The sequence below is a fragment of the Ochlerotatus camptorhynchus genome, unplaced genomic scaffold (genome assembly GCF_037179485.1).
Source record: "Ochlerotatus camptorhynchus isolate MF236.1 unplaced genomic scaffold, CSIRO-AGI_Acam_v1.1 ptg000031l, whole genome shotgun sequence".
Lineage (NCBI taxonomy): Eukaryota > Metazoa > Arthropoda > Insecta > Diptera > Culicidae > Ochlerotatus > Ochlerotatus camptorhynchus.
In genome coordinates this window covers 1-72,089 of record NW_027040522.1, presented here as the reverse complement: position 1 = coordinate 72,089, position 72,089 = coordinate 1, and the positions used below count along the sequence as shown (strand labels likewise).

Genomic DNA, 72,089 nt, shown 5'->3' with positions numbered 1-72,089 from the left:
GTTACTACGTAATATTCTATTCAAATTATACAAGTGGATAGCTTTATTTGAAGAAGTTTAAAGCTAAAAAGTATAGCTGATTATTATGTAAACGATGTTTCATGATAAAACAGCAGTTTTGTAACGTGCCGGGTAAAAGGGGAACAAATTTCGCCACGGAAAAATTGTTTCATATTATGCCGGTTAATGCATCGCCGGGTACTATGCTTATACATTTACCCACACGCGGTACCACGACATCATGATCAACTCATCTACATACTTACCGGAACCCAAGTTCCCAGCTTCATCAAACGACGGGAAAAAAATAGTGATAAAGGTGAGAGTAAACATGCCATGCGCTGCTGGTTGCATAATAGATATTGAAAATGCGCCAAAAGATCCATCTAATCGATGTGACGGCCTGCGACTACCGAACGACGATGGCATAAGTCACTTGTAATGCAAACACTAACCGTGGCTGTTTACCATCAAACCTTTCGCATTCATATGTGATGGGACAACCGCGCAGAGTCCAAGCACCAAGTCTCCCACTACTAGCCCATCATTAAATGCCGGATGCGAGTCGAGTAGATTCACTTCGACAGCGCAGAGTTTTCGATTTCATCTTGCATGCCTTTTGGCTTAAAGTTACTTACTCGTTTCTTTCCCGCCGGCTACGATTGTCAGACAAGGTGTTACCAAGTAATAGGTCTGACGGTGACCTTTGACGCAGCAACATCAGGTGGAATCCTCCTTAAGCCGATAATTTATGGGTGTGATTTTGTTCGGAGAAATTATCCGGTGATGCATATGAATTTCCGACATCATAACTTTGAAAGCAGTTGCGATGTTGTAACACAGACGAGAAAATTTCAAATCAAATAAATAAGTCATTCTTCAACTTCCGTACTGCGATGACTGCTTTCCGCTGGTAATTTCTTTGTCATCAGACGAACAGAAAAAAGTTTCTCCCCAGAACGAATCCAATCCATCGCAGCTGGAATGTTAATAGTTTACCAGATTAGTGATCTGTTGTTGTCTCTTTCTCGAACGCCGGGCTTCAGAGTTCTTCTACGAATGTTATCGCACGAAAGGTTCTCATGTTTTCCAGCTATATGTTGGCCCAAGGTTTACCGGTAGGAATTAACCTTCCATTGCTCTGAGCTCGGCGTCCGGTCGGTGGCTGCGGATATAGAAGCGAATAAAAAGAGATTAAAAATGCCATTTCTCTTGGGCACACCAAGCTCATACAGAAGGGATTAATTCGTTGGATGCTGCGATCGTAGAAACGTCTACTGCTACACGTTAATGGGCGGGATGCAGGTTAGAACAAATTGAAAATGAAAGAAATATTCTACGGCTTTCAGATATTGTCGTCGATTATGGCTGCCGTCAAATAACTGTCCATGGGAAATGGGAAAAGTCGTGATGATTGGACAGTTGGAAAACCGATGAGTGATGACTCAAAGTGGAGTTTGGGAATTTGGAGTCATTGGCACGTGATTAAAACTACTCTCGCTCTCTCTATCTTGAAGAGTCTTATGTCAGCTATCTTACCTTTGGGAAGTTGAGATTATTCTCAGTTTAGTGCCATCATTCACTTTATTTTAGCTAGCTTATGAATACGTTTGAATGCCTGATTGATTTATCTTTATTACAGAGATGTTCATAGCTCGTTCACCATTCTTGAATCATTTGTAGAAAATCATTCCTAATGAGTTGCAGAAGTCGAAAATCGTTTCCCCGAGCACAGTCGTTTATCAAACTGAAATCTATATTAAATTTGGCTGATTATATCATGAGCATGATTGACCGCCCATGGTTGCTACTCCGTTATTGTTAGATCACCTGTAATTACACAAAGAACCAACTGCTACCTATCATCCTCAATGTTTAAATACTGTACAGAAATTTTTTATACGTAAATTCTTTCATGCTATTTAGGTAAAAATGGGTTTAATGGATAAAACAATTCTTTCGTTTAATATACGAAAAATTCGTATTGCATGTCGTCTTGTAAAAGTTCCAATAATACGGTTAATTCGTAGAATACATGAACTGAATTTCGTACGGAATTCGTCTATAGAACCAATTTACAATCAGTCCAACAGTCCCCTTCTTGTATTCAGAGTTCAGTATAGTGTTAACGTTTCGGAGAAAATCATTCAAATCTGTTCCTGAGCAGCTAGATGAACTCGTCCTTCATGAGGAAGACAAATAACACGGTAAATTCACAGCAATAAATGTTTTCGGGTGATTGATAATTTGCAGGATGCTGTTCCCCTACGGCATCCACTTTTGAGCTAATCCAATTGAATTTTCAATCAAAAAAATTCCTTCTACCGTATGCGTGATAATGTTTGCACCATTCAACAATGCCAAAATTGAAAAAATTCTCAAAAATTTCGTTTTCGAGTTTTTTATTTATTCAAAGTCTTAACCTATGTTAATCATCGATCGAGTTTCCACTTGCTGCAATTACGGCCTCCACACGCTTCCGGAATGCACGGCAGATTCTAATAATGTAGTCCGGATCCATTTCTCTCCAGGTACAGGTCAATGTTTTTCTGTGGCTTCCTGTACTCGGGTGACGTTTAGAACAGGCCTTGGCCTTCATGACGCGCCATATTGAGTAATCCAGCGGATTCAGATCGGGGCTGGATGGCGGCCACATATCCTTCGCCCAGAACAAAAGATGTTCCTGCAACCACTTCTGAGTGCGGTTCGTGGTGTGGCACGAAGCCCCATCTTGTTGAAAAACAAAATTTGGCTTCAGACCGTACTGTTCTTTGATCCACGAAAGAACATACTTACCTTAAATCCCGATGTAGACGTCCGTGTTGACCTTGTCGCCTTCTGGAATAAACACCGGGTCCATTTTTTTGCCATCGGAAGCCACCAATCCAAACACCATTACGCTAGCAGGATGCTTGGTCAGATACACGTTCTTGTGCTCGTCGGTCAAGTCTTTTACCGGAAGAGAACTAATATACCGGTCGGTTCTGGAATTTTATACGGGATCGACGGTAAACATGCTCTCGTCGGTGAACAGGATTACCGGATTTTTTCGCTTAAGGAAGTTCAAGATTTTCTTGCATCGTTCGACTCGTAGCTCCCGGATGCGGTTGGCAATCATGTGAGTTTTTTTCCGTGCCCTCGAGTTTGCCCACAATCTTCCTTTACGATCTTCCGTGCCGTAAAGTCACTGATTCCGTGTTCCTTTGCCATTTTCCTTATTGAACGCACTGGATTCACCCGAATCTTCCTTTTGATAGCAGCGATAACCCTCGGAACCCGAGCTGACCTCGGACGACCTGTGGCCACCTTTGCGGATAGTTGTCCTTTCTTTTCTCGGTCTAAAACCATAGAGGTAACTCTAAGACTAGTAGGTCCCTTTTTGGCTCAGCTCTGGTACTATCTTCGGTCCCAAGCTAATCGATTCACCCCTCAAAACATATGAAAATCCAATAACTCCTCATTTATCTGTCAAACTTTCATAGCGAATCAAAACAAACATTGTGTAGTTCTAGAATTTTGACTAGAATGGGGTACGTTAATCGATTTGCTTGGGATCAATAGGCTAGTCAAGTACTGAGCCAATTTAAAATTGTTAGTTTCGTATTGATTGTTGCTAAAACCCTTTTGACAGTCCACCGGGACACTCCCACGGCAATTGAAATGTCTTTTTACGACATTTGCGCGTGGGACAAATCACGAATACGCTGCCACTTCTTCATGGTGCAACTGTCAAACTAAGTAAATCATTTTCTTTTATACACAGACTACTACCATAGAGGTAACTCTAAGACCACTGGGTCCCGAAGAAAATCATTATTATTTTTGGCTCACTCAGTACCAGAACAACGGTCCCAAGCAGTCCCAAGCTATTTCACTCACCCCTGCATGTTCTGCATGAATCCACACACCCCTGATGTTATCTGTCAAACTTTCATAGCGAATCAAAACAAACATAGTGTAGTAATAGAATTTCAACTAGAATAGGGTACGTTAATCGTTTGCTTGGGACCAATAGGCTACTAAAGTGGTGAGCCAATTTAAAATCGTTAGTTTCGTATTGATTGTTGCTACTACGGTATGAGCTATAGGCTACGTGTATGCAAAGAAAACCAATGCATTGTATGCACAGGTGAAACGGGAACCTAATGTGTACGATGGTGCAAACATTATCACGCATACGGTATTTACACGGTGTGCATCGGCGTTTGTGCTGCCCCGGGTGGATGAATGAAAGTGAAAGCGGAATTACCTGATGGGTTTGTTCCCGATAAATCAGCATTCCCGGAAATCCAGGGACAAAATTATCCAAGGTATTGAAGACGTGTTGACTGACGGTGCACCGAACCTGGATGATAAATAGGTGTTCAATGCGTATCACTTGGTGTGTTTAACACCGAGTGATATAATGTGTTAACTGAAAAAGTAAAATTGTAGTGATTGTGGTATACTTGTTTACATTTTTCATGATGATCGTTTGTTCCACCAGTAATCTGCTGTTGTCCTCCAAGGTATCCAAATTGATATTTTTGACCACATATTTAGTACTTTTATTTTGTCCTTGGGTTTTTTACATGCGGAGAATTTGCAAATTACAAGAATGTTACGAAATCAATTAAGCTGACAAATTAAACGGATCTCGCTTCGCACAAAATAAAATAATATTTCGTTGCAGAAAACAACGAAAGGATTCGTGAAACAAACTAACGCTTGCGCAGTATGGACAATGTTTTATTTTCAGTGTGGCACTCGATTATGACTGGGCTTGGAGAAAACGTTTATATAATGAAAATAGTGATAAAATTTTCATTTATCAATTTTTCAAAAGTTTTTATGGAATTTTAATGGAAAGATTTGTAGAGCTATTTCCTATTGAAAAGCGGATTTGGATTTTAATTTCAACTATAAATGACAAAGTTTCAAGCGTTCAAAACCTAACTCTATTTCATCACACATTTTTTTTATTTGCACCCCAGTATAGTCCACAAAGACGTAGTTCTACGTCAAAACTATCTTTCAAAGTATTTATCAGAAACGACTTTTGGTGGAAGGAAATGCTATACTTATACAAACATGAAGCTTTAATGCGACAATTTATTAACTAGACAAAGTTCTGAAGTCCCCGTAGAGTGGGTAGATCATCGGACTCGGATTTGTCCATCGAGAATGATATTAAAACAAGGAAAACATGAGTTAGTTAGTCTTTATCAATGTGATTCCTAATCTTATATTCTTTGTTCCCTAGGTTAAAGATGTTAAGACTAGGGTTCTGATGCATGGTCATTATCGGTGTCATCCCTTAATTTTGTTGCTAAGGAATCTGGTTTTTACTGACAAAGGGGCGTGCCTTTGGAGGGTGTTTCAACACTCCAAAGGGTATAAATACCGGAACCTCTGAATTAGAGTAGGATCCTTGCGATAAATGAAAGAATGACAACTGTAAAAAAAATCGAATATTTCATAATTTCTCAATAGTGACGGAGTAATACGACATGCACTAACCTAAGGACACGGGATATACTACAATAGATCAAATTACTGGTCGCAGTGGTGTTAGGTCCCGAACAGAGGAAAAAAAGCTCTGAAGAGAACAGATAGAGTGCTCCTCTAGAGTACGACAGTGTGAAAATTGAGCGAAGGGTCATTAATGCAACAATACTAATCAAACGCACACTCCTTTTCATAGCTCATACATTGATGGATGAGGGGATTTGAGGTATGTCATGGTCGGTAAACATGACGAAAAATAACAGCCGGTTAATAGTAGTTGTAGATTTGAAGGTTTTCACCCAATTACATTAGACGATTGATTTTTCCTTGATTTATTTTCCGTCGATCTTGTTTTCCGTACTGACTACCAATGCAACCGACGCCAGATAGGCAGCTCCCACACCTGAACCCTACCTATCGACCCATCAACTCATGGACTGGGGACCAACGGTTGTACATCCCTTCCGAAGGAAGGCTTGATCAGAGATTTTATGCCTCAGAAAATCCCAATGGCGCCGACTGGGATTGAATCCAGGCCCTTTGGATTGAGAGACAGTCACGTTTACCACTACACCACCGACGCCGCTTAGATGAACTTAGAGTTAATTGCTTTTCAATGGGAAAATCCGCTGGAGTAGATAATGTTGATGCTAGAGTTATCAAGATTGCTTTCATGTCATGGACCACATTTTGCTGAACCTTATTAATGAAGCATTGCAGGCTGGACATTAGGGTGTTTCATCCTGGAAAAAAAAATGATATTTTGGATAGGCCACCCCCTAGTTCAGTTCATAACACAAAAACAAACATTTGTGTAAAGAATCAGCTAAATTGGTCAACGTTAAGAGGTCACGCCAACAATTTCAATTTTGTTCGGGATTTTCGTCAAATTTGTATGGGAGAAAATGATGACCCACTAAAATCATTCTAACTTTTTTCCTAATGAACCGATTTGCATGAAATTAAAACATGTTATACTTAAAACTATAATGAACAACTTTGTTGAAGACTGCAAGTCGATTTGATGCCGATTTGAGAACAGAAATTGGCTTTCGGAACTCAGAATGCAGGTAAACCTTGATTTGAGCAGAAAAGCAGGTATGCTAATAGGACATATTTCATAGTATGCTTTGCGAGATTTTTTATCTCAATGTTTATAAACATATTGTGCTGTCATCTCTGGATACAATAGTGCCATGGAGTTTAGAAGTGATACGGAGAAGTGGTTGATCGGTCAGCCCATTACCAGGTTCACCGGTGGAAAACTTCCGATTAACCGAGAAATATTGCAGCTCTTCTTTTTTCATCGCGCACAATCTCGCTCCACGATACGATAATGCTGCTGGAAGGTGGTTCAATTGGCAGAACAAGTTTGGGTCAGGGCTCGTAGGGTAGAGCGCTACTTCTTCGTAATCGCCCATTTCCGTTCTATCAATCAGAAAAGATCAATAATATCAATGATTTCACCGTGCAGAAATCAATGATAGGTTTGTTCCGATGCGTTTGTTCATTAGCTACAACATAAACCCTGTTGGAGCGCATTGTATGAATATTTACACTCATTGTTCTCAAAACTAAAGAAGCGCTCCTAGCGAATCCCCTTTTTCTACGTTTATCCGTAGGACGAAGAAATCTAATGGCGTTTCAATGCATTAGGACGGAATTGAAACTCGTAGAACGAATTTAGAATCAAGAAGCAGTATTAGATTTTAAACAACATCTCAACCATTTGTGACTCATTATCAAATCCAACGGTACGTATGGAAAGGTGAATAAATTTAGAAGTCATCTTTGACAGAAATATTCAATTTTTAGTTTAAACTCGTTCAGAAAAGAGAGGTAAAGCGCGGGTTGTGCTTAGTAGGACGAAAATTAGATCAAAAACCCTATCCCAATGAGGAAAACCAGGCTTTGGAAAAACTTCATGATCGGTGGACAAACATAAAAAAAAAAGAAAAGCTTTCAACGAAGGTTTGGACGATATGGCTCATTCGAATGCCTTGAAGATGATTACGGAAGCAGAAGATCGCGAATTTATTTAAGCGCAGAGAGAAAAGGAAAACCAGGATTCATGTTGGGCTCCTCCTCCTACAGCGACGCATGTGATGACGGTAAGAGTCTGAAGGAACCGGAAATCAAGGAGAGGGCCGGAAAACGCATCAATCAAACAGCAGCTATCAATCCATACTCTGAAGTGTACAACGAAAAGTTAAGGTTTATTGAATGTGTAGGATAAACTTTATCAGTCGAACCCCCCCCCCCCCTGCCCCACTCTTGTTACGCCTAAGCCCATAGGATCACCTTAAGTTTGTTCATAAAAATTTCATCTGAAAATGTAACAATTTTCCTCCAAGGTTACTGATATTCGCTTCATTTCCCTTATATTTGATAATCGTGTGCGACGGTACTCGAAGCCAGTGTTGCCAGATATACCGATTTATCGGTATTTATACCGATTTCCGAACTAGATACCGATATACAGGTAAGGTTGCTCAGAATACCGATTTTTGAGATTTTATACAGATTTGAAGTGATACCATAGAGGTAACTCTAAGACTAGAAGGTCCCGAAATAACGTGCTCAACTTTTTGGCTCAGCTCTGGTACTCTCTTCGGTCCCAAGCTATCGATTCACCCCTCGAAACATAGGAAAAACCAATAACCCCTCATTTTATCTGTCAAACTTTCATAGCGAATCAAAACAAACATTGCGTAGTACTAGAATTTCGACTAGAATGGGGTACGTTAATCGTTTGCTTGGGACCAATAGGCTAGTCAAGTAGTGAGCCAATTTAAAATCGTTAGTTTCGTATTGATTGTTGGTGATACGGAGAAGTGGTTGATCGGTCAGCCCATTACCAGGTTCACCGGTGGAAAACTTCCGATTAACCGAGAAATATTGCAGCTCTTCTTTTTTCATCGCGCACAATCTCGCTCCACGATACGATAATGCTGCTGGAAGGTGGTTCAATTTGCAGAACAAGTTTGGGTCAGGGCTCGTAGGGTAGAGCGCTACTTCTTCGTAATCGCCCATTTCCGTTCTATCAATCAGAAAAGATCAATAATATCAATGATTTCACCGTGCAGAAATCAATGATAGGTTTGTTCCGATGCGTTAGTTCATTAGCTACAACATAAACCCTGTTGGAGCGCATTGTATGAATATTTACACTCATTGTTCTCAAAACTAAAGAAGCGCTCCTAGCGAATCCCCTTTTTCTACGTTTATCCGTAGGACGAAGAAATCTAATGGCGTTTCAATGCATTAGGACGGAATTGAAACTCGTAGAATGAATTTAGAATCAAGAAGCAGTATTAGATTTTAAACAACATCTCAACCATTTGTGACTCATTATCAAATCCAACGGTACGTATGGAAAGGTGAATAAATTTAGAAGTCATCTTTGACAGAAATATTCAATTTTTAGTTTAAACTCGTTCAGAAAAGAGAGGTAATCCCAATGAGGAAAACCAGGCTTTGGAAAAACTTCATGATCGGTGGACAAACATAAAAAAAAGTATTTCTCGCATTGACGACAAATTTGTTCAGCAAAGAAAAGCTTTCAACGAAGGATTGGACAATCTTTTCGATATGGCTCATTCGAATGCCTTGAAGATGATTACGGAAGCAGAAGATCGCGAATTTATTTAAGCGCAGAGAGAAAAGGGAGACCAGGATTCATGTTGGGCTCCTCCTCCTACAGCGACGCATGTGATGACGGTAAGAGTCTGAAGGAACCGGAAATCAAGGAGAGGGCCGGAAAACGCATCAATCAAACAGCAGCTATCAATCCATACTCTGAAGTGTACAACGAAAAGTTAAGGTTTATTGAATGTGTAGGATAAACTTTATCAGTCGAACCCAACCCCCCCCCCCCCCTGCCCCACTCTTGTTACGCCTAAGCCCATAGGATCACCTTAAGTTTGTTCATAAAAATTTCATCTGAAAATGTAACAATTTTCCTCCAAGGTTACTGATATTCGCTTCATTTCCCTTATATTCGATAATCGTGTGCGACGGTACTCGAAGCCAGTGTTGCCAGATATACCGATTTATCGGTATTTATACCAATTTCCGAACTAGATACCGATATACAGATAAGGTTCCTCAGAATACCGATTTTTGAGATTTTATACAGATTTATACCGATTTTTTTTTAATTAACCAAAAGGATTATTTCCTACCCGTGCTCGAATTTTGGAGAAATTTTTTTGTGAAAGGCTTGTATATTTTTAAAAACCTCATATATTTTTTAGTCTTCAAAATTCTAAAAAGTCACCTCTAAAGATGCCTTATGCTTGATACTCTTTCGACTTATGTTTTCATTTCCTCCTTTTGATTGGCTACTCATCAAACGAGAAATAGTCGATGGCTCTTTCCGGAAGCTCCTAGGGAATCGAGAAATATTTTTTTCACATTATTTAACTCCCCCAAGCTTTTATTAATTTTTAAACTTCCTGAAGTTTCAACCAACTTTCCCAGGAATTTTCTTCCACCTTACCTTCTCCAGCCTTCGCTCGAATGATTCTTTCATCTTCTCCCGCCAGTTTTTTCAACTTTCCCGAAACTTCAAGGATGCTATCAGATTTTTATTGCGGATCCACACTAGCTGCAGGAACATTTAAGAAACTCTGAAACTTCAGAAAAGTTTTGTGTAAGTTTCGATAAATTAAAAACAGTTTCATTAACTTCTGTTAAAATTCGGAAACCAGGAAATTTCAGAAAAGTCCAGCGAACTCCAGTGAACTTAATATTTTGGAAACTTCACAAGCTCAAAGAACTTCAGGGAAATTTAATGGTTTTCAGGAACTTTAGTGAAGTTCAGAGAACATCAGGACAGATCAATGAATTTCAATGAAATTGCTGAAATTATAAAGGAGTTCCGAGAAACTCAGGAAATTTCCGAAAACTTCAGCAATGTCTGAAGGGGCTAATGCAAATTTTTGGAAACGTAAGGGAAGGTACCTACATGAACTTTTGATCATTGAGAGAACATTTTATGGGAAGTTCTATGCTTTTTAATGGCAGTGTCGATAACTTTTAAAAATTAAACACATCGGGAAGATCAGAGAACTTCAATGCCGATGTTACAATAAATCAAGAAAAATTTGAGAGCACTTAAGAGATTTCGTCATCTTCAAGAAAGTCCAGAGACCTTCCAAGATGATTAGATATATTCTGGTAGTCTTATCAAAATCAGAAAAGTTCCGAGCCTTTCGAGGATGACCAGAGAACTCCAAAACAGCCCCTAATTTCAGGAAAATTACAAGAACTTTTAAAGAATTTCGAGGAATTATGGAATATTTCTAAGTGCATTCCAGGAATGTTCCGAAAGCTTCAGGGATGTTTTATAAATATCAGGAAAATTTTTTGCATCGTTTGAACATCCCCCAGGAATCTTTTTCTTCCGGAATTATGTCCTTGTTTCTTTCGACTGTTCCGTAAGCGCTCTGGCTTCCGACTTTCTTCAGATGTTTCTTCCAATCTACCTTAGGAACTTTCTGCCAGCGTCTCTAGGAAGTTTCTTTCGTCTTCTCCAGGAAGTTCAATTAATTCTTCCAGAAATTTCTTTCGTCTTCTTAGGGCGTAATAGCTTTTGTAAACAATGACTTCTCTCGATGATTTCTAGGAATTCAAGGCACGCCAACGCAAACCAACATAACCGCCGGGTAGGGGAAGCCTACCCGATGGTGATGTTGATTTGCGATGGCTAGCCTTGACTTTCTAGAAATTATCGAAAGAAGTCATTGTTTACAAAAGCTGTTACCCCCTAATTCCAGCTTTATCTAGAGTTGATTGTTCATTATCTCTTGATCGCTTGTTATACTTATCAATATTGTTGATGGACAAACAAGTGAACTAAGAGGTTCACGCCTAAGCTATGCAACATTTATATCGCTGTGAAGCATCTGCAAACTCTGGAGGGAATGTATATCTGTAACTGTAACCAGTTCGATTATGTTTGCTAATCTGCATAAAATGTTATATTTAACTATCATAAAGATAAACCGTCCAGCTCAATCCTTTGTAAAGGTAAGAGGTGAGACCACCATCGTCATCTTTCTTGCTTTTGACGCTCTTACACGTGATTATGCCTGCTCTCACCTTAGTGTTCTTTGAAGCACTTCCACAGCATTTAATTGAGAGAAGACAGAAAACCAACCAATGTATGAATTTATAACATGCGAGGCAAATATAATGATTGTATGCCCAGGGAAGTCGAGAAAACTCGGCTTGGTAATACCGTTCCATTACTGGTTAGGCTATCCTGTTGGGTCACTTTCTAGAACCATTTTCACTGGGTCATCGTGCGGCATTCTTACGACGTGCCCAGTCCACCGTAGTCGCCCAATTTTTGCTATGTGGACGATGGATGGTTCTCTCAGCAGCTGGTGCAATTCGTGGTCCATTCGCCTCCTCCACGTTCCGTCATCCATTTGCACTCCACCGTAGATGGTCCTTCATGAGCATAGTCCAGGTCTCGTGGCCGTAGAGGTGGCGTTATTTTTCGTGGGTGAACTATCTGTTTTGATAAATTGACGTTTGTAGTCATTGTTTACAAAAGCAACTTTCGTCGTTTTGAATATTTGCTCGAGAATTCGTTAATCACCTCAGCAAATTTCATTGTACAATATGTCTGCAACACTTTGATGAAGGTATTCAGGTTTTAGTTTTTCATACAAAGTCATATTTTGCAGCACTTCCTGTACCAAATTATGAGCTCAACTTTCAATATGCATTCACTTTTCAATCGCTTAAATCTTAAAGTTAACCAAGTCATTTAAAGCCACTGGTACAATGCACCAACTCAACCGAATAAAGACGAACCCAACAACCAGAAAATAAGACCTAACAACCATTCATGGTTAGTTCCAAATTGGTTTGTTTGTTTCCAAACAACCCCCATAGTAGTAGTTGATAGTCGTCGTCGATTGAATAAGTGTTAAAAAATAACCCAACCAAACTGTGCGTTCAGTTGAATGATACCTCCAAAAACAGGGAAATCGCAACAGAAAACCAACTGGCACTAGCGATTACCCAACCCGGACCATGCACTGCGATTTCGACAGAACAATCAAGCTCCTATTTAAAATTAATAGCGCACACACGGCAAACCACGCGCGGCTGGCTGCCGCAGGAATTCGTCAAAACCGCCAAATCGTGAACCGATAAACACTTCCAGCAGTAACTAGCCATTGCCGATGGCTTGCCGCCGGCAGCGATCGGTGTCCGCATTTCCATTCAAATTTCTTCGCTTGCCGGATTACATAAATTCTCCACACTCCAATTTACTGCCCAGTGCCCCAGTCGGAAAAGCTAAAATTCCCCAACAGCTCCGAGCTCCGAAATCGGCTGATTAGATTGCACTCCGGTACACATCGTGTAAATCGGCACATTTGTTCCGTTCAACAGGTCACTTCACTGCTGTTGCCCAAATTGATAGCAGCACGCAACACTAGTAGGTATAATGTTGCATAAAACTTTGAAGGTCTTCCATTGACTCCGACGATAGCTATGGAGCGGTTGGTCGCTGGTTTGGGATTAACTTGCCTCTAATTAAAAAGAGAGCCCGCAGCACCGTAGTTGAGACGCCGCGCGGAGCCGACTAATGGGGCGCTTGCATTGAAATGAGCCAATTGCTCTCCCTCCAGTATGCAATGCGTATATGTCACCTTTGCGACAGGTTTAGTTCGTGACAGTAATGCGCGACGACGGCTACGACGACGACACGGTATTAAAAATGGACATGGATCAGTGGAATCTAATTAAGTGTGCAATTTGGTCACTGCACTTTGTGGAACGTGGTTTGAATATTTAAGGAGTAATTTTGGGCAAATGAGAGCATTGCGTTAGAAGGATGTGCAATGCATTCGTAATTTACCCGTTGACGTACTTGTTGGATGAGGGTTGACGCACTTCAATTTGGTCGCAGACCGGAAAACAGGGGCATTCTTTAAGGGGAATTCAATAAAAGAAGGGTTGCTGAATAGTCGAAACTTTAGTGTTACGACGCAGTCTAATAAAGGGCGAACACGAAATTATTGCGACACATTCAACAGGGCATAACTTTTTTGGGTAAAAATCAACCAAATTTTGCACACTTTCTCATTGATGTGTATTGTGTACATGCTGTCAAACTCGAAGTCGTGTTTTTCGATTCAACGAAAATGGAGGTGAACCAACGCGAGTTGAGAGAACAAATTCTTTCCAAACACCTGGAATTTCCTGACCTGTCGCACCGGCAGTTGGGAAAAATGTTGAACATTCACCATTCAACCGTCTCCAGAGTGTTGAAGCGGTTCCAGGAGCGGTTGACGTTGGACCACGGCAAAGGAGCTGGAAGAAAACCGGGACCGAAGAACAAAAAGACGGAGGGAAAGGTGAAGCGGATGATTATAGCAAATCCCAACGTCTCAAGCCGTGATTTGGCTAAAAAGATCGGCATGTCGCAGAGCTACATCCAGAATGCAAAGAAGAGAGCTGGACTACATACATACAAGGTACAGAACTTCCCAAACCGCGATGAGCGGCAACAATCGACGGCTAAAACTCGGGCACGGAAGCTCTACGAGAAGATGCTGACAAAATATGGCTGCTGTGTGATGGACGACGAAACGTATATAAAAGCCGATTTTAAGCAAATTCCGGGGTTGGAGTTTTTCACCGGCAAGAGCAAGTTCGATGTGGACGACAAATTTAAGAAGAAGAAAATGTCGAAGTTCGCCTCCAAATATCTCATTTGGCAGGCCATCTGCTCGTGCGGACTGAGGAGTGAGCCTTTCGTGACAAAGGTCACAGTAAATGGCGAGATCTACAAATCTGAGTGCCTCGAGAAGCGCCTTTTGCCGTTCTTGCAGCAGCACGACGAAGCTCCGCTATTTTGGCCAGATTTGGCATCATGCCACTATTCTAAAAGTGTCCTGGAGTTGTATGAGGCCAATTCTGTCCATTTTGTTCCAAAGGACATGAGTCCGCCAAACTGTCCGGAGCTGCGCCCGGTGGAGCAGTACTGGGCAATAATGAAGCGGGAACTTCGGAAGAGCAAGAAGACAGTCAAAGACGAGAAGGACATGTTAAGAAAATGGAAAAAAAAACTGAGAAACTGGTACCGGATGACACTGTAAAGACTTTGATGGAGGGCATCAAGCAAAAATGCGTTCAATTTTACACTCAAGGCTCCATCGATTAACTTTTCTTTTGATTTTTGAAGTAAATATATGTATAAAACTACCCTAAAATTTTGGTTTGATTCTAAACATTATAAGAAAATTGGCATGACATTTTCGGTGTCGCAATAATTTCGTGTTCGCCCTTTAGCGGTAAGCTCCATCGAGGATAATATGTCGATCTCAAATTATCCACGATATTACTAAGCACCATGCCGAATAATCCTGAATTTTAACTTTTATAGGCCAATTTCGGCGTAATAGAAAAAATCTAGGATTTTCAAAAAGAATGCTGCCAAAACAAAATCTGCTCTCACCGATCTCACACACACATATGCACGAGCATCAAATGTAATTCTTCTGTTTATGTTTACGGAATCCGATTTGCTGCAGCTGTTCCGACTGCAGCTACCACAAATTTTGATACGGCTTGGTCCCAATCGAAACGCCCGCATAAACGCGAACCATAACTTTACCTTACCGAAAATGGTTAAAAATTATTTATAATCCCTACTAAACTTTAACTGAATTGGTTATAGGTCATTCCAGCTCAAGTGGATACAGAATTTAAAAAAGTTGTGGTCGATGCCACCGATTTGAGCCAAACTTGGTCAAAACGCTTATATTGGCATTCTGAACAAAAGCCTTTTTTGATTTTGCTCTATAGTGCCTAGATCCTTCCGAGCTACAACCCTGGATATTCGAGATTTTTAAAAATTTCAACAAGATTACTCCAGACTACAAGCTACAGTAAGCTATTCGTGATCTTAGAACGTCAATTTGAAGGTTTTTCAAGTAATTTCGTATAGATGTACCCACATTTTGTTTTTGTTGTAGTAACTACAGTAAACAGGCTGATTACGGGCAGGTATCAAAAAACCATCAAGTTGACGCTCTAAGATCACGAATAGCTTATTTGGTTGTGGAGTAATCTATTCTGAAAGTTGAAATTTTTAAAAATATCGAATGCAGGGTTGTAGCTGAGAGGGATCTAGGCACTTCAGAGCAAAATCAAAAAAGTCGTTTGTTTAGAATGCCAAAATAAGCGTTTTGGCCAAGTTTGGCTTAAATCGGTGACATCGACCACAGGTGGTGTACCCACTTGAGCTGGAATGACCCATATGGAACTTTATATTTGTGTGATAAAGTTTTATCCTTATGTATTATGGTTTTTTGGAAGTGGACCTTAAACAAAATGGGTTGTTATGCGTCAACAGTCTGCTCCTTGGCATAAGAACTGCGGATTGTTTTCATCCAAATGAAAGAAAATACTAAAGAGAATATAATAAATATATATGAAATAAAAAATTTTGTTCGCTAACATAACGTTGTTTTATTCCAGTAATAAACTGTGCTTATACTTTCTAGGATACCGTATATTAGGAAATGGTACATTTTTGAAATTTTGAACCCATAACCTTAAAAAATCAATTCCCAATAGTTTGGAGTCTGTTTCATAAAAATCAGTTCAGAAATGATTAAATGGGAGAAATATCTAATTTTTATACTGAATAGCTTACTTACCACTTACCAATCTGGCTAAGCCCTTGTTGTCCTCTGCTGTCCGAAGAAGTCGTCTTCACTCTACTCGATCCATGGCCACACTTCGCCAGCCTCGTAGTATATTTGGTCGCCTTCTACTTGGTCGATCCACCTTGCCCGCTGAGCGCTTCTTCTTCTTGTTCCTGCCTCCTGTTTCGCTTTCTAGAACCATTTTCACTGGGTCGTTGTGCGGCATTCTTACGACGTGCCCAGCCCACCGTAGTCACCGAATTTTTTTCAATGTGGATGATGGATGGGTCTCCCAGCAGCTGATGCAATTCGTGGTTCATTCGCCTCCTCCACGTTCCGTCATCCATCTGCACTCCACCGTAGATGGTACGGAACACCTTTCATAGTCCAGGTCTTGTTGCCGTAGAGGACCACCGGTGTAGACAGTCAACTTCGTGCGGCGGCGAATTTTATTCGACCGGAGCGTCCTCCGGAGTCCAAAGTAGGCACGATTTCCTGCCATAATGCGTCTTTGAATTTCTCTGCTATCATTTTCGGCGGTCACCAGTGAGCCCAAATACACAAACTCATCGACCACCTCGATTCCGTCACCGTCAATCTGAACTCGGGGTGGGAGGCTAACATTGTTTACTCCTTCCTTTCATGTTTTTTGTCTTCGATGCGTTGATGGCAAGTCCAATCCGCCTAGCTTCAGCCTTCAGTCTGATGTACGTTTCCGCCATCGTCTCAAAGTTCCGTGCCATGATTTCAATGTCATCGGCGAAGCCAAGAAGCTGGATGAACTTCGTGAAGATCGTGCCACTCGTGTCTATCCCAGCTCTTCTGATCACACCTTCTGACGCTATGTTGAATAGCAGACACGAAAGTTCATCACCTTGCCGTAACCCCCTTCGAGATTCAAATGGACTCTAGAGTGTCCCCGATACTCGAACAACGCACATCACTCGATCTATCGTCGCCTTAACCAATCGCGTCAGTTTATCCAGAAATCCTTACTCGTGTATAATCTACCATAGCTGATCTCGATCGATTGTTTCGTATGCGGATTTGAAATCGATGAACAAGTGATGTGTGGGCACGTTGTATTCGCGGCATTTCTACAGAACCTGCCGAATCGCGAAAATTTGGTCAGTGGTAGCGCGGGCACCCATGAACCCCGCCTGGTATTGCCCCACGAACTCTCTTGCAAATGGTGACAGCCGGCGGCATAGAATTTGTGAGAGTACCTTGTAGGCGGCGCTCAGCAGTGTGATCGCGCGGTAGTTGCAGCAATCCAACTTGTCGCCCTTTTTGTATATTGGGCATACGACACCTTCCATCCACTCCTCCGGTAATATCTCCTCCTCCCAAATCTTGCCAATTACCCAGTGCAGCGCTCTAGCCAGTGCTTCACCACTGTATTTTAATAACTCACTTGGTAGTTGATCTACACCAGTTGCTTTGTTGTTCTTCAGCCGACCGATCACCTCCTCAATTTCTTGAAGATCAGGGGCCGGTAGCCTGTCGTCTTCTGCGCGTGCTCCAAGGTCTGTTGCCGTGCCACCTTCGTTTTCTGCTGCTCACCGTTGAGGTGCTCGTCATAGTACTGCTTCCATCTCTCAATCACCTCACACTCGTTCTTGAGAAGGTTACCGTCCAAGTTCATACACATATCGGCTTGCGGCACGTAGCCTTTGCGTGAACTATTTAGCTACTCGTAGAACTTCCGTGTGTCGTTTACGCGGTACAGATTTTCCATCGCCTCGCGATCTCGATCTTCCTGCAGACGCTTCTTCCTTCGGAAAACCGAGTTTTGTCTGTTCCGCGCTTGTCGGTATCGCTCCACATTCGATCTCGTGCGGTGTTGCAGCATTCTCCTCTACTAACAGTTTACATTCGCCGTCAAACCAGTCATTTCTTCGGTCCGGGATTGCAGTACCTAGTGCCGCTGCAGCATTTCTACCTATGGCGGAACGGATGTCCCTCCAGCTATATTCAAGAGAAGCTGCGCAAAGCTGTTCTTCCGTGGGTAGTGCAACTTCCAGCTGCTGCGCGTAGTCCTGGGCAACTCCAGCGTCCCGTAGTTGCTCAATGCTGGGTCGCGGCATTCGACTTCGACGGGTGTTATGCACCGTCAAGAGTTTTGAGCGCATGTATACTGCAACTAGGTAGTCCGAATCTATGTTCGCACTGCGGTATGTGCGGACGTTGATAATGTATGATTAGAACATGATCGATTTGGTTTTCTGTGTGTTGGTCAGGTGATCTCCAGGTGGCTTTATGGATATCCTTACGGGGGGAAAAGTAACTTCGAACTACCATACCCCGAGAGGCTGCAAAATTCACGCATCGTTGACCGTTGTCGTTCGATACGGCATGCAGGCTGTTTGGCCCGATTGCCGGTCTATACATTGCCTCCCGTCCTACCTGAGCGTTCATGTCACCGATGACGATTTTGACGTCCTGTTGCGAACAGCCGTCGTACACCTGCTCTAGCTGCCCTTAGAACGCTTCTTTCTCATCGTCGAGTCTCCCTTCGTGTAGGCAGTGCACGTTGATGACGCTGTAGTTGAAGAAACGGTCCTTAATCCTCAACTTGCACATCATCGCGTTGATCGGCAGCCAACCAATCACGCGTTGACGCATCTTACCCAGAAATACAAAGCCTATTCCCAGCTCGTTGGTGATGCCACAGCTCTGGTAGAAAGTAGCCGCTCGATGCCCGCTTTTCCATACCTTTTATCCCGTCCAGCAAAGTTCCTGCAGTGCTACGACTTCGAAGTTGCGTGGTTGAAGTTCATCATAGATTAACCTATCGCAGCCCGGGAAGCCGAGCGATTTGCAGTTCCAGGTTTCGAGTTTCCAATCGTAGTCCTTATTTCGTCGCGTAGGTCTGTGCCGATTGTTCCGATCCGTATTTCAGGGCGGCTTGTTGGGCCTGCCCCAACCCCCCGTCTCGCCGGGGGACCATCGTGCACAGCTCTGTTTAATGTCCCACGCTGGCACTAGGACGGTGATCAGCCGCTCCTAGCATGGAGAATAGACACCGTCTTTAGCCGCACCTCCATGGTGAACAGACGCTCGGGTTTGGTGAAGCATTTCCTCTATCATCGTACTATGGTTACCGCGCCAGTTTTCGCGTCGCACCTCTTCACTTTGCTATTACCGGACTGGCAACATATCCACCCAGCTGTGTCCGTGTTTCAGCTGGTAGTCTTTTGTTATCATATGACTCGGGGTCGTGAAGTAAGAACTTGTGAGGACCAAAGCTAGGTATTCCACTACTTCCAGGTTGTCAACTCACCATTTTGTAGCCAAAATACTGAATAGCTCAGATACCGAAAGTTTTATGTGTTGTAATAATAGTATGTGTAATTATACTCAATGTGTAATTATACTGCTGATATCAAGTTGAATAGGAATAAATTCATGTTTTAGGAATAATTAAATATTTGTATCGTAAATCATAACTCAAACCTCCTTCTCCCTCTCTCCATCCATGAAACTGTAAATCTCCACTAACCTCGAGTACTCAGTGTAATTCCTTTAACTTTAGATTTTAACTTTAGATTTAAGACATTCATAATGTATAATGCAAATGATAATTTGGCTCTGTAAAGTTTATTCGATTGAGCCTGTAAAAATCAATTAATTTACAAAAAAAAAGATACCAAAAGTTTTAAAACAAAATGTTTTAGACCCTTTGTCCCATAACTGAAACCCAAAAATTTGAAAAGTAAAGATGATTTCCCACAGAATCTATAGCATTTGACTTTTTCGAACTGTTTCAGTATGTTGTGTAGTGTAGTATGCATTTAAAAAAAGAATATTGTTTTTTCATACCACTAAACATATATCATGAACTTTTGTCATGGTTTATAGAAACCTTGACAAGTTTACTTACAGGTGATTTTGAGAGGTTTTGTCCTGGCTCCGGCCATTGGCGACGTGTAGAGGACGAAAATCGATTATTGACACCATTTTGGAATCAAGATGGCTACTTCCAGTACACTTTTCTCACCGGGAGAGGGTATTACTGTTGCGTCTTTTCAGAAACATATGGGAAGTCGGGAAGGGATTTCTTGATTTGTTTTCCGTCGATCTTGTTTTCCGTGCTGAGCACCAATGCTACCGACGCCAGGGAGGCAGCTCCCACACCTGGACCCTACCTATCGACCCATCAATTCATGAACCGGGGACCAACAGCTTTACTTCCCTTGCGTGATCAGAGATGTTATGCCTCAGAACATCCCGGCGGCACCGACTGAAATTGAACCCAGCCCTGCTGGAGTGAGAGATAATCACGCTTACCACTACACCACCGGCGCCGCTAAGTGAACCATATTGTCAATTTATAATATTTGAAATCAGTCTCATTTATTCATATGAAATCTTAAGCCAAACTCCAATGATTACTCTTTGCAACGTTGTTTTCCAATCTTGTCAGAAACTTCCAAACCAGACAGATATATGAGAAACAAATTCCTGGAATTCCTACGCCGGTAGAAACATGTTTCTCATAATTATTTCATCACACCAACTGATCATTATTCTATCAGCGTGAAATTCCAACTCTACAACCAGCGAAGCATGAAATCCGCCAACGCGCTCTCGAATGTCTCTCAGCACGCTACAGCATTCTCTGGACATTCTCACTTTCCTAATTGGTAGGTATCAATTTACGCTCCCTTATTAATTCCACTCGAAATGAGTGCTGCCTTAAGTTGACTTAACTGTAGCACCATTTGCCGCCGTCCCAGTGCAGAATCCCGTGGAAGACGTCATCCCGGCCGTCGTAGAACTTGAACTGATGATTTACATCGCTACCCCTTTAAAAGCAAACCCACCTATGCCGGGTGAGTTGAATGACCCTCCTGACAGAGGACTTGTTATTTGTTTTGACAACTTCACCACTGGCCGCTGCTATCGGACACCCAGAGATGATCCGACAGCTCGATCCTGCTTTAGCCTGTCCTTGTCCAATGCTTCCAATGCGTATAGGACACGATGCCGGTGTGGTCCAGAATGTGCAACTTAAATCTTCTGTTCATAATCGGAACTGGCGACGATCCAAGACGTATCGACTCCCCCCACACCTTCTTTGCCATTGCAGAAAACAAACAGCATGCTTAAAACTTAATTCACTTCGACACGCGAATCACTTGCGATTCCATACAGCAGACTAGCTTTGGCAATGATCGTCTTGTTGCTGTTTAATGCATCGATTTTTCTCCGTCAGATCTGAAGACGGGCAAACATTGAACTTCACGCCATTTCCGTCAGAAAGCATACTCAAGTGTTTGAAATATTCGCCATCTATACAAAGATATTCATATCACACGCAAGTGGTGGAAACAAGATTCTGCTAAAATTGATGCAAAATGTCACGGACGGATATGCACTCCCCACCTGCCACCACCAACCGTGCGATGATGGCCAAACTTGCAGCGGGGAAGGAAAAATGTTTGAAAATGCAAATGGTTGAAGAGAATAATATCTCAACGGTGGCTGGCGAGAAATACAACCACAACATAAGCTTATTAATCATCTCGAAGCCGGGCCTGAAATCGAATATCAAAAATCGCCACCACAGCAAGTGTGTCGCAAAATGGTGGTGCGTTGGTTTGCAAAATTTCTGCTACCATCTAACCGGTAACACTTTCGGCATGGCCAAGTCAGGTGAAATTAATAAATGTGTGCAGAAAAAAGAAACAGACCGAAGCGAGTGGCAATCATCGACAATTAATCATCATTTTCGCACATTTTGATGTCGTGAGTTTAACATGTTCGGTGAATGTTGTGGAGATTTGCTTGCGATATTAATGCCCATTTAAATTGGTGCTTGACAAAATTGGTGATGGTGATGCATGTGAGTTTGCTGTTACGTTGGAGCAGGGCGCTTGATGATTTTTATTTCAGAAACACATTCCATTTTATAATAAGAAATAAACAAGTCGGTGAAACATATTTCGACTCTGACCCTTCAAATATATGTCTGTCGATTCCGTTTTGTAATTCTGGCTTAAAATTGTTTCCCTTAGCTCAACGCAACTATAAAGCAAATACATTTCCACTATATAGTGTCTTAGGAGAAGTTTCTAGGCATGCAAAGCCCTATCTATAGACGGTACCCGTTTGTTGATTAATCCCCCTAAAAGTGAAACTCAAAATTAAGCTTTTTTGATAAGTAGAAGCAGGGTTACTTCCACTCACTTGCTATAAAAAAATGTTTTTCGGAATTATGAAATCATGAAATAGTATAATGCTAATTAGTACTTGTAAGTTACAAGAAGAGGTCATGGAGTATATGTTTGACACATAAAATCTGTCAATATTGCTTTCAGTGCGTCACAATCAGCGGTTTTACGGCTCGTGAGCGCTCACTCTGAGTGAACGCTCACGAATCATAAGATCGCTGATTGTGACGCTCTCAAAGCGGAATTGACAGATTTTTTGAATCAAACACATACTTTACACCCTCTTCTTGTTACTTACAAGTACAACATAGCATTATAACATCTAATGATTGCATAATTCCGAAAAATATTTTTTATAGCAAGTGAGTGGAAGCAACCCTGAGTAGAAGTGAAGATAGGGGGTTGATGTTTCCGGAAAAGTCGCACTAAATGCGAAGACAACATATCAAAAAGACTGGCAACTCTTCCTTTTTCTCATTCGTCCAGTATGAGACAGGCACAATCGCATCATCTGTCGCTCAAAGGTAAATGCTCCGAACGAATTGGATAGCAAAGGTTCCATCCTCAGAATAAAGGTTTTTTTTTTTTCCTTTGGTTTGTTTTCCGTCGATCTTGTTTTCCGTGCTGAGCACCAATGCTACCGACGCCGGGAAGGCAGCTCCTACACCTGGACCCTACCTATCGACCCATCAACTCATGAACCGGGGACCAACGGCTTTACTACGTGATCAGAGATGTTATGCCTCAGAACATCCCGGCGGCGCTAACTGGGATTGAACCCAGGCCTGCTGGGGTGCGAGGTAATCACGCTTACCACTAAACCACCGGCTCCGCTAATAAAGGTTTGTGTATTTGGTCATTTTTCTATGCGTTGCTTCCACCTTCACTCGTGCGCAGCGCTACTGTGTCTTTTGCTTGAATTCTGGCAAAGTTTGCCAGTCTTCTTGATATGTTGTCTTCGACTAAACGTCTATTAAAAAATGTGTATTTTGACCAGATTAACATCTCATTAGAACTTGACAAACACGTTAAAATTACATGTTGAAAGTTATCCATGGTTTCATTGTGTGAATAGATAGAGGATTGGTGTCTTTAGAAATTTTGGTTTGATTTGTCATTTACTGCAACTTTTCCGGATACACCAACCCTCTATTTCCACTTTTTTACAAAAACATATGTTCTGAGTCTCCCTTTTAGGGGGATTAATCAACCAACGTACCGCCTAGGTAACAATTTGATGCTTATCAAGTGTTGTTCAACGATTTTAATTCAGCCTTAGTTTGAATAATTGTTGTGCATAGACCACGTTAACCTTTGTTCAGCTTTTAAACATCTAAATCTGGTGATTTTAATCAGCCAAAAGCTTAACAGTTATATAGATTATAAGCTTTTTAAGGCATTAAATAACAGTCTTGTCCAACCCTTGTTCAGCCTTCTAGTTTTATTTAGAAAAAAATAATTGAAGACCGCTTCATATCTAATATATTTTTATGGACTGCAAACAAGATGCTGACTAACTAATTGGATTAACATATTTATATTGTTATTATAAGTCTAAAAATTACCTTTGCATTTTGGGATTCGAACCGGCAGTCGCTGATTCACAGGCATCAATCATAACTACTGGACCACTTAAGCATATGTGCTTAAACATTAACTTGAAACACGTCAAACTTAAGTTGAATAACAGCAACCGGAAGGGTATTATACAGCAATGCAGAATTGTAAACAACAACTGGTGACAGTAAAACATTCCTCTTATTTTAAAGTGTAGTTAACACAATATGGACACAAGTGCACGATTTATTTCGATCGTCATGTGGAATCTGTTTTAGTGAGTTACATTTTTGGAATCCTGTCTGAAAATTCATTGCAATATAGCAGTCAAAACACAGAAATACAAATGTTAATGTTTCCGACGTCATCGAAGCCCACTTCTACCTGGAGCTATTCCTAAAAAGCTCCTCTACCTTGTCTCTACTGCTGCTGCTGCTTGGGATTAGAAAGGTAGGCAGTGAATTTAGAAGAACTAAAATGCCGGAAATGCAACGAGTTACACTGACTACATTTAACAAATCAGGCTATCAAAATATTTGTAGTGCATTGCTGATTTGTGGAGTAGTGTTAAGCTAAACTAAGGCTTGTTCAATCTTTAGATCAGCTAACTTATTGAGGTTGAATTATAGGGATACAATTAGCTTTACGCACTACTAATCAACTATATATTCAGCCTGCTGTTAATCAGCTTTGTACACCTTAAATCAACCAATAATCAACTTCTGTTATTTCTGATCAGCTTGAATTGTTACTTGGGCGTATAGAGATAGGGTTTTGCATGTCTAGAAACTTCTCTCAATACACTTAGGCTGTGTTTCATTTGGTGAATTTTCACTTAAATTTGACAGATGGATTATTTCTGACAGACCGGGAATCAATTTTGACAAACACCTTCTAGAAACTCGGAAGAGCAATAACAGAAGGATTTTCGAACATTATAATTTATTTTTGAAGTGTCGCATTTAAGTGAAAATTCCCCAAATGGAACACAGCCGAAATACCAAAAATGAAAAGTTTACAGAGTTGGTTGGAAATGCTAACATGAAGCTTTAGTGTGATGATTTATTAGCTAGAGAATGATCTTTAGAAGAGGGTAGGTGGATAGTTCCGTTAGAGTACGGCAGTATGAAAATTGAATAGAAGTTGAAAATGAGCGAAGGGCCATTAATGCGACAGTTTTTCAAGATAGACGCACATTTTTGCCTAACCCGTACGATGTACGCGGGGACTTGAAAACGTCGCTAGAACTATTCCACAGCCGCAGTCAGATTATGAGCAATAAGAGGGACGCACATTTTTGCCTGTGGACTTGGAGACATCATCTCATCGCATCATGAATGGTGGCTTTAGAGAGATGACTTCAGCAAAGTTGATATCATCTTTGAACTGCAAGAGCTGCAAGAATTCGCACCATTCGCTGCCTTATCACTGAACAGTTTGTCTATCATTCGGGTTTCGGCTACACTCTTCAACATATGGTTCTAGTTCCATGCTCGCCGGCTCACAAACTAGCTTCAAATTCTGGTAAAAATGCCAGTTATTTTGTCAGGAAACAAATACTGTTATTTATCTGGCCAAAGCCAGATATGCTACGCTCCTAATGAACTTCAACGTTTTTCGGGTTCTGGTTACACTGGTCAACAATCCAACCACTCCACATAGTTCTGGACCCATGCTCTCAGGCTCCAAACGAGCTGCAAGAATTCGCAATATCGCTATCACCATCTATGAAAACCTTGTATTTCTGAGGCTCTACATGGTTTTGGGTCCATGCTCTCGGGCTCTAAAACTGGCTACAAGGTCTGGTAGAAATGCCACTTATTTTGTCAGGTAAAGAATACTGGTATATGTCTGGCATAAACCAGAGATACTACGCCCCTTATGAACTTCCACAATTTTTGAGTCCCGGTCGCATTGTTCATCATTCCTACCACTGCATATGGTTTCTGAATTCATGCTCCTAGGCTACCAATTCCAGTAGAAATGCCAATTATTTTGTCAGCAAAAATTCGCATCATCTACGAAATCATCACTGCCACCATCAATGAACAGCTTTTCCATCATTCGGGTTCTGGCTACACACTTCAACAAATGATTCTAGTTCCAAGCTCGCCAGCTCACAAACGAGCTTCAAATTCTGGTAGAAAAGCCAGTTAATTCGTCAGGTAACAAATACTGGTATATGTCTGGCCGAAGCCTGAGATACTACGCTTCTAATGACCTTCCACGTTGTTCGGGTTCCAGCTACACTAGTCAACATTCCTACCGCTCCTGAGAATTCGCAACATAAACGGCATCATAGCGGTCACTATCAATGAACAGATTGTCCAGCATTTAGGTTACAGCTGCACTCATCGGCTTTTGTACGGCTCTTCATGGTTCTGGATCCATGCTCTCCAGCTCCGAAAATATAGCTACAAGATCTGGTAGAAATGCCAGTTATTGTATCAGGTAACGGATATATGTCTGGCCGAAGCCAGGGATACTGCGTCCCTAATTAACATTCATTTTTTTTTTCGAGTCCTGGTTGCACTGTTCATCATTCCAACCGCTTCATATGGTTCCTGGATTCATGCCATCCAGTTTTAAAACTAGCTGCAAGAATTCGCACCATCTACTGTCTCATCGCTGTCACCATCATTGAATAACTTGTCCAGCATTCGTGTCCCGTGAGACTGACACATACGAGCGTCAATTTTGACATAAAATTGAGTCATAATATACGTGAAATTCAGCTCAATCAAACGTACTTTCGAACTTTTCAGTCTCGGAGCACTTAATTTTACATGACATGTATGTTTACGTCTCATCCTTTATGTCAAAGATCGATTCAGTCAGGTGTAAGATTACACCTAACCGGGGGATGTAAGATTACAATTATGTGGGATTCATCATCAGAGGATGTTAGTGGAGACCGCATGAACCGAGGATGCGATATACCTAGCTGCGGTCCAATGCAAGAAAATTGGAGACCGAAAAATGTAGAGTGTATTAGTGAGGTAAATTAGTTATGTCGAAAAAAATTGGACTCAGCTTGCCGGACTGGACTCGAACCACGAACGTTGCGATTATCAGACCTGTGTTTCTCCACTGCTCTCTCCATGCTCCTGAATATGGATAGCCTAAAAGCAAACATGAAGCGCTCATTTTCTCGCATACTCGACTTCGTATGCTTTTTCTGCTGGAGAGATTCGAGGCAAGTGTGTGTGTCGTTCTACAATATTCTACAATGTTCGTCGTTCTACAAGCTTACTGGTATAGTCGAAAGCGTAGATAGAACACGAAATAAAAAAGACAAAAAAACCATTACATCGCTTGCATGGTCAATCTCTAACATTCGTTGCGATGTTCATGAACAGAGGATGATAGGAACCGGAACTAACATTCATTGTAATAGATTTTTGGTTTGCGTGTAGGTATTTGTAAGTGTGTAGTTCTTTATCAGGTTACGAATATTGGTATATGTCTGGCCGAAGCTAGAGATACTGCACCCTAATGAAGTTAATCAATAGTTCCAGAGCTTGCACCACTTATTTCTTCATCGTTGTCACCAGTATTGGACATGGCTTGTTTCATCTATATTTCAACGCAGACGCCACCCCCTCTGTTTATGCATTGTCATAGATTATAAGTATTGAATTAATAAGCTACCGTCGCACTTCCTTCATATAGCAATTCAGCTCACTGGAAAGTACATCTGTTGTAATCTACGTTAGAAAAGATTGAAGGTTGTATACCTACCTACATCGATTCAAAGTAAATCTGGACGCACGGTTTAATACACCAGAGAAAAGAAAATTAATTGTGCAGAAACATCTAGAGAACCCTTCGTAGTCTGCCTCAAAAATATCAAAAGTGTTAAAATTCCCAAAGTCAACGGTGAGTCTTGTAATCAAACGTAACAAGGATACTCTGAGTGTGGATAGAGCACAGCGCATCTATCATAAAAGTGGCACTAGGGACAAAGAGCTGAGGAGAAAGGTGTTGAGGTAGGTGAAAAGCAACCCAGGTGTCTCCATACGTGATTTGGCAAAGAAATACGGTTCCAACTTTTCCACCGTGCATAACATCCTTTCAAGAGAAGAATATAAGTCTTTTTATGCAGGTAAACATCCGAATCGCTCGCTCAAACAACATTTAGTGGCCAAAAAGCGAGCACGACTACCATACGAACGAGTTTTGACGAAATTTGATGGCTGTATTTTAATGGATGACGAAACATATGTCAAAATGGATTATAAACAAATCCCCGGACGCAAATTTTACCTGGCAACTGGTCGTGGGGATGTCCCTTCCAGGTATAAATTTGTTTTTGCTGATAAGTTTGCTTGGAAACTAATGATTTGGCAAGGAATCTGCAGTTGTGGCCTTAAAACCAAGGTTTTCATCACATCTCACACAATGATGTCGAAGGTTTACATTAAAGAGTGCCCGAAAAAGCGGATTTTACCCTTCATTCGGCAACACAAGACAAACGTTATGTTTTGGCCGGATCTAGCCAGCTGCCACTACTCTAAGCAGGTACTAGAATGGTATACTGCAAACAATGTTAATTTCGTCGCCAAAGAGATTAATCCTCCGAATTGCCCTGAGTTCAGACCGATCAAAAATTATTGGGCAATTGTCAAGCGAAAACTGCGAGGATGCGGTAAAGAAGTGACAAATGCACAACAAATGCGTTTAAAGTGGAATAAGTTCACCGGTACAGTGTCACCAGCGACTGTGAAGATCATGATGGCATTGATCACAAGTAAAGGGCGACAGTTCATTCGAAACGGTGAAATGTAATAACTTGTTATGTATCGTTTGAAAGCTGGATAAATACCCTTTTGTTTGACGTTTTGATCAACCGTGTATGTTGTTTAATAATTGAGTTATGATCACTTGAATGCGTCCAAATTTACTTTGAATCGGGCTTTATGGGAGAAGAGGCTTGAAAGGAGCTTCACTACAATGGGCTTTCCTCCACACTCGGAAGAGTATTGTGACTAGCCATATAAACTTGACCACTATCGTCAAATTTAAGTTATTTTGGTTTTTCCAACCGTTAAATCTAGTCATAAGATATGGACATTTGAAATTAACACAACTCTCCAGCAGATGGTTGCAGACACACAAACTTACCACCATTTGAATGCTCTTGTGTTGTAATTTCAGATGCAGCTGACTACATCTGCAACTAAGAAAGATATATACATACAAAATATGATGAAAAAATGGGAGAATTCACCAATAACTCATTCAAGTGAAATGCTACTAGACTTTTATCAATCAGGGAAGTTCCAACTACTTCGAGGATGCTCAGAGAACAAAACAGCCCCATTAACTTTAGGAAAATTACATGAACTTTTAAGGGGGATCATGGGATATTCCGAAGTGCAATTCTAAAATGTTCCGAAAACTTCAGGGACATTGCGGGGTCAATGTAAGGATCTTCAGGGAATGTTGTGCTAACATCCTCAGGCAATCTCTTTCTTCCGAATGAATTCCCAACTTTTCCTTGACGTTTCTTTTGCTTCCGATTATCTCCAGAAGATTCTTCCAATCTACCTTATAAAGTTTATTCCAGCGGTTCCAGGAAGTTTTGTCCTTTTTCTCCAGGAAGTTCAATTAAACTTCTTCCGAATGTATCTATGGATTTCTCCCAGATGTTTCTTTCGTCTTTCTCTGGAAGTTTCTCCATAAGCCATTCTCCGTAGTTTTTTTTTTTTTTTTTTTCGCCTTCTATTGGAAGGTTTTCTGAACGAACTTCTGGCTTACCGTAGAAATGGCTTATCCTGGAATTTGCTTCCGAATCTTTTCTGGCTTCCTCTGGATGTGATATCCGATTTTTTTTCCGAAAGTTCCATTAAATTATCACCAGAAGTTTCTTTATATGTATTTGTTTTGGAAGTTCCCCGGATGTTTTTCCGACTTTCTTAGAACTTTCTTCGAACTTCCTACAGAAAAGCGTCTTTATTCTTTCTCTGGAAGTTTTTTCGGCTTCCTTCAGAAGCTAATCCAAACATTCTCCGACTTTTCCTGGAAATAAAATTTTCCGTTCTTAGTCTTAGTTTTTTTTTTATTTTTCAAGTGTTGTCGATCGACCTATTTTCAAACAGAAGTCAGTTGTAACTGACGAAGGATAACATTTAATCTGTCAAATATAACCACAGGCTAACTTGAAAGCTATTTAGGTTATTTAACCGTTATGTGATCGACAGGGTATCCGGCATATCCGACGGATTGTCCCTGGAGCGACCATACTGGAGCAGGTTCCCGTAGGGCCTCTAGTGGTCATAGAAGAAACCCCTACAATATGGGTATCAAAATTAATGAATTTACAGCAAGAGACTGTTTATCCTTATATTGTGGTCATATGACGGATTGTCTCCAGAACGGCCATTGCGGAGCAGGTTCCCGTAGAGTCTCTATTGGCCATAGAAGTGCTTGGGAAGAAACCCTTACAATAAGGGTATCAAAATTCATGAATTTGCAACAGGAGACTATGCCACATGCCATTCTTTCGTCATTTGAATATCAGGTGAAGCTTCCTATAGAGATTACTGACGTTTAAAGCACGTACAAAGTTATGATAAACGATGCCCATATTGTAGGGGTCAATCCATCGGATGATAGCAAAATTAAGATAAACAATATACTGCTGTAAATTCATAAATTTTGATACCCATATTGTAGAGGTTTCTTCCCAAACACTTCTATGGCCTCAAGAAGCCCTACGGGAGCCTGATCCGGAGTGGCCATTTCGGGGACATTCCATCGGATGATCACTAAATTATGATAAACAGTCTCCTGCTGTAAAGTCATAAATTTTGATACTCATATTGTAGGGGTTTCTTCCCAAGCTCTTCTATGGCCACTAGAGGCCCTACGGAAACCTGCTCCAGAATGGCCGTTCCGGGGATGAATCGAAAACTGTTCCTCAAGTGAGCTGAAATTGTTTCTTGAAGGAGATTCTGATACTTTTAAATCGGTTCCTTCGAAATTCTAGCGAAAGGAACAAGAAAATGCTTAGTTCTGGAACATTATACAGAAAATCCGGATTTGCGGGAACCAAACGATTCTGGATGGACATTGTAAGCAATTTTTAGAAAAAGGATACGTTTCTGAATCCAATGGTGATAAAAGATTCAAAATCGGTCAAAATTGGCCGCAGTAGCAAGTATTTCAATTTTGTGAGTACCCGAGTACCCTTGTCGAGCTCCTAAACATGATCTTTTTGTCGATCACATAACGGTTAAGCTCGCAATCGACAACCTATGAGAACCCTTAAGCTCTAAGGGCTCTGTGAGAGCTTTCTAGGGCCAACAACATCATAGTAAGAATACACGGATCGATACATGAAAATATCGACATGTCAAGTTTGAGTACAAAGCGAACTCAAATTTAGGTATGTCGAAAGCCTGAGTTTGGATAATTGATTCTTAGCGTAAATCTTGGAAATCGACTATTTTCTTCAAGTTAATCCCTATGGTCACTTTGCTTTCAACGATTCTTATCAACAATAGAGAAATCCTAGAACATTATCGCCACATTCCGGATCGGAGGGAACTGCGCAAAATAAAAGCAAATCTTATGCCACCGATCGACGTAATGAACCCAACAAGAGGTGCGCGACAAAAACAAATAGACGTGTAATCTCCGTCGCAGAATCTGATTACTTTGCCGAAGATAGCATTTTAGATGATACACGAGAGCTAAAAGCCAAAGGAGGGGCACTGTCGGTCGTCGTCTTCACCTCAGAAATCCCACGGGATCGCTCGACAGGGGGGAAGACCACCGTCCAGGTTCAAATGCTTACAACCACCGTCGTCGTCGTTCTTCTGCTGTTGGAAGGACAAATGGCAAACCTTTTGCGACATATGTTCGCGCTCATTCTGAACCTCTAGAAGTCAATAGAACCGGCGAAGGTGAGACACGACGAAATGGGAGTAATTAATTTTTTCTCGCATTCCGCGGCGGATCTATCTCCCTCTCTATCTACGGTCGGTACCTACGTAAATCTGCCGACTGCGCGATGCCAAAGCAGACAGAATCTGCTGCTTCCAATTCTCCAAATGATCAACAGACGTAAAGATTATGGTGACGCTAATTCAGAAATTATTACCTCCCCACGACTGCTGTGGAGTGCGGCGGTTTGCCAGGGTCCATCTTTGTCTGATGATGAGCATTTGGATGAGATTTTCCTATTGGCAGCTACTGGACGGGTCGGGACCACCAACCAACAAGATGCTGGATTGGTCTAGCAAAGCAATTTCTTTTATTATTGCTTGTGCGAAAATGAAAATTAGCCTCAGTACCTCTTAGTCTTTGCGGTTGGAAATGGAAGTGTTTGGATTAATTAAATAAAATGCCTCGTTTTTGTCGATTTATCTCGCGGTTCTCCGTGCGGTTTGCGCGTGGGAATTTCTAGGAATTTTATCTCAGAAGCAAATTAGATTTAGGGTTTTACCTAGTGATGCCTTTTGCGTAATTGTTACGTAATTGCAGGAGGACAAGAATCAAGCGTTTAATTTGATTCTGTTCTGAAAGTTTTCAGTAACATTCGCAACTTATTCAAAATGGATCACCCAACCCGAAACACGTTCACTCGCATCGTACTGACTGGGAAACGACGTATCAGTTCGTGATGATGATTAATCACTCTGCTTCTTGCCATAGGTCCTAGTTGGGTAACTTCAGAAAAGGGTAAACTTTCCGACGTCTTTGCCGGCACCTAGACCTTGAAGTTTTCTCATGTCAGTAACAAGTCCAATATTTACTGATCGCTCATTTGGAACGTCAATGCGTTGATGAAACATTCGTTGATGGAGCTTGCTTGCAGACACGAAATCTCCTCAATGACACGCACGCACGCGAGAGCCGAATCACCACTTTGAGTGATGTGAACTTGTTTCTTGCAAACGGGAGATAAAAGTCAACAAACGACGGCATCACGAATGATGATGCATGATGTGTCATGAATCATAGATGCCTCAATGGAAGTGATGATATTTTTAAAATCACATAGCAGCATCAAGCGTGTAGCATCCGGACTACAAGTTATGAAGAAATATTCATTGTCCAAATTCAAATGCGGCTTAAGATTTAAATGCCTTTTATGTAGCTGGAAGATCCTTATGAATCTTTCAGAACAGTTATCTTTCATGTATGTTGCATGTGTCATTCAGGTAAAAAAAAATAGTATCTTGAGCAAAATTTCTTGGCATTTCTTGAGGTTTTCGATTGTTATGCAATTTTTTCTCTGTATTGTCAATACCTTGTTAGGTTATTCTATAGAATCCTCGATGAGTATACGATTACAGATTGAATATTCGACAACGCGGAATTGTTACGGAATTCTGTGAACTGCAAGATCAAAGTTTTTAGAATGGAATTAAACACGAGATTTTCAGTAATGATGGCTAACATATCTGTGCTGAATTTTTTCTAACAAATTAAATCCACCTTACCACCTCCCTTTATCCTGTTTTCTGCCATGCATTTTCATATGTTTATTCCACATCATGTCAAACCTGTAGTCCGCAGCCATAAATTAGCATAACCAGGCCTTTCTTACGACGGGTAACCAGCTCCAAAAACCGATTATTATTCTTCATCTTCTTAAATCAATTTAAACTTGGCGTAAACATATCGATTTACATGCGCTCCTCTTATAAATACTACGCACCAACATGCATGAGGAATTTTTGAATACCCATCTAGATTACTATGTGCTCCAACCAAAATTGCGCTGCAAACATACAACACAAGAAATGTTTTAACTAATCCATATTCAATCAAAATATTACAAACTCAAAAACAAAGGTTTGAAAAAAATTCTGCTTATAAATGTGCCTTGAAATCTGTAAGCGCATCAAATATGAAATTTAATGCGCCCATGAAGTACAAATAGTTTGGTTTTATTTGGGCCGCTTTGTATATGCACATTAGGCTGAAGCAGAATTTGACATTTTTGTTCCATAGTGCTCAATCGGTTCCAAATTCGGTCCTGATTAACCTTCCAAAATTTAAATTAATTGGTAAGAAACTGACTTGGCACAGACCATTTGAAGTTTATATGGAAACTACTATATCAAACTTTTTGTTCATTGTCACAGTCGGCCTCGTTTAAATAATCGAGTATTGCCAGTGTAGTGCAGTTTTCTTTTTTAAGCCTTAAAACTCATGAAATAAACAACAACAGTTCAGCTTTTGAAAGTTCGACAAAAATGACCGTAGTCAGTCATCATTTCTAAGTGTGTATGGTAAGTTCCATATAACATATAACTTCATAACGTTTGTGCCAAGTCAGTGTGTTAATAAATTAGTTCAACTTTTGGGAGGCTTATCAGGACTCAATTTGGAACCGTTTGAGCACCGTGAAGTGAAAATTTCAAACTTTGCATCAGTCTAATACACATGCACTCAAATTTCCGATAGCTTCAGAAAAGTCCCAACAATTTCAGGAAAATTCACTTAAGTGAAGAACACCGACTTTCAGGGAAGTTTCATTAACTTCAGGAAAACTGTGAAAACTTTTCAATAAACCGTGGGGTGCTTCTGAAAGCTTTGGGACAGTTCCATCAGCGTTGGGAAAATATCAAAAAAATCAAATCTCACCAACGCCCAAGATCACGTTTGATTTTCGTAGACAAAAATCAACAAGCAAACAACTGCGGTTGATTTTGCAAGCTGTGATATCGCAGCTCGGAATATCAAGTTAACAAAACTCACCAACTGCAAATCTCACCAAACTGTGGTGAGATTGAGTTTAATGATTTTTGCTTTACACTCGAATGCAACCGAAACTTCCATAACGGCTTGCAGCAGTCGCTTCGCGTCTGTCATCGATGAAGATTACAAAGAGATAGCCAACTATGCTTTCTCTTTCTAAGAAAACGATGTGCAATGGAATCATTTTTGTGTCGAGTCAACTCTCAGTTTGATTTTTGCACGTTGTGAATAGTCTCGCAATATCAAAGGAGCTTGTAAAATCAATATCAAGTATGAAATTTTGTTCTAATATCACGCATGATATTTCGAGCGCATGAGAGCGGAAAAATATCAATTGATGTCTGATTTTACCAACACTAGTTCCATGAATATCAGAAACATTCCGGGAGCATCGAGGAAGTTCCGAGAACTTAGGGTAAATTTCGAGAACTTTAGGACCAACCTTTAAAACGTTCCAAAATGTAAAGATAGTTTAAGGGAAATTATGAAAAATTCATCCAGATCCAGAAAATTCACGGAAGTCTAGAGAATCTCACGGAAGTTTACAGATCTTTCGGGTAGTTCCATTAACTTAAGGGCAATTCCAGGAACATGATCTTCCAGGAAAGATTAGAGATCTTCATGGGTAGCCCCATTAACGTCACAAAAATTTAAAGAACTTTAAAGAAGTTCTGAGGCACGAAAGTAAATTCCAAGAATTTCAGGGAAATTTCATTAACAAACTTTTGGAACATAACGGAAGTTCCGAAAACTTTTGGAACATTCTGAGAAGGGATATCCAGAGAATTATACGGAAGTTAAAATTACTAGAAGAAAATGGTTGAATCTTTCAAAAAGTACCAAGTAGTTCGGAGAACCTAGAGCTAGAAGCCTTAAGGGTTTATCAGAGATCTTAATGGTGGTTCCAATGGAAATACAACGTAAGGGAAGTCAAGAAAAGTTCAGGTAGAATAAAATATTTCTAGGAAGCTCTGAGAGATTGAAAGAAGATTTAAAAACTTCAGAAAAATTATGAGAAATTGCGAGAACTTTTAAAGAGTTCTAATAACATCAGAGAAGTACGTTAAACATCAGGAAAGTCTAGAATGTTGGGGAAGTTTTGAGAATTAGTTTCGATAATTTAAGGGCAGTTCCTTATTTTTCTTCTTTGATGATTCTTTGAAATTTTTTAACTCGAAAAATTCCTAGACCAGACCGGGAATCGAACTCAGCCACCTCCAGCATGGTCTTGCTTTATAGCTGTAACTGAGCTAAGGGAGGCCCCATTAACTTCAGAAAAAAATCGAGCACTTCATTGAAAATCTAAGAACTACATTATTTATTTCGATCTTATTTCAGGAAAATAGTGGGAACCTTCGGAAAGTTCCGGAAATTTCATGGAAATCCAAATAACTCCAGGAAAGTTAATGAAATATCTGGAGAACTTCAAGAAAACTCTGGGAACTGCATTGAACGTCTAGACGATAGGGATTATCCGAGAACTTTTGAAAAGTTTCATGAACTTTAGAAAAATGGCAGTTTCAAGATAAAGGGTAACTCAGGGGGTAAGTCACTCTGCCACCTTGTGTTAACACCCACAAAAACAAACTGTGAAACACTCCAAACACCTTGTCATGCAGGCTGCCACCACATAAAAGATAATTTTTATCATTTCTGGCACCACTTCCAAGAATGTTTACATCGCGTGTTGTTTATAATAGACCAATCCATGATCTAATTTTATCATTCATTTTTGACAGTATGATCTGTTTTTTATTGTTCTGAACCTCTCTAAAGAGTAAACAAACCAATATAACCTGTCAAATTTGAAATATTTAGAACGATTGGTTTATTTATATGAGCCACACAGATAAAAATTCTGGATTTTAATTGTGATGTAAACATTCATTCACGTAGACTTATGTTTCATTTCACGCAACCGAGCAACTTGCAAACAATGTTGTTTACAAAGATGGACTTTTGTACACAATATGTGCTGCATTGCATGAAATGTGTCAGAACTTTACATGATATCAAGATCAACAATTGAAAAGGCCTCAACTCAATTGTGTAAACAAACCTTGTGAGGCCATTTTCTCGCGAACCGAAACCTACATTCACAAATCAAAAACACAATTGTGTAGATTAGAATTTCCCCTACCTGTTCTTTTTGTTGGTTTGCGTTGGCGGACTTCGGCTCGCGACAAAATGGTCTTACAAAGTTTGCTTACAAAATGAAGTTGAGGCATTTTCAATTGTTGCTCTTGATATATAATGTAAACGTATATGATATGTGACGCTCCATTTATGTGCATCATATTGAACAGAAATTTACACCACTTTTTTCGAACTTTGCAGGATATCAGCTAGTGTTCAAATTTAAAATAATGCAAGTGATCTAGATTAACGTAGCAGGCAGGATTGACTTATCTGTTTTTGTTGGCATACTTTAACAGGCAGTACATTGGATGCTCACCTCATGCGATAGTAAGAAGAACCATTCTCGCGAAAAGTCACCGTAACCCAGACCTTCTTTCCCTCGGAAGATGATGTATAGTCTATGCAGTCGTAGTCTGTATACAGTCGCCGAGATACTCCCCCGTTTAGGTTGGGACAATTTATTGGACACCGTTGACATTGAGTCCGCTCAAACTATTTCCAATGTCTTGGCATATGTCATTGACAGACATGTTCCGAAAAAGATTCATCATCATACGACTCATCCGCCATGGCATACGAGCGAATTTCGTCGACTGAAATCCAAAAGGAGGGCCTCTCTTAGGAAATTTACCAAGCACCGCACACTATTCCTTCAACGTCACTATGTCAGGATCAATCACGAATACAAACTAGTTGCGAAACGGTGCTTTCTTCAGTATCGACGAGGATTGCAGAGAAAGCTTAAGATGTCACGTCCCAAGCAGTTCTGGAAGTTTGACACCGAACAACGTCATGAAGCTGGTCTGCCGTCGTCTATGACACATAATGGTAACGTGGTCTCATTTGCGCAAGATATCTGTCAGCTGTTCTCTGAAAAATTTGCTAGTGCTAACACGGACGAGAGACTGAGTTACGACCATGCCCCACTGGCTGCCAGTTACGTACCACTCTCTGGCCAAACCATGAGCAGCATTGATAGCAATCCCATGTTTTCCAGGGCTTCCTCGAAACTCAAGTCGTCGTACAATCCGGGTCCTGACGGAATTCCATCGGCGTTCCTCAAAACGCACTTGGACAGTTTGTTGTCTCCACTACTGCACGTTTTTCAACGGTCCGTGGAGGTCAGCGCGTCAACCAAATTAAGGACCTAGGCGTGATTCTGGATACACAACTCTCTTTCAAGCAGCACGTCTCGTATACCGTCGACAAAGCTTTCAGAATTTTAGGGTTTATCTTCAGGATTGCCAAAGACTTCATGAATGTCCACTGCCTTAAATCATTGTACTGCTCCTTGTCTGGGCTTCTCACTAGAACAACAGTGTCGAAAGAGTTGAGTCTGTTCAGCGACGGTTCCTGAGATATGCGCTACGTAAACTGCCGTGGACGGATTCCTTCCGATTGTCTGCAACTGATCCATCTGGAGCCCCTGTCGGTCCGAAGAGATACAGCAGGGGCATTGCTAATTGCAGTTATTTTGCAAGGACGCACCGATTGTCCTGTTCTCCTTGAACAAATTGACATCAATGTTCAACCCAGAGCTCTACAGTGCAATCGGTGGTTTACAGAGAATCTTGAATAGGGTCTCCGCACTATTGGACTTTGACCCGACTCGCCAGCTGCTTCGCCGCAGGTTGACCATGATTTTAACACTATATGCCCAACTTAAATTTTTCATGACGTAAACGCTTTGTGTCAAAAAAATCTAGCAATCTTACACCGCGTTCACATTACAGCGTGATATACGCTGTCTTGCAATGAGCACTCATACATCTAGTTTTCACTGGAAATCCTATGTATGAGTGCTTATTGCAAGACAGCCTATATTACGTGATATAGGCTGTAATGTGAACGGGGTATTAGTCAGCAACTTTTGGCTATCTGGACAAGTCTTTATTGCGCTTATTGCATATTCTATAATGCCTTGTTCAGACTGGAGAGTTATAACATGTTATAATGGTTGTCAAATAATTGCAACACAGAAACCACCATCAAGATAGCGCTATAACATGTTATAACTCTGTAGTCTGAACAAGGCATAAAACTTGTATACAGCTGTTATTCTGCTGTTTAGTTGTGCGTGGACTTTAAAGGCACTTATTCATAATATTCCCGATTATCTAATAATCACTACACAGCTTCATATTAAAGCCGAGTTAAATATTGTTTTTACATGGCGGCGAATTTTTTGATTTTACCTAAAGATAATCATATTCGTTGAAATTAGTTAAAAACAACACGCACAACTAAATTATAAACTGCACCGAGATGCTGCACTCGAAATCCTGACGACCGCTTTGGTAAATCTTGACTCTACCAACTGCGCTACGTCAGCACTGACGTGAAACTATCTGATTTTTTTTCTACAACGAGATCGCTGAGTAAAAATTATATAATAGTGCTCATTAGACTGATGCAAAATTATAAATTTTTGCTCAATAGTGCTTAAACGGTTAAGAATCGTGTCCTGATTGGCCTCTCAAAATTTAAACTCGTTTGGTAATAAACTGACTTGGCACAAACCATCTGAAATTTACATGGAAATTCCTACGGGAAAATCAAACTTTTTGTTCATTGCCTCATAGCCTTTTACCATATTGCTCTGATGAAAAGTTCTATGGCTACTCTTATGGAAAATTCTCTCGTTACAGCTTATCAGAAGATCGTTTTCAGCCAAACGTCAATTTAGACATCAGGTTGCATGGTTTTACTAATGTCTTTATCGATGTTGTGGATTGTTATAGATCGATATTTTCAAATATATCAAACTTATTGGGGGAAAATTACATATTTTCCATAAGCTGAAACCCCGTTTTTGAATTGCGTTTGTTTTTGTTTTTTTGCTCGAAATAAGCAACTGTAGCGCCACTGGGACCGAAACATAGTAACAGCAAGTTAAACGGATACTTAATCGTAATTTGCGTTGAACAGCTTCGAATCCACTCCATACTTCCATATTCCAGACGACACACGCGAATTCCAGAAGTGAGCGTACCAATGAACTGTAAAGGGCTTTAATCACAGTTGATCACGGAATTCTTTAGAGATCTTGAACATGAATCCACGCTGACAATTTGCTTTGTCGGTCGTGGTTGAGAAGTGGCGAGTGTACGTGAGCTTTTCATGACACCGAGGTCTTTAACGTGATCGACACGTTGAATTGCAGTATCAGCAAAGTTATAATCGTCCAAAACGGCAGTCCTAGCTCGAAAGAAACTAATTACGCAGCACTTGTAATTCTAAACAGTCAGCATAGCCTACAACGACTAGGTAAATCTTCAAGTCATCGTCGAAAAACAATTTACCTCCACGTAGCAGAATAAACGTTTCATCGTTCACAAATAAAGAGAAGAGCAGTGGTCTCACAGTGCTACCCAGTGGAACTCCTGAACTGTTTGAGAAACAGTATGATGAGTAGTTTCCAATGCATACAGTAATTTCACGTCGCACGAGGTACGATCTAAGCCTAAGGAAGCAGAACATACAATTTTTTCAAGCTTTGCTAGCAGAACGTCGTGCACAAATCTATCAAACGCAGCTGTAAGATCAGTGTAGATGGCATCGACTTGAAGTTTCTTGCATACATTTTCCATACAAAACGACGTCGTTTCCACGGAGTGGCATTTACCCTATCTACACATTTTTTTGAAATTTTTGAACTTATTCAATAGTTCGTCGAGATGTGAGAATAGAATGATTAGTGTGCTCCAAACTTCCATATGGTACAGGAATAATTTGAAGCACTCTTCCAAAAAGTGCAACATCGATTGGAAACGAAGAAATGCACTCATCCTGACGGAATCAGCGCAGAGCAACGGTTGTCTTCCACAACAGACCCGAATGAAAAATACCATACCTGATCTATAACTCAAATGATACAACTATTCAACAAATGGTTTGGATGATACTCTAAACACGACGTTAAGCAAAACAACAGTACAATTTGTTCTAGGATAGATGCTTTTAAAACAGAAACACAGACTTCATTTACCCTCTGACGATAAGCTGGCAAAAACAAAGTTCATGTCGTACACGAAACAAGAATTCAGCGGATGAATTCAGAAAGAAATGGAACAAGCCCAACTGTCTCGGTGTTTTGGATGGGTTGGATGGGAAGCTCGTACTCGTCAAGTGTCCAGGAAATGCTGATTCCTTATAGGGTTTTTACCTCACTTTATCAAACAGATATGAACAAAATATGGAATAATTCTACTAAAGATGACTGCAACATTTATTTACCATTCCATACGTACCGTTGATTTTGAAAAGCTCACCAGAAGCTTAAAAAGCTTCCACCAGGAACTTGAAAATCTTCCATCAGAAGCATGAAAAGTTTCCACCAGCTTCCTCGGTAATCGGCTACCCGTACCCGGCAGTACTCGTCACTGAAATTGCTATTGCTTCAAACGAGAGACGATGCTGTGCGCCAAACACTCATTCACGTGCCACGTGTTCAGGTCGGTTTCTGAAAAAAAACGCAGCAATCACAAATCACTGAAAATACAGAAAAAAAATATCGCAGCAATCGCTGAAAAATAAGCTGTCATTCGTTCAAAATTCTTCAGTGGAGCAGTCGAACAGAAAAATTCAAGTCAAGCTGAACGCGGATGGACAAGGAACCTTCCATTGTGGACCAGGTCTGAAAACTGGCCACCCCAACAACCTAATCAGTGGCAAGGAAGACGCTGCAAATAATTTGCCAATGGATGTCACTCAAAGTAAGTATATTTAACCAGCTACAATAGATAAAATTAAACTAACTCTTCTTTTCCATTATTAGCTTTCCAGGCTGAACATCGATCGCCCGGAGTGTGGACCCGAACAAGTTGCAGAACAATTGAATGCCGTACCCGCAAATCCACTTCTTTTTGGCGTCGTTTGCTCCGATTTCCTCAATGGAAAGGTCCAGCCATGACAGTAAGTGTTTGCTTCTTTTATCTATTTTTCTACAGTTAAGACGTAACATGTGAAAACGGCACAAACGCTTTTGTAAACAAAAGTTGTTAGGCCCTTTATACGTAAACCGACGATCGCCCACGCAAACCAACAACATAATTGGGTCGGGGAAATTCTCTCCTTTCCGATAGTGATGTTTGTTTTTCGTGAGCGTATTTCGGTTCACGTGTAAAGGGCCCTACAACATTTGTTTAGAAAAGCTTTTGTGCCGTTTTAAATGTTACGCCTGAGTTAAGACTAGAGTTTGCAAAGCAATATGAGCGCAAAGTTCTGAGAACTAACTCGTGATATTCCCGTTTTTAACTCAAACGTATTTGAAAATATACATTAAAATTTAATGAGGGTTATTTGATTTTGACAGCCTTGTCATACCCCGATATGTACAAGGCAACATCGAAATAAAGTAACTTATAACGTTATAACGTAGCTTATGAAAAGCCTGAAGTTTTCAGAAATCGTCACGCTGCCTTGCTATGATTGCCCCGCGCCAGTCTCAATTTGTTTTCCAAGTGCATACGGCCCTCTAAAATGAGTGTTGTGAAATAGAGTACACGGCCAATCATACCAACTCAGCGACTGAGATTATTTGACCCAGAGAATTTACTTTCCATGCGAAATTTACTCAGATTTGCTCATAGTTTGTGAGTAACTGCAGTTTTTTTTTTCAAATCTGAGTAAATTTCGTATGGAAAGAAAATTCTCTGAGTCAATTAATCTCAGTCGCTGAGTTGGTATGATTGGCCGTGTAGGGAATCCGTTAAACTAGAGAGAGTCCAGGATAAGAGAGGAGTGGACTGTCTTACTTTGAACACAACTAGCTGTCAAAGCCAGAGCCAATCGAGCAGCACCTATCTTGAGTGCATTGACACATTGACAGTGTTGCTAGAAATCGCCTAAGCATTTTAGTCGCTATATTCATAGTCTGGCGGATAGAATTTCGATCTATCAAAAAGCGGAACCAATTCAATATATTGTAGACCAACAATTGAAAAGGTACTATCCACTTTTATTAACAAAACGAGGTAAATTACCAGGATCATCTAATAGAGGAAATATTTCACAACCTAAAGATGGTGTTAGTTTGTGTAGGCGAGCCTTGAGTCACGAGAAAACGGTTTCCGAAATTTTGTTCGTCATAGTTGATGTGCACTTTTCTGTTGTTGGTCGTGATTTGCTCGATTGGTTCCGCTATATGACAGCTCAACTGGTTCCCGAGATTCTATCCGCCAGACTATGAATATAGCGACTATACTAAGCATAGGTTGCCAAGGCAGTTTGTTTTGAATCCGCTCATTTCTTATCCTAGACCCTCTTACGTTAGACTCGTTGGACTGAAACGCTTGATGATTGAATATAGGAATAGTCGTCGATAATTTATTTTTTTGTGGCGCGCTTCCAGCACGTAGGTCTGCGGTCTCTCCCTTAGGTCCGAACCTTTTAACAGTTGTGAATTCAAAGAGATGCCATTTACCTTCGCGGACTGACCTTCTCTGGCTTGTTTGTTTGTCGACGGAGTCGCCTTTATTCATTCCGGGTGTTGGTGCGCATCGGTTAATCCATAAGTAGTTCCCAACTGAATTCAGCAGAAAAAAAAAATCGTCCGAGTTTAAGACAAGAGATAACCCATGGCGCTTTAGGACAGCTTAGCAATGAAGTCAACAATCGGTCCTGCGGTACTAAGCATCCATGGGTTATCTCTTGTCTTAAACTCGGACGATGTTTTTCAGCTGTTTCAGCCGGGAACTACCTTGGGATTAACCGCTGCGCACCAACACCCCGGACTGAATAAAGGCGACTCTATCATCACACCTTAGCTACTATCGGAATTCCGGCTTCCGGAATTCCCTTCGTTGTGGAGATTCTCATAGGTACCCATCAGCTAGCCCACTGCTGGTAAAAGAACCACTTGACACTGTCCCACAATCAAGGCCTCAAGCATCCTAAAACTGTCAGTAACAAATTTTCCCGTTGATGGTGTCTCATGAAACAAATGACGTTTCAGTGCAGAAGATAACATACATGCCTATTTCGATCAAAACATTCGATTTTGACGATTTACTCCCCCCACGCGCATCGACGTCCAGTCGGTACCATAGCAACACCATGTTAACAAAATTTTCACCCTCCAAAAGCCTATATAAGTAATGCCGCTCCTAACAACCGGTAAGAGGCTTCTGAGGTAGTTATTAGACGGACGTGTTTTCAAGAGTTCTTCAACCAAGCTTTCCAAACGCCACAAAATCCAGAATGTTTGCTAGGAATGTTGCGAATGGTCGTGATGTCAGTCAGACCCGGTCCGGCCGGAGTGCTAAACCGGTTAAATTACCGGGATTCATGCGGTCCAACCCTGATAGCGAGCTTGCGGTCATGTATCGGCACATTAAAACAGCTTCGTTAAAGCCAAAGCTCTCAGGGCGGGACCGTCGTGAACGGGCCAAAACGCAACCGGTTACCGACGAATATGCCCAGGTAAGGTCACCGGTTGCTGACTACATCCGTCAGCCGTTTATTAAGACAGCTAGCAAACAGATGGGTGGTGAAAGTTTTTGGAGGCACGTTCCACCGGTGCCAAAACCCAGCTATGAAACTACCCAGAGTGCCTCAACCGTGGAGTATGATAAGGTAAATTTAAATGATGATTTTATAGAACAAGATAGCAATATTAATAAGGAATTAGAAAATAGTGCATATTTTGAGGGGGAATTACCAAATGTTTGTAATGGATTTAGGTGCAGCAAAGCCGAATTAAATTCGGTTTTCACAGCAGGAATCGCTGAGGTACAGCGCTGCAAAACAACGTCAGAAGTTTTCGCAACGTACGCCAAAACATTCCATGACATTTTGGAACGTTCGACGTATGCAGTGAATACTGCTGACAGTTGCACGCAGACTGCAACTCCCAAATTGCAGCGTACGCAGACGAATCTAGTGTACGCTGGATTTTGGGAGAGGTGTACCCATCGTCAACATTCTAGTATTCAAACCGAGGACCAAAATTTGACGTTTTCGAAGCAGCCTGCTGCGATGCTTCTTCAAAATTCCAGTGACCCAATACCAAATTGGGCAAATAAGTTATTTGGCTGGAAATCATTAATTTCGACCTTTTTGGCTTCGGCCGTGTTCCTCGGTATGATGGAAATTCCAAATCTGTTCTAACAAGCTGTTTGGCATTGATTTTTTTGTTATTGGATCGAGCTCACTGGTGGTCCAACGAATTTTATCGAAATTATTTAGCTTCTCCGAGGTCTTCTGAAGAGCAAAGGTGTTGTAGACGGGTACGAGCGAATACTTTGTGCTACCATCTTTGCTCCGGAGATTTCCTCGGAACCCATTGACACCGAATAGGGACCTTTTGGTAAACAAAATTCGTTTAGGGACCGTGCTTGGATGGCTCTTTCCAATTCTACCTTATTGGGAGTGCCTTCTGAGCAAACCAATCGATGTGGCAGAATGCTTTCATCGAAGATCTTGTTTGCTTATGGAGTTCGAAGAACCACTACTGTGAGCTCGATCGTCGCATTTCGGATTAGTGTTGTTAGGAGTTGAGATATAGAATATAAGATAGATAGGATTCAGTGGAATAGTTAGCCAGAAAAAATCAGATCGATTTATAGGAGCTAGGACAGGAGCACATATGTGATTGGCAGGGAATGTGGTGGGAGTTTAAAGGTACTGAAAAGTCACCCCTTTTAATGATTTCGTTCGAAACTGAAAATCAGTTTTGATCGAAATAAGAAATAGAGGTAACTTTTCAGTACATTTAACGGGGCTTATCATATATGTGCTCCTATTATCTGGTTAGTTAGCAACCTCCAAATTTGCTGTTCTCCAATATTAGCCAGTTATATTAGGGTGATATCACATTTTCCTGATTTTAATTTCAGAATGGGCCATAATATTTTTCGAAATAGTTTTTTTTTATTAAGTGGGAGTATTGCTTTCTTTGAATGTTCATTGCGTTGTTTTGTTAGTATTATTTGTTTGCTTGTGTTTGTTAGTTGCTGTTTCTTTCATTTAATATTTGAATAAAGAAGGCAATATTCCCATTAGAATTTTTTTTAGTATGAAATATTTCCGTTATGATTGCGTATGATTTTAGACATTCGGGTAAATGGCCTATTTCGTGAAGTGAAACTCCGGGAAATGTGAAACCACCATTAGAAGCTTTTTTAATCAGTTAGGAGCTAGGACAGGAGCACATATGTGATTGGCAGGGAATGTGGTGGGAGTTTAAAGGTACTGAAAAGTCACCCCTTTTGATGATTTCGTTCGAAACTGAAAATCAGTTTTGATCGAAATAAGAAATAGAGGTAACTTTTCAGTACATTTAACGGGGCTTATCACATATGTGCTCCTATCATCTGGTTAGTGAGCAGCCTCAAAATTTGCCATTTTCCATTATTAGCCTGTTAGTAAGAAGGGTGATTTCACATTTTCCAGATTTTAATTTCAGAATGGGCCATTTATCAGCATAAGATTTTCCGCAATAGTTTTTTTTTATAAAATGGGAGTATTGCCTTCTTTCAGTGTTCATTGCGTTGTTTTGTTGTTATTATTTGTTTGCTTATCTTTGCTTATTGCTGTTTCTTTCATTTAATATTTGAATAAAGAAGGCAATATTCCCATTAGAAAATTATTAGTTTGAAATATTTCCGTTATGAATGCGTACAATTTTAGACATTTAGGTTAATGGCCTATTTCGGGAAGTGAAACTCCGGGAAATGTGAATCCACCGTTAGAAGCTTCTTTAATCAGTTAGGAGCTAGAACAGAAGCACCAACACAAACTATCAACATCACCGGATAGGGGAAGGTTTCCCCTTCCCGATGATGTTGTTAGTTTGCGTGAGCGACCCTCGGTTGGCGAGAAGAGGGCCTACAAAGGTTTGTTTACAAAAATCTTGTATGCCCTTTTCACATGTGGCTCTTGATATGTGATTGGCAGGGTATGTGGTGAGAGTTTAAAGGTACTGAAAAGTCACCTTTTATGATGATTTCGATCGAAACGGGTTGTTAATAAAAAGAAATAGAGGTGACTTTTCAGTACATTTAAGGGGACTTATCACATATGTGCTCCTATTATCTGGTTAGTTAGCATCCTCTAATTTTGGCACCCTCAAATATTAGCCAGTTAGTAAGAAGGGTGGTATCACATTTCCCCGATTTTAATTTCAGAATGGGCCATTTATCAGTAAAACATATTTCCTAATTGTTTGTGTTAGAATATTTTAGAAAATAAATCTTTAAAATTGTTCATACAATGGGAGTATTTCCTTCTTTGAGTGGGTTCATTACGTTGTATTGTCATTAAGTTGTTTTGTCATTAAGTTGTTTTGTCATTAAGTTGTTTTGTCATTACGTTGTTTTGTCATTATTATTGTTTCATTATTGCTGTTTTATTTAGTATTTGAATGAAGATGGAGATATTCCCATTTTAAATTTTTTAAATATGAAATATTGCCGTTTTGATTGCATTTGGCATACAGGTAAATGGCCTATTTTGGGAAGATTAAGTCCGGAAAATGTGATACCACCGTTAGAAGCTTTTTTAATCAGTTAGGAGCTAGAACAGGAGAACATATGTGATTGGCAGGGTATGTGGCGGGAGTTTAAGGGTACTGGATTCTTTGTCCAGTACTTTTAACGGGGCTTATCACATATGTGCTTGAAACACAAGATAGAGTTGACTTCAGGTCGGAGAATATTGGTAGTTTTAGTGACACTGTGTATAGGCCGGTGTAATCAACACATATATTTGTTTAAATATTGCTATGGCAAATATTTGGTAAGCATTTGTCATTCCATTTTCAATTTGCAAATAGCGTTTATATGTTTGTGTACTCGACCACTGAAAAAAAAAAAAGGATTTATGTGAGAGACACATGCATTCAAATGCATTTTTGATTGAAAAGTGAACAAAGTCCAATGTCCGCAGATCCTTTGGGAGTAAATGTGAACTTAAAAAAAACACGTACAACGTATCCAGAACTCTGGATCAAGTCCAATAGAGGAAAAAATTGAAGCGATGCGGCAAATTATTTCACACGAATTTTATATGCGAAATCAAACTGTACCATTTGAGGTCCCTTCCGGATGCCAGACCGGTTCCGCTGAAATCTCATTCGGAACAAATAAACTAGAGAAAAGGATTTATTTTATGCAAACAAAACGAGCTCGGAGGAGTTCATAGGACTTCTTGGATTGGATATCCGTTGGACTTCTCAAGGGAGTCCATAGGATCCGCAGCCTCCCATGATTAACGGGGAGATTTCCTCAATAATAACCTCCTCCCCTTGATCGCATGTAGATAAGCATTTTCAGAATGCTCGAAGCAAAATCTTGCATATACACTCAGGTCTTTTTTTTACACGGGGGATCCCAAGTAGCATTTCTTGTTTTATTGCACTCTATTAGTGGTTATTGAGATCAATTTCATAAAACCACCAATAAAATTAATAGCTCCAGCACAACCTTTTGATAACCGCTATAAGATCGTCATACAGCTTAGTGGACCACTCTTGATAAGGTTTATAAAGCATGTTTGAGAATCACAATAAAGCTGTCTTAAAGCCTTTTGTCAGGAAGCCTCATACTCTACAAAAGGTTCTCATAGCCTCTTTAAGAGCAATATTGTATCCAAGCAGCTTTATTACGCTTTGGTGAAAATCAGTTATAAAGCCAATTTAATTTGTATTGGCTTCAAAGCAACCGCCATAAATTAGCTTGTTGTTGTTCTGTTCTGCTGAAACTTTTTTTTCCAAATGGAAATCTTTAGCGGTAAAAATAGGTTTGAGTGTTGGTGTCAAGATCACCATGCGGATTAGCGGAAAATCTTAAAGAAAATATTCGACTTTTTTGAAGTTCCAAAACATATGCGCTTGAAATTTTGTCGTGTATATTGAGATAATATGAGCGTTAAATAAATGCGCCTCCAAAATAATTCAAGTTAACAAAATAGATTGTTTCAGAAATCAAATGAATTTGATGGAATCACCTTAATTTTACAGAAAATAGAACTCAATACATAAATTCATACCAATGCACACTGGAAATCATTTCGGATCTCTTATTTAGCCATTATTTTATTGAAATTTCTTGGATTTTATTCCAAGGCTAATGGCATTTTCAAAATGACAATATGGCGACAGAGAACAGCAGGGAAGAAAAACACCAAGCGCAATTTCTTAAAATGTCTAATGCTAACATTGCACACTGGGTCAGGAATGCAACCTAGCGGAGAAAAATTAATAACTCCGAAACGAAGCATTTCCGCGACTTGGTGTCTTCGGCAAAATTTCTCGTCATAATAAGGACCATCTATTGACATAAACAAATAGTTCAAAACTCTTCCGCAAAGATGGTGCCACAATCTAACTTCTTTCTCTGACGTTTTGGAGACTTGATGTCTTGCGCAAAGTTGTTTATCTTGACAAAATGAACAGCTCTTTCAAAGACGTTAAATTTCCACTGTCTACTGGTTCCAAGTTATATGGAGTTAAAGAAAAAAATGTCGAAAATATGGTTTTTTTTCTGTTTCGGTTTTTTTGCCTACAACTTTATAATGTTATATTTTTCTCTTATGCAAATACATAAAAATAAATAGCTTTTGTGAAGAAACATACTGGATTAAGCTTCAAATTTCAAAGACATTGTGAAAAAACGAGAAAAAAAAATACAATTTTGACATTTTCAGCAAAAATTAAGCAATACTCGATAAACAAAATATCAAAATTTAAGAGAGGTATATTTTGGTGTTTTTTTTTTAGATTTCTTCATTTTAGTGGAACATGATTTTTTTCTATAACTTTTTTTAATGCATTGAATTTGTGTTTCGAAGACTTCACGACTTTGTCAAAGTTGGTTATCTTGTTAAAATAAACAACTTTTCTTAATACGTTAAAACTTCACAGCCTACTGTTTTCGAGTTATGTGAAATAACAGAAAAAAATGTGAAAATAAGTGTTTTAATTTTAAATATATTGTTCAAATGTTCAACCTTCATCGACAACACATCTACCATCATATACAATGACTGGACGCGGCAAGGGAGGAAAAGGACTCGGCAAAGGAGGAGCCAAACGTCATCGAAAAGTGCTGCGAGATAACATTCAAGGCATCACTAAACCTGCCATCCGCCGTCTGGCTCGTCGTGGTGGAGTCAAGCGAATTTCCGGGCTTATTTACGAGGAAACCAGAGGCGTGTTGAAGGTGTTTTTGGAGAACGTTATTCGAGACGCTGTTACTTACACAGAACATGCTAAGGCTCTGAACCATTTGACGAATTATTTTAACTTTTGGTTAAAATTTGACAGATGGAAAGTTATCGATTAACCCTGCTATCCGAGCGTGGTTACTTCTGACAGACAAGAAGTTAAATTTTGACAACTGTGGCTCGAAAACCGGTCGATCGACAGCACGGGGATTTTCGAACATAAGAAATAACTTTCGAAATGTCACTTTTAACCACGAGTTGAATTTAACTCGGCAAATGGTTCACAGCCTAAGAGGAAGACCGTCACCGCAATGGATGTCGTTTACGCTCTGAAGCGACAGGGACGCACTCTGTACGGTTTCGGAGGATAAATTAGCATCATCGGCTCAGACAAAAACGGCCCTTTTCAGGGCCACCAAATGAATTAAAAAGGTGTTTTTGATTAACTTTCTTATCGGGATTTGAAAGGTGGTAGGGATGTGATCGAATAATGATTTTTTCAGTTTAAGGTTGTTAGATTTAACCTAAGTTGGTCGTTACTGGTATGAGATCTACCACTACTAATCCAGTACCGACAATCATTTGCATTCATTTGTTGTGTTGGGGTAGTTCTAAGTAGTGCGTTTCCAATGATATTCCAGTCGAAATACAAGAGAATCAACAAAAACCGCCTGGGTTGTACGCTCCTTGGTTAATCTGAGGGCAATCTAAAGAGAATAAACAGAGAACCCCGCTAAAATTCCTATTCCTTCACATGGTAACTCGCAACAACTCAAAATTGAGTCGAACATGCTCATTTCAGTGGGAAGTATGGCTACTCAAAAGTGAGTAGACACGCTTTTACTCAATTTTGAGTAAACAACGTTCTCGCGCAGAGTGAGACAAAACCACTCTGAGATATTTTCAGCCGGGAAGTTTGTTTTTTTTTTGTTCTGATAAAAAGTTGAAATTAGCTGCTCCAGATTTATTTAACTGACGACTGAAAACTGTCTCAGCATGCAATTCCTACTTTCCCTAATGCATTTCGGCCTGTGTTATGCAATAATTTCGCCGTTTGCTCCGACACGGCTGGTATTTTTTTTCTAAGTCCCGGATTTGGCTGACTGAGTGCCTTTTACTCAGTTTGACATTTCTCGTTTACTCAGATTTTGACAACCTAATGCATCAGACGAAATTGAGTACGATCGACTCACCCGGTGAGTAAGCTGAAGTAAGCGTGCACAAAATCAGTCCGCATCGTGCTCTCTTGCCGTGCGGATCTATTTGCTTTTTGCTTAAGGAAGTGTTACTACTACCTAAAGCTACAACAAATTTAAACAGCACTTTTCAGTGCTCAACCTGTAAAAATTTTCTACCTTGTTCAACTCCTCTTATTCCTCTTCGATCCTTGTTTGGACCCTACCCGAGGTAATCCTTCTTGGATATCGATTTGGAAAATTCCTCTTCGATCCTTCAGATTCTTATAGTAATCTGCTCGGAAGTCGATTTGGATAAAACATTTACTGCCGCCATGGCGCCTAAACGCAAAAGAAAGGGGCAAACTCTTGACCCCCCTTCTGAAGAAATTAATTTGAGTAATCAATTTGATTTGCTCACGGATGATGAGAATGATCCATCATCCAAGAAAAATTCTAGTAAACTTTCCCGGCTTAATGCCAAGAAGGAAAAGATTCCCCCTATTATGATAACCACTACCGATTTCCATGCCCTTCGCATGGAACTTTTGAATTTCGTGAAAGTTAAGTTTTCACTACAAATTGGACGTCGGGGTGAATGCCGTGTATTGGCTGAAACCTTGGACGGATTTAAATGTCTTCTCAAGTATCTTACTGAGAAGAAGCACACATTTTTTACTTACGACACCAAAACTGAACGTGTGTTCAAGGTTGTCATGAAAGGACTGCCCAGTGGTGAATCCCTGGATCAGATCAAAGATGAACTGGCAAAATTACTTGGAGTTGTGCCACTCCAAGTAATCAAAATGAAAATGAAATCCCGTCCTGGCGATTCGCGCAACGGGATTTCTAATGATTTTTATTTAGTTCACTTCAAGTCTAGTGAACTAAACAACCTTAAGGCCTTAGAAAAAGCTAGCCTTATGCTCCATGTCCGAGTGAAGTGGGAACACTTCAGGAAGACTGGAGGAAATTTCCAAAACCTCACTCAGTGCCGTAAGTGCCAGGGATGGGGTCACGGAACTAAAAATTGCTACATGCCAGCTAAATGCATGAATTGTGGTGATTCCTCTCACGCAAAGGACGACTGTCCTGTGAAGGAAGATCCTAAGAAATTTAAATGTTCAAATTGTGGTGAAAACCACAAATCCAATTTTTGGGAATGTAAGACTCGCAAAGCGATCCTACAATCTCGTTCTAACCGACAGGTAGGAAACGCTCCACGTTTCCGACCAGGTACAAATTCCTCTGCTGTTAACAACGGTCAGCGAGGAACAAATTCTACATTCGTACCCGTAGGTACAAATATCACACCTGCTTCAAATGTTTCATCTGTACCTACTCCCCTCGCTGCTAACAATGTTCAACGAGTTAATGGAGCTACCTATGCTGCTATTGCAGCGGGTAGAAATCAAAATACTAACCAAAGTAATTCTAACGGAAATTTTGACAATTTTGACTTAGGAAGTATTACTGCCCCTAAAATGGAATTTTTACAGAATTCATTAATTGACATGATTTCTGATATGCTTAAATCTAACTCCATGTTTGATGCTATTCAAACTGGAGTAAAATTTGCTAATAATATTGTCATGACTTTAAAATTCAGTAATGGATTTTAAAGCATTAAACATTTTAAATTGGAATGCTCGATCTCTTAAAGATAATGAAGACGAGCTATTTAATTTTTTGAGAGTTCATAACGTGCATATTGCCGTTATAACTGAAACGTTCCTTAAACCTGACCATAAGGTTAAGAAGGACGCAAATTACTTGATTTATAGAAATGATCGTCTTGATGGACCCTGTGGTGGCGTTGCCATCATTATTCATAGACGAATCAAGCATAAAATTCTTTCTTCATTTGAAACCAAAGTTTTTGAAACTTTGGGAGTTTCTGTTGAAACAAAATTTGGACAACTTACGTTTATAGCTGCCTATTTGCCATTCCAATGCGTAGGCCAGCAAAAGAATTTTCTCAAGGGTGACCTCCAGAAACTTACCCGTCATAGGTCTAAATTCTTCATTATTGGTGATTTTAATGCAAAACACCGCTCATGGAACAATGCTCAAAGCAATTCCAATGGTAATATTCTGTTTGATGATTGTTCTGCAGGTTATTACACTATTCAATATCCAAACAGCCCAACATGCTTTTCTTCTGCAAGAAATCCCTCAACTATTGATTTGGTCTTAACTGATTCATGTCAACTTTGTAGCCAATTGGTTACCCATGCTGACTTCGGTTCTGATCACCTTCCAGTAACTTTTGAAATATCTCAAGAAATAATTTCTAATCCCAACAGCTCTACTTTCAATTACCATAGGGCTGATTGGGAGCAATATCGAACATTTATGGAATATAACTTCGATCCAAACATTCCTTTGCAAACCAAAGATGAAATTAATTATGCTCTTGAATCTCTGACTACTTCTATAGTTGAAGCAAGAGCTGCCTCAGTACCAAAATGCGAGGTTAAATTCGATTCAATTATAATAGACGATGATCTTCAGCTCTTGATCCGTCTTAAAAATGTCCGTAGGAGACAATTTCAAAGAACACGCGATCCTGCCATGAAAGTTATCTGGCGGGATTTGCAAAAACAAATTAAAAAGCGATTCTCTGCCCTGAGGAACAAAACTTTTGAAAATAATGTTTCTAAATTAGACCCGAGTTCCAAACCCTTTTGGAAACTCACAAAAATTTTGAAAAAACCTCAAAAGCCAATTCCAGCGCTTAAAGAAGGTGGTAAAATTTTGATCACAAATTTGGAAAAAGCTCAGAAACTTGCTAAGCAATTCGAGAGTTCCCATAATTTCAGTTTGGGTCTTACTAGTCCTATTGAGAATCAGGTTGCTCGGGATTTTCGGAATATTTTCTCTCAGGAAAATATTTTTGATGATTCCTGGGGGACTGATTTGGACGAAGTAAGGTCTATAACTAAAAAAATTCAAAATATGAAAGCTCCAGGTGATGATGGAATTTTCTATATCCTCATCAAAAAACTCCCAGAGAGTACCTTGTCTTTCCTGGTAAAATTATTTAACAGATGTTTCCATTTGGCATACTTTCCTGATAAATGGAAAAATGCAAAAGTTGTTCCAATTTTGAAGCCGGATAAAAATCCAGCTGAAGCTTCTAGCTACCGTCCAATAAGTTTGCTTTCTTCAATAAGTAAACTTTTTGAAAAAATAATTTTGAATAGAATGATGCTTCACATCAATACGAACTCAATTTTTGCAGATGAGCAGTTTGGATTTCGCCATGGGCATTCAACTACTCATCAACTCTTGAGAGTTACCAATTTAATTCGTTCAAACAAATCTGAAGGCCACTCAACTGGAGTTGCTCTTCTAGACATAGAAAAAGCATTCGACAGTGTTTGGCATGAAGGTTTGATTGCTAAATTGAAAAAGTTTAATTTTCCACTTTACATTATGAAATTAGTTCAAAATTATTTAACTGACAGAACTCTGCAGGTAAATTATCAAAATTCCAAATCTAATCGACTACCTGTTAGAACAGGAGTTCCTCAGGGTAGCATTCTTGGGCCTATATATATATATATATATATTGTATAACATTTTCACTTCGGACCTCCCTGATTTGCCTCAGGGTTGCCACAAATCTTTGTTCGCTGATGACACAGGCATTTCCGCTAAAGGAAGAAGTCTTCGTGTTATTTGCAGCAGACTGCAGAAAAGTTTAGATATTTTCTCTTCTTATTTACAAAAATGGAAGATTTCTCTCAACGCTTCCAAAACTCAACTTATAATATTTCCACATAAGCCCAGGGCTTCCTTTTTGAAACCTATTAGTAGTCACATAGTCACTATGAACGGAGTTCCAATTTCCTGGTCAAACCAAGTGAAATATCTTGGATTAATACTTGACCATAAATTAACTTTTAAAGATCACATTGAGGGCATTCAAGCCAAATGTAACAAATATATAAAATGTTTGTATCCTCTTATTAACAGGAAATCCAAACTTTGCCTGACGAATAAACTTCTAATATTTAAACAAGTTTTTAGACCGGCCATGCTTTACGCTGTGCCAATATGGTCTAGTTGTTGCACTACCAGGAAAAAAGCACTTCAAAGGATTCAGAACAAAATTCTGAAAATGATTTTGAAGTTGCCTCCCTGGTACAGTACAACCGAAGTACATAGAATTTCGAATGTTGAGACTTTAGCACAAATGTCCAACAAAATAATTAATAATTTCAGGCAAAAATCGTTGCAATCCTCAATTGCAACGATTAATTCCCTTTATACTTAGATAAGATTTAGTTTTAGTTTTTAGTTTTAAGATATCAATTGTTATACTGACATGCAGGTTTAAAAAACCTATTTAAAATACTGAATTGCCAAGACAGGAACAATGTAAAAACACTTAGATATATATCATAACAATTAAGGCTGGTAAGTTACTGTAGTAACTGGAGCACCTAGGTTAAAAATGAAATGTAATTTATTTTGAATTTGGAACAAATAAAGAGTTAAAAAAAAAAAAAAGCGTGCACAAAACACAAGCTCCTGCTGCAGTTTACAAAAATATTTATTATATCATTCCACGTAGTCCTACGTTATCATTGCGTACAACCCCATTGGGCTGTCCCTTGTAGTTTTTTGAAGAATAAATATTATGTTTTTAATAAAAAATAATGAATCCGTTGATTTTTTTTTTCACTAGCTATATTACTGAAAAAATTCTCATTTTTTATTGAACATCCGTTACATAAAACATTGAACATTTTTATGTTATTTAAATATTTACCCTTTTTTAGCTTTTGCTCTAAATTAAAAAATAAAATTTGTCACGGTAAAAAATTTTATTTCTCAGTCGTCACCTCAATTATAAGTGACGTTTTAGTGCTACAATTTATTGAAAAAAATCGAATATTTCATTTAAAAATGTAAGATATCCCGAATTTTAGCAAAAAAATATGAATGATTGCCCATATCAAACAGTTAGGCAATGTTTCATGCAAATCGGAGAAGGTCGCGTCTGAAGTCAAACTTTTGCTTTGGCCTGGAACTACTCAAATAGGTCTACTGAATCAATAGGCTAGTTCGCGTATTTGCTTTTGTGTAAGATTCTGTACAGCAAAAACCAAAAGTATGTTCCCGTACTATCTGCACCATATTTTTTTTTTTCTTACAGCAACTTACAGAAGGCTGCAGCAAGATACAGCAAAAGCAAAAAAGCAAGTACGGGAACATACCTAATATGATGCGAAACCACATCGTTTACAAATGGAGACTTCCGCAAATTCACGACGCTGATTTTTTGTTTTAATGTTCACACTTAGAAATAACTAATTTTACACGTGACGGAATCCAAATTTGACATAAAAGATGAGACGTAAACAAACATGTAATGTACACACTTCGAAAACTTCATGTAATTTTAAGTCTCCTAAGACCGACACATGTAAGCGACTCAAATGACACACAATTACGTCCGCTAGTATTTTTACATGTCGTGAAATGAAGCAAAATTGTAATTTTACGCGTTCAAGTTTGTTGACATGTAAAATTATAATGAGACGTATTTTTCAGATGCCTACGGAATGTTCCGTCTAATGGCTATAGGAAAAGGGATTTACATTACAGATTTAACCAAATCCGCAATTTTGAATTCCTGCACAACATGTGAAAAGATGCAATGAATTCAATGTGAACAATGACTTTGAACGTCCATGATTCGTGGATTAAAGCTCATTCAGAAAAATCGACAGCAGGATCTGGTAAAGTAAATTTCGTTTATCAGATGCTGATGTCGGCTTGCCTGAATGAGTTGTAATCCGTGAAAAATTGACATTCATTGTCATTGTTTACGTATGGTTGATTGACTTTTTAACATGTTGCGCTTGAATTCAGTAGTCCTAAAATAAAAATTAAGACGAACAGTAAAAGGGACTTCAGATATTCAAATACATATACAAAATAAGCACAGAATTAAGGTGTCAAACTATTTTTTGAATAAACATACTTTAGCTTTAGAATGTTGAAGTTTTTATTAGTCGATTTTTTGCTAACATTACTTTTACCTTATAAATCAACTCATGTAAACTAATGTTATGAAAAATATTCCAAAATGGAAAACACCGGTACATAAAAAATATTATTATTATTTAGCTTTATTAAAGAGGCTTTCAGCCTTGGGCTGTACATAAAAAATATGGAATTTGTCATTAAGTTCTGTAACCAATGATCTTTTATAGAGAAAGAGGTCTTTTTTAGTTTTAAAACGTGTTTTTATTTGCGCAACTGATTTGTCTACGACAGCATTTATGGTTTTTATACCTTAGCACTAAAATATCTCTAAAATATCTCTTAATCATAAAATTAACATAACTTTTTGCTCTTCATATCATATGTTTCTTGCTCCAATCATATAGAAATTTTGGTAAGCATAGATTACTATTGCATAGGAGAATGGTTAGCAATGGCTTCGATTACTCGTTTTACAACTCTTTGTTGTTGTCCTTTACGAGTGGCGTTGGATTTTGATCCAGTGGCAGGCAAGATTTTAAAAAAGTATTCCTGAACAAATTCCAAGAACTTAGACATTTGCTTCATATACATAAAGTTATGAACATAATGAATGCATATCAAATCCGCAACAGCGGCAACCACATTTGTTGTTCCTTCGCTCAGGCGTACTTGCTCTGCAAAAACGTAGTACATTCGTTTGTTGTTTCCACAGTCTGAAAATAGCATTGTATTGTTTTATATTAGAAACTTATTGTATAATATATTAGAATGGCCATGGTCAAATTTGTATGAACGGTCCTAACCCATGTTTTCCTATTGTTATTTTGTTTGTATTAAGGTCCTCAACAGCTGTGCCAAGTTTAAAAGCCCATAAAAGTATAACTTTCCTATCTTCATGCCTTTATGGGCAGTACAGAATGAAGCGAGATTATAGCTAGCTAAATCCTGAATGCATGATGATTAATAATAACCACGACATAGTAGAGTGCATTGCGTCGCGTGAAGCGTGTAATACAGAAGCACTTTTTTATTGATATTATTCTTTACATTCGATTTCACGATTCACCCGACGTAACGCTCTTTACTATGTCGTTGGCCTTTGATGTATTCCAATGGGTGTTGTATATATAAGCATCACATTTTAAAATTTGATAGCATTAAGATAACTAAACTTAAGGTAGAACGACATTATTGAAATAAAAAAAAAATCCATTGTAATCGATCATCATACAAACTTTAAACCTTTAGCATGACCTCTAATACATAATCATTTTTACCATTTTAACACGCTTTTTCGATTTTGCTTCAAAACTAAGTAGCTTTTACTTACCTATGGCGACGAGAACAGGCCCAGAACAATCTATGGTGATACCGTCAATCTTCGTACCAATCTACAATATAAACATTTAAAATATTTAATTATTTTGTCGTTATTGCATTTTCGTGTTTTTTTCACCTCTTTCAAAACGATTACATCCTCAATTTTATCTCCCAACAAGCTGCACAAGAATTTAAAAATATTGTAGTCCGGAGCTGTGGAATCCAAAGGACTGATCTTGCGGCTAGTCTTCGAAAAATCAATAATTTTGGAACGCTTAGCAGTGAAGTATTGCTCCAACGAATCCGCTGATACACCCGTGGCACACTCGAAATGATACTTCAAAAGAATTCTTCTTCTAAGCACGGGAAGATTCCCTAATACATCTTTCAATGGAATTTTCTCATCAAACCGGTAACGAACATATGATTGCGAAGCTTGCAGAAATTCGGGAGTTAGTAGTCCTGGTTCATCCCGTGAGAGTTTCGAAATAACTTCTTTAGTGCATTCGTTATTCGTCTCTTCCCAGTACTCTTTAATCGTTCCTGCTCGCACATTCCTGTTTCTTCGAATTTCCATTGTATCCGCTTTCGGAACATACGGCTCTTTGTATCTGTTGAGATATGAATTCCGATTAATCATTTTATGTTTCAGCCACACATGTCCTGTCCCAGATCCAAAACCATCATCGTCCACAAAGTTAAGGCACGGGAACATATTGAGTACTTGTTTCGCTACTCCTTCAAGGATATCCGCTCGAATATGTGTGTCGATTGTTCGTAATTGATCCACTACCGAGTTGGCAACCCCCGTCAAATCAGCTTTTGTAAGTTGGAGAGATCTAGGCACGCACTGAGTAGGACTTTCGTTGCGGAAATTTTGCAAGCTTTGCAGACGACTGAGGATATTATCGCTGAGTTTATTCCAGTTCACTTGAAACGATTGAAACTTCAATTCACATGAAGCATGTTTCTTGGAACTCATCAGAAGTTTAACATCTTCCAGTGACCTTTTCTCAGTACTGTTTGGATTATGATTTTCGTCATGTTCAGCCGTCTCTTGCACATGTTCCTCGTGAGCGACAACAATACTGTCCGATTGAATCTCACTACTGTGCATATGGTCCTCATGTGTTTCGATCTCTTGGTCCAATATGGAAACTGTTATTCCTTGTGACGGGACCAGTTGTGGAATAGGTATGTTGCTGCAACTTGGAACAACGGCAACGATCCTGGGAGGTGCTTGAATTTGCTGAAGGAAAATCGAAGAACTGTCATCCAGGTTTGTAGCTGTGCGAGATCTGTAGATATTATCTTGAGTTGATGATGCGTCTTCTGTTGCTGTTCCTGTAAACATAGACGCGTATTAGAATTTAAATCATTGCAGACTTATAATTGTAAAAAAAATTACATTAATTCTCTACACATTAAAGTAGCTTTCTAGGTGTATTCAAGTTCCATAGATTCAAGCTAAGTCCGCAGTTTTCTAAATTAATTTAATTGGTGCACCTGCAATCAAAATTTTATAACACCACTGCTGCACCACGCCTTCCCTTCAGAACAAATTAACATACTAACAAATCTCGCGCAACACGAGAAAAGGGCCTATAATTGTTGATCGATTCTCTTCATCGATTTTCTCTTTCGCGAATAACCCGACTGCAAATGATTTTCCCATTCAGTGTGTTGCTCAAGGCACAAGCTAACGTCATCTTCTGTCGAGCTGTGCTGCGAGCATAGCAAGAAATTCGTGTATGGTGCCGTTGTAAACCAAGGAGAAAGTCAACGAAGAGAATCAATCAACGAGGATAGGCATTTTTCAAATGTTACGCGATAAATGTGACGGATACAAATAAAGTTACAAGCTATTTCAAAACTACCCAAATTTGGGTAGAATCCACCCAGATCGGTCAAAACTGAACCTACCCTACTAACGATTTTTAATTGGCTCACTACTTGACTAGCCTATTGGACCCAAGCAAATCAATTAACGTACCCCATTCTAGTCGAAATTCCAGTACTACCCTATGTTTGTTTTGATTCGCTATGAAAGTTTGACGGATAAAATGAGGGGTTCGTGGGTTTTCCTATGTTTCGAGGGGTGCATCGATTAGCTTGGGACCGAAGATAGTACCAGAGCTGAGCCAAAAAGTTGAGCTCGTTTCTTCGGGACCTTCTGATCTTAGAGTTACCTCTATGATAGCAACATCTGCGGGAGCAATATGCACTTCCCAACAGCATTAGGGACATCCTGGGCGACGAACCTTTCACTTTAGCGACAGTTCTTTACTTCCTTAAGGACGCTGGACTATACAACAACATTTAGGTCCTTTTAATTTTTTTTACTTTCGGGACATCTCTGCCAGACGGTGGCTTACTCCTCCTACGGTGGAGCTCTGATCTCGTTCAGAATCCTACCCATATTGCATTATTTTCGTTGCCTGTATTGTTAGTCATTTACTGGAATCTATTTTAATCGTTTCTCTTTGAGTACATGTGAAGTGTAAGCCAACTCCGTAACAACATTTCCACGAAGAACCCCCCTCTGGGCCCCCTCTTTATAGAGATGAACTAGTCAACGGTTAAAAATCTCTCTAATAAAAAAAAGAAAGAATATCTTCACAAAACGTAAAACATCTTCAAAATGTCTGCCTGAACAAAAAAATTATCTAAATGATATTCGAACATTCCTGTATAATGTTGTTATTATCGATCATACGATTTTTGGACAGAAATTTGTCGATCTGCTGTTTGATAAAAAAAACTTATTTAATTCAGAAATTTTTCCTTCCCTCAGGATTTATTTAGTGGAAAATCAAATATATTATATGTATTAACAATATGATCCACTCTTTTGCATAGCTGGCGAACCAAATTTTTAGCGATGAAAGCACCTCTGTGGCCAAAAAGGCTACCAATGTATTTGTTTATCGTCACGAGGGGTAAACCAAATGAAAATTAGTTTAATATTTCAAATGAATGTATTTCAGCATATTATTTTATTTGATGACAACAGTGGCATGTCAGGCAAATTTTAAAGTAATATACACAATGTAATTAATAAAAATAATATGACTCTTACTTTTGTAATAAGTGCTATATTCGCACCCCTCGATTGTGATTGAATGATTGTTGCTGACCTTTTTCAACGCTAGATGGTGTGTGAAGCAATATTTTGCGGGTCGCCATTGCAATATTTGGAAAAGGCATGAATGGATCAAATTGTTAATATGATATATTTGGGAAAATGCAACCTTTGTCACCTGCCGGTCATGGCTACCACGATGTTGATTTCCTATTGGATTGTTGTTTTATAACTCGATGGTCCCTTTAATATCGAGTTGTAGAGAGTTCACTGTAAAATAATCATACGAATCTAATAAACTTTTATTACTATCAGCTAAATTTATTGGAATATTCATGTCTCCAACCAAGCTTGGAAATGCTCATTTCAGTTAAAATACTATTTTTAATGTTATAATGATTATTTGTTTTTGTAAGATACAAGAAGAGTTTGCAAATTTTCTGTCTGACTTATAAAACCTGTCAATTTCACTTTCAGAAGGTCACAATTAGCGATTTTATGATCGCTGAGCACTTACGCTGAGTGAGCAATCAGCGATCATAAAATCGCTAATTGTGACCCTCTGAAAGTGAAATTGACAGGTTTTATGTGTCATACACACATTTTATATCCGTTTCTTGTATCTATCACATAGTTTCATAGCTACGAAAAATAATATTTAAGCTATTATGCGCGACTTGTCGCGTGAGTGTTACACTTTTTCACAGCTAGAGGGCCAACGATAAATGTGAATCCATCCCATTGTTGACTCAGTGTAGCTTTGGGGCAAATCCTTGCTCGACTACTGATTCCGATACCGCTAGAATGTTTCGTGTTTAAATAAAATTATTTCATCATCAGCTGAAAATCAAAGCAAGCCCAGAAACATTCTTTTCAAAATCACGCTTCACGTGCTTTTAGTCGGAAAATAATCCACTTCCTTCCATTTTTTCGCGTTTTAGTTATTAGATTTGTGTGATAAATAATTACTGTTGTAATATTGTGAATTCGACAACCGTTTGTGCTTTATTTATAAATTAAGATTCAACATCGTGAAATAAAAAATGGCAAATGTTGACTACGATCAGCTGAACGCGCGGCTGCGCAAACGCCTGGCTCTGCTGCGTCAGCATCAAGATCCGGAGGAAAAATTCCGGCTGCTGAAGCGCTATCTGTCCCATTTTGTGAAACTGGTCCAAATAGGACGGCACTTTGAGGCGTCCTTTGCCGAACATTTGCGGTGTGTTGTGGTAAGATTGACATTCCTCTCGCCACTCATTGTATGTTATTTTGATGGTTAATTTTGTTTTGCTGTTTCGAAGATATTTCTGAACGATCGCCGGGACAAACCACTGGAAACGGATGCGCTAGGGAAGATTGTGAAAACTCTCTGCGTGATTTGCTGCATTACGGCTGCGCCGTATCAAACAGTGGTGATTGCACTGCAAGGCTTGCTGGAGATTTTTGAAAGGATCTCTTGCAAGGAAACGTTGCAAGTCATTCAATATTGTGGGAATCACTTGTATGGACTGCAGTAGCAGCAATGATCGATGTTAATGTTTATAAATTCGTTTTTTTTTTTATTGTAGCAAAAAATTGCTTTCTCAATTCAGGCGATTCGGATACTTTAAAATACAACTGCAGTTGGTGGAATTGGCGCACTCCGCGTCACTCTCGTTCAGCAAACAGAATGAGCGTAAGGAATTCGTACTCGATCTGGGACGACATATTGGCGGCCCTTTAGAACAGGTTCTCGATTGGCAGTCGTTTGCATTGGAGCAGGTAAATGTTGCTTCAATGTTATATTTTTTAAACTTTCAAATAGGTTAGTAGGTATCTAATTATGTTCTGATTTGTCTAGGAATGTCGAGCTTTTATCAATGGAATGCAGGACAAGTTCCCTCTGTTTGCGGCGTATTCGGTTCCTGTCGAAGATGCTCAAATCGGATTGTATCAATTCGTGAAACCGGAAGATTCGAACGGTCTATGGTTGGATGTTAACTTTCAACCAGCAACCATAAGGTTTAGCGCCCGCGTCACCCTTATTCGCGAGAAAGACTCTTTGGAGATGACGGTTTATCTGGAGATTTGCCACAGGGACGTTTCCAGAATCGATCTGAAAAAAGAGTGAGTACCTATACCTATAGTTGAAAAAAAAAAGTTTAGTCTAATGAGGCAGAGATAATGAAAACGCTTGTGTTGTCGGTAATGGTTAACCCTCTCCTCATGGTAGCACAGTAGCATGGAAAAGTTAATTGTGACTTTTCGTAAAAAAAAACTTTTTAACTTAAAGCTTTCAATTATAAAAATGCTAAAATTTGTTTAAATGGACACAATTCGATCGCAGTTTCACTTCCTCGACATGAACGAGATTCGCCGGATCGAGAAACAAAATGATTATTTAAATTCTTAATTATTTTCGTTTCAGACGCAATTCTTGTCTGCTTTCGATCGAGTACACAAAAATCACCGTCGAACCGGAGGTGTTAACTGTAGACAAGATAGGATGCCTTACCTTCACGATTCTGCCGTCATTCGACTGCAGTTATCTCACGGACGACGTTCTACCGGAAGTTCGGACGAATGCCGACCGTATAGAAGATTCGGAGCAACCCTGCACAACCAATCTCGATGGATTATTGAATGTGTCCTTACTGGATTCGATTGTTTCGGGACCTGCCAACAGCCTGAACGCTCATAACATGGAGGATCAATCTCCTCGATTACGTGATAATCGAGATGCAATCGAAAAGCACCGCAATATCCGATGTCAGATGTTGGACAACACCAGCTCGATTGGAAGCAACAAGGAAAATGTAAAACCCCCGTCAATTTCAGATGTTAGGGTTGAGGTGCAGGATGTTCAGCGTTTGCGAGTGTTTGAAACGCTCCAGCAAGACTGTCAACGTCAGCAGACAAGGCTGAGTCGTAGCTCGAGGCGAAATTCTCCGGACAAATGCAATCAGAAGAACGAGCCGGTTAATCCTCGTTTGAATGACGGCAAGAAACGAAAACCCATCTCACTGCGTCCTAGCAAAAAGTACGGTCGACTTGTTTCGCGCTCCGTTAATTTGGAAGTTTTCTCGCTATTATCTGACGTAAATAATCAGTTTTTTCTCGCTTAGTGATTCCTGGCATAATTCCCGATAAATTTATCAAAAAGTGAGTTTTTTTTCTGAGAAGAAAGTGTGTTTTCGGCATCATCGGAAGGAAAATTGTTTTTGCGATTGCCAATTCGCCAACCATTTTGCGCACCATCGGTGCGTGGTCACGCATACCTGTGCACACGGATCATCGTCATCGAGTGTCAGCATCTGCCTCCACATTCAAACCGCTCATCCATCTCGTGTGTTCAGCTGAGTGCCGAGCTTCATACAAGCACACACCAACGAAGACCGCCCGTACACGCGGATCGAAGATCATCAAAGCTGCGCGTCGCTCCGCTGCTGCTGTGTAAACGCTCGGTGGTAGTAGTATAGGATTATCAGATAAGTTTTTGTTCTTGTTTCTTTCTTTCTCCCATCAGTTAAATTTTAAGTTTGTGTTTCTGTGTTTGTATTTTTTTTTTTCTCGTGTATTGTGTCCGAGTAATTTTGATTATCGTTGCAGTGGTAGAGCGTTTTTCGCTCCCACTAGTACGGCAAAATGGACATTTTGTCAGAAGACGAAATGGACGTTTTGTCGGAAGATGACACCACCTTGCCACGCGATAGCAAGAAGGGTCGAAAACGTCTGTCATCCCAGAAATCAGATGATGCCATCCCTGCTTCGTCATCTCAGTCTGGTAATGGACAGGGACAGATAAGCCCCCGATCGCGAGCCTACCCAGAAGACTCAACTGGCCCATGGGTTGTTTACTTTCAGCCCAAAAAGAAACCTTTGAATGTAATGCAAATTACTAATGATCTGACGAAGCGGTTCTCGGCCGTGACCGAAATCTCGAAGGTGAGGTACAATAAACTTCGCGTTGTCGTCTCTAACCTGAAACAAGCTAACGAGATTGCTGCCTCCCAGCTCTTTACACTCGAGTATAGAGTGTACATCCCAGCTCGTAATGTGGAGATCGAAGGTGTGGTGACCGAAGCGAGTCTGACCCCCGAGATCTTGGCGAAGCAAGCGGTTGGCCGTTTCAAGAACCCCTTGCTTCCCACGGTTGAGATACTGGAAGTCCAGAAGCTGAACTCAGTATCTTTCAGCGAGGGTAAAAAGAGCTTTACCCCCACAGACTCGTTTCGGGTGACCTTTTCTGGTTCAGCCCTTCCTCACTACATCGAGTTGGGAAAACTTCGGCTACCTGTGCGTTTGTTTGTTCCTCGGGTCATGAACTGCCAAAATTGCAAACAGTTGGGACATACGGCCTCTCACTGTGGCAGCAAGGCACGCTGTTCCAAATGCGGGGAGAAGCACGAGGATGGCGCCTGCACAGTCACTGCACCAAAATGCGTGTACTGTAAGGGAACTCCTCATGGTCTCTCATCGTGCCCGGCGTACAAACAACGCGGGGAGAAACTAGAACGCTCTCTTAAGGAGCGTTCCAGGCAGTCTTTTGCAGCAATGCTAAAAACAGCCACACCATCAACCAACGACAAAAATCCCTTTGCTGTTTTGTCTGATGACGAGTCTGACTCTGACTTGGCTGAGGAGGGAGTTTCTTTCAGTTTTCCGGAAGGTTCTGCACGGAAACGAAAACGCATCCGTTCGCGGAAAGTTGCAGATAAGGAACCCCAAATCAGCTTGCCCAAATCAAGGAGTGATGGAAAAAAGGAAGTTTCAACTCCTCCTGGTTTCCGCAGAACTGACTATAACCAGAACTTTCCATCTCTCCCGGGGACATCAAAAACCCCTGATGGCCCATTTTTAAGAACAGAAGCCCCTTCTTCATCCGGGTTGTTCTCATTTGATAAAATTGTGGACGATATTCTCAAGTACCTCAATATTTCTGATCCTCTCAAAAGCATTGTTCTGGCAATGCTTCCTTCTGTGAAGACCCTCTTGAAGCAATTGACATTGAAGTGGCCCCTCATTGCAGCAATCATTTCCTTCGATGGATAATTTTCCAAACGAGGTCGGGGATTTGATCACTGTTCTACAGTGGAATTGTCGAAGTCTCATTCCTAAATTAGATTCTTTTAAGTTTTTAATTCACAATAATGATTGTGATGCATTTGCTGTTTGTGAAACTTGGCTCTCTTCAGATATCGATCTTCCTTTTTATGATTTTAACATTATTCGATTGGATCGTGAGGATTCGCGTGGAGGAGGGGTACTTTTGGGGATCAAAAAGTGCCATTCCTTCTATAGAGTGAATCTTCCACAATTTCCAGGTATTGAAGTTGTTGCATGTCAGGCTATTATTAAAGGTAAGAGCCTTTGTATTGCTTCTGTTTATATTCCTCCTAGAGCCGTTGTTAATCGCAAACAACTTTCAGATATCTGTTCGGTACTTCCTGCTCCACGGTTGATTATGGGAGATTTGAATTCCCACGGTACAGGCTGGGGGGAACTGTATGATGACAACCGTTCCACTTTGATATATGACCTCTGCGACAGCTTTAATATGACAATTCTTAACAATGGAGAAGTAACACGTTTGGCTGGCCCATCCTCGAATGGAAGTAGATTAGACCTCACACTTTGCTCTAACTCATTATCGTTGGATTGCACGTGGAATGTGATCCAAGATCCCCACGGTAGTGATCACTTGCCGATCAAAGTTTCAGTTGCCAGTGGGTTCAATCCGTCGGAACCCGTTAACGTCGCGTACGATCTTACCCGTAATATCGATTGGACAAAGTTCAAGAATGTGATAGAAGATGCCCTAACGTCGGTAGAAGGGCTTCCACCGTTGGAGGAATATAACTTCCTCTCCAATCTGATCTTGGACAGCGCGCTCCAAGCTCAAACTCGGCCGGTTCCTGGAACGTCTTTCCGTAGGAAACCTCCTTCCCCTTGGTGGGACCAGCAATGCACTGAGGTTTATCGTAAAAAGTCCGACGCGTTTAAGCTTTTCCGGAAACGTGGAACACCCGTACATTTCGAAGCGTACTCGGCTCTTGAACGCGAACTCAAGAGCCTCATCAAAGCCAAGAAACGCGGATACTGGCGGCAATTCGTGGACGGATTATCGCGCGAAACGTCGATGAATACGCTTTGGAATGCGGCGCGAAGGATGCGTAACCGGTCTTCAAACAACGAGAGCGAGGAGTACTCCGATAGTTGGATTCTCAAGTTCGCGCGAAAAGTATGTCCTGATTCTGTGCCGGCACAGATGATTCCTCGCGAAACGACGAATTCGGTAGACGAGATCAGCCAGCCTTTTTCAATGCTGGAGCTCTCACTCGCGCTCCTTTCGTGTGGCAATTCGGCTCCGGGGGCTGATAGAATCAAGTTCAGCTTGTTGAAGAACCTCCCAGACGTCGCTAAGAGGCGCATGTTGAACTTGTTTGGTCAGTTCCTGGAGCTTAATATTGTTCCGGATGATTGGAGGCGGGTGAGAGTTATAGCCATTAAAAAGCCTGGAAAACCCGCGTCAGATCACAACTCGTATCGTCCCATTGCGATGTTATCGTGTATTCGAAAATTGTTGGAGAAAATGATCCTTTTTCGCCTGGACAAATGGGTTGAGTTGAACCACCTACTCTCAGATACTCAATTTGGTTTCCGTAGGGGCAAGGGAACGAACGACTGTCTCGCGTTGCTTTCCACTGAAATTCAGTTGGCTTTTGCTAAGAAAGAGCAAATGGCTTCTGTCTTCTTGGATATTAAGGGGGCTTTTGATTCAGTATCGGTTGAAGTCCTTTCAGACAAACTCCACGCTTGTGGCCTTTCTCCATTAATTAATAACTTTTTGTACAATTTGCTGTCAGAGAAACATATGAGCTTTTCTCATGGAAACTCTACAGCTTCACGATTTAGCTACATGGGTCTCCCCCAGGGCTCATGTTTAAGCCCCCTTCTGTATAATTTCTACGTCAGAGAAATTGACAATTGTCTAAGGGACAACTGCACGTTGAGACAACTTGCAGATGACGGAGTAGTGTCTATGACAGGACCCAGAGAGGCCGACCTGCAAGGACCCTTACAGGATACCTTAGACAATTTGTCTACTTGGGCTATCCAGCTAGGTATCGAATTCTCCACGGAGAAAACTGAGTTGGTCGTTTTTTCTAGGAAGCATAGCCCAGCACAACCAAAGCTTCAACTTTTGGGTAAACCGATCACTCATTCTATGTCCTTCAAATATCTTGGGGTCTGGTTCGATTCAAAATGCACCTGGAGATCCCACATTGAGTATCTGAAGCGGAAATGCCAACAAAGGATCAATTTTCTCCGAACAATTACCGGAACGTGGTGGGGAGCCCATCCGCAAGATCTTCTAACGTTGTACCGGACAACGATTTTATCGGTTTTAGAGTACGGTAGTTTTTGCTTCCAGTCGGCGGCTAAAACGCACATCATCAAACTGGAACGGATCCAGTATCGCTGTCTTCGTATCGCGTTAGGATGCATGCACTCGACTCATACGATGAGTCTCGAAGTGTTAGCGGGCATGTTGCCACTCTCTGATCGGTTTTCGGAATTATCCCTCAGGCTCCTCACCCGTTGTGAAATTATGAACCCACTGGTGATTGCAAACTTTGAGAAGCTTCTTGAGCTAAACCCTCAAACTCGTTTTATGTCATTGTACTACGTGTACATAACACAGGATGTCAGCCCTTCGCAGCATAATCCCTATCGTGTTTGCTTCTCCGACTTCGACAATTCTGTTCATTTTGATTTATCAATGACGCAAGAGATTCGCGGAATCCCAGAGCATCATCGTTCCATGATTGCTCCGTCAATTTACGCTGCAAAGTTTGGCCAAGTTGATTCCGCAAGATCGTTCTTCACAGATGGATCACTAATAGAGGCGTCCGCTGGTTTTGGTATTTATAACGAATTTCATAGCGCCTCTCGAATGCTTCAAGCTCCTTGTTCCGTATACGTTGCTGAGCTGGCGGCAATACATTGTACGCTAGAAACGATCGCCTCACTTGCACCAGATCATTATTTTATTTTTACGGATAGTCTCAGTTCTGTCGAGGCTATTCGCTCCATGAGGCCGGTAAAGCACTCCTCGTATTTTCTCACGAAAATACGAGAGCTTTTGAGTGCTTTATCTTTAAGATCTTTTGTCATCACCTTTGCATGGGTCCCATCTCATTGCTCGATTCCGGGCAATAAGAAGGCGGACTCGCTTGCAAAGGTGGGCGCTATGGAAGGCGATATTTACGATCGACAAATCGCCTACGACGAATTTTTCTTCATTTATCGTCAACAGTCCCTCGCCAGCTGGCAAAATAAATGGAGTGAAGGGAGTTTGGGACGATGGTTATATTCAATCATCCCTAAGGTGTCGAAGTGTCCTTGGTTCAAGGGGTTGGATGTGGGTCGAGACTTCATTCGTATGATGTCTCGCCTCATGTCCAATCACTACTCGTTAAACGCTCACTTGTTCCGTGTTGAGCTGGGGGACAGTAATCTCTGTGAATGTGGACAAGGTTACCAGGACGCAGATCACATTATTTGGTCATGTGCTGAGCACCGTGGAGTCAGATCCGAGTTGTACGATTCCCTTCGGGCTCGAGGTAGACAACCTAATGTTCCAGTTCGGGATATTTTGGCTAGACGCGATCTGGAGTTTATGCAACTCATATATGTTTTCTTGAAGAATATTAACCATAGATTGTAAGTTTGATTAACCTTGTGTTTAGTTTGTGTTTTGTATGTGTGTGTGTATTTTTTTTGTAGATTTGTTTCTGTAATAATTGTATAATTACAGAGTTGATATAACGTCGATAGGATTAAGTATTTGTTTTAGAAATAGTGAAATTTTTGAATCATAAATCATATTCCAAATCTCCTTTTCCCTCTCCCGATCCAAACAATTGTCATCCACTAACCTCGAGAAGACCGCGAGTAATCGGTTCCAATCCTTTAATTTTAGATTTAAGACATTTATAATGTATAAAGAAAATGATAACTTGGCTCTGTAAAGTTTATTCGAATGAGCCTGTATAAATAAAGTAATTAACAAAAAAAAAAAAAAAGAAACGAAAACTGTTCGCTAAGCAAGCGGAACCAGATAACATGAACGTTAGCAATGATTCGCAGATTCAACGCAGCAAATATGTCGACAGGAAGTTGGTGAATACAGTGAAACCCATCCAGACGTTGGACGTGAAACCTTTGAAATTGATCCAAAATATTGCCGAAGAAAGAATTGATCTTTTAAGTGAACCATCCACATCGGAAATGATGTCCAACGACGAGTTTGATCGAACCCTTCAGGCGTTCTTCGACCATTTGCACACAAAACTGGAAAAGAACATCCGAAAAATCGATCAGGAGGTGGAACGTACTACAAAGAAATTCTTCAAGCGTGAACCAGCTCCGGAGAATCCTTACGATTTCGTCAATACGGATGACAATGAACAAACCGCCCGAAAAGGTGGAAAATCCGCCGCTGGCAAAGGAAAACGAAAGTCACCGAAAACAAACGATGGACATGTTTCGTCGGTGAAGAAAGCCAAAAACGTTGCAAACCAGTCTCTTCGCACTAAGAACGCTAAGCCTCTTCAAAAAAAGGTAAAAAGCAAACATTTCCAAAGGCAGCAGACCCTCTAGTGCCGTCTCGAGCTTCACTACCTCGCGCTAAGAAGCCTGATCGTATCATCGACTTGGCATCAGATTTGGAAGAGGAAGCTGTTGTGATTGGGAATACCTTCCAGAACCTGGACATCTCTTCGATTGTTCGAGATCCAGCCAAGCCGAAGAACCCCGTTGCCCAGCAGCTATTTGCCAATTCAACACCGGTCGGGGGAGCAAAAAACAAGAAGCGTTCGATTGATCACATAGTAGATGCACAGCAGAAACAGGAAAAGGTGGCCAAGAAACAGCGTGTTCCTCTGTTGGAAATCAATGCTAACAATAGCACTATTGTAACGCGACGGAATTACAAGAAGAGTTCAACTCCGAGTGCTCTACAGCAGACGGCGGCCGCTTTGATCGAGCAGGAAAAGTACAAAGGTAAATTAAATTAAGGCAGATCAATGATTCTGTCTGGATGTTTCATTCATCCCTATTCTGTATTCCGTTCGAAACGGATTTCCCATATTTCTTTTATATGAGAAATCCGTTTTGAACGGCATAGAGATGGTGATTCTCTAATTCAACAGTACTATTCTGCTTATCTAAGGATCGTAAGATCCTAACCCATAAACGCATAACATTGGACTGTTATGCGTTTATGGGCAGTTAAGTTAAGGTAGGAACGAATATTAGCGACTACACAATTTTATACTGAGTTTTGTTGTCGGTTCAAATTGGAACATGTATCAAGATAGTGTTACCTTGCGTTATCTTGCAAGGGACAAACTTTGTAACTGACAATAAACTCGGATGGTTAGAAACAAATGAAACACAAATAAATACCTAAGTTGAAGCAATATTATTATCTATTAGCACTTAATTCGCTTTAAATTTAGATGTGCATTGATTTTGTTTACCTCGTACTCGTTTCAGCACAATCTCTGCAAACTTCATCGTCTATTTCGGACCACAGTGTGCGTAT

At 40.1% G+C, this 72,089-nt stretch overlaps 1 protein-coding gene and 1 pseudogene across 1 annotated transcript; one reads left to right on the top strand and one right to left on the bottom strand.

Moving 5' to 3' along the window:
- Positions 1–31,638: 31,638 nt before the first annotated feature.
- LOC135708483 (uncharacterized) lies at positions 31,639–59,631 on the bottom strand. Its single transcript, XM_065230612.1, has 3 exons — positions 58,553–59,631; positions 58,427–58,487; positions 31,639–31,784 (listed from the first exon to the last, which is right to left on the bottom strand). The coding sequence occupies exons 1-3, from the start codon at positions 59,531–59,533 to the stop codon at positions 31,639–31,641; spliced, it is 1,188 nt and encodes a 395-aa protein (XP_065086684.1). The 5' UTR covers positions 59,534–59,631.
- Positions 59,632–62,541: 2,910 nt separating this feature from the next.
- LOC135708588 (uncharacterized) lies at positions 62,542–71,545 on the top strand (annotated as a pseudogene).
- Positions 71,546–72,089: the final 544 nt, after the last annotated feature.

Coding starts and splice junctions, on each gene's coding strand:
- LOC135708483 (XM_065230612.1), bottom strand. CDS start 59,533: ATGCACAGTAGTGAGATTCAATCGGACAGTATTGTTGTCGCTCACGAG. Junction 58,488..58,552: donor ATGTAATCGTTTTGAAAGAG/GTGAAAAAAACA, acceptor TTTATATTGTAG/ATTGGTACGAAGATTGACGG. Junction 31,785..58,426: donor GCCTGTTCTCGTCGCCATAG/GTAAGTAAAAGC, acceptor ATTGACTTCTAG/AGGTTCAGAATGAGCGCGAA.